The 67,422-nt window shown below is 50.7% G+C and overlaps 6 protein-coding genes across 11 annotated transcripts; 2 read left to right on the forward strand and 4 right to left on the reverse strand.

Annotated features, from left to right (window-relative positions):
* The first annotated feature begins 1,947 nt into the window (after positions 1-1,947).
* LOC127669083 (galactoside alpha-(1,2)-fucosyltransferase 2-like) lies at positions 1,948-18,741 on the forward strand. The gene is given in 5 exon segments (XM_052162921.1): positions 1,948-2,091; positions 8,800-8,914; positions 12,492-12,594; positions 16,003-17,040; positions 17,043-18,741. Coding segments are annotated over 5 exon segments (1,410 nt in total). The 5' UTR covers positions 1,948-2,086; the 3' UTR covers positions 17,192-18,741.
* Positions 18,742-19,995: 1,254 nt separating this feature from the next.
* Positions 19,996-25,732, reverse strand: Mamstr (MEF2 activating motif and SAP domain containing transcriptional regulator). Of its 3 annotated transcripts, XM_052162949.1 has the most exons (10): positions 25,652-25,732; positions 24,882-24,960; positions 23,910-23,948; positions 23,286-23,425; positions 22,821-23,005; positions 22,418-22,505; positions 22,051-22,245; positions 21,309-21,578; positions 21,165-21,219; positions 19,996-21,052 (listed from the first exon to the last, which is right to left on the reverse strand). In XM_052162949.1, the coding sequence occupies exons 2-10, from the start codon at positions 24,937-24,939 to the stop codon at positions 20,769-20,771; spliced, it is 1,314 nt and encodes a 437-aa protein (XP_052018909.1). In that variant the 5' UTR covers positions 24,940-24,960; positions 25,652-25,732; the 3' UTR covers positions 19,996-20,768. The 3 variants fall into 3 exon arrangements, with proteins under 3 accessions (XP_052018909.1, XP_052018899.1, XP_052018891.1); XM_052162939.1 differs by lacking the exon at positions 25,652-25,732 and having other exon boundaries at positions 24,882-25,386; XM_052162931.1 differs by lacking the exons at positions 24,882-24,960; positions 25,652-25,732 and having other exon boundaries at positions 23,910-24,532.
* An 852-nt stretch (positions 25,733-26,584) lies between these two features.
* Positions 26,585-39,070, reverse strand: Rasip1 (Ras interacting protein 1). Of its 2 annotated transcripts, none has more exons than XM_052162962.1 (12): positions 38,962-39,070; positions 38,637-38,777; positions 37,444-38,108; positions 35,981-36,336; positions 33,518-34,171; positions 31,632-31,669; positions 31,314-31,465; positions 31,100-31,215; positions 29,657-29,900; positions 29,351-29,523; positions 27,737-27,884; positions 26,585-26,990 (listed from the first exon to the last, which is right to left on the reverse strand). In XM_052162962.1, the coding sequence occupies exons 2-12, from the start codon at positions 38,771-38,773 to the stop codon at positions 26,791-26,793; spliced, it is 2,883 nt and encodes a 960-aa protein (XP_052018922.1). In that variant the 5' UTR covers positions 38,774-38,777; positions 38,962-39,070; the 3' UTR covers positions 26,585-26,790. The 2 variants fall into 2 exon arrangements, with proteins under 2 accessions (XP_052018922.1, XP_052018928.1); XM_052162968.1 differs by having other exon boundaries at positions 38,637-38,805.
* Positions 39,071-39,343: 273 nt separating this feature from the next.
* Izumo1 (izumo sperm-oocyte fusion 1) lies at positions 39,344-45,410 on the reverse strand. 2 transcript variants are annotated; one of them, XM_052162990.1, is made up of 10 exons: positions 45,184-45,410; positions 44,198-44,338; positions 43,551-43,625; positions 42,359-42,445; positions 41,868-41,888; positions 41,540-41,620; positions 41,312-41,412; positions 40,826-40,979; positions 40,122-40,500; positions 39,344-39,538 (listed from the first exon to the last, which is right to left on the reverse strand). In XM_052162990.1, the coding sequence occupies exons 2-10, from the start codon at positions 44,271-44,273 to the stop codon at positions 39,361-39,363; spliced, it is 1,152 nt and encodes a 383-aa protein (XP_052018950.1). In that variant the 5' UTR covers positions 44,274-44,338; positions 45,184-45,410; the 3' UTR covers positions 39,344-39,360. The 2 variants fall into 2 exon arrangements, with proteins under 2 accessions (XP_052018950.1, XP_052018941.1); XM_052162981.1 differs by lacking the exon at positions 45,184-45,410 and having other exon boundaries at positions 44,198-44,566.
* An 838-nt stretch (positions 45,411-46,248) lies between these two features.
* Fut1 (fucosyltransferase 1 (H blood group)) lies at positions 46,249-49,793 on the reverse strand. Of its 2 annotated transcripts, none has more exons than XM_052163004.1 (2): positions 49,588-49,793; positions 46,249-48,646 (listed from the first exon to the last, which is right to left on the reverse strand). In XM_052163004.1, exon 2 carries the CDS (start codon positions 48,642-48,644, stop codon positions 47,511-47,513), a length of 1,134 nt encoding a protein of 377 aa, XP_052018964.1. In that variant the 5' UTR covers positions 48,645-48,646; positions 49,588-49,793; the 3' UTR covers positions 46,249-47,510. The 2 variants fall into 2 exon arrangements, with proteins under 2 accessions (XP_052018964.1, XP_052018963.1); XM_052163003.1 differs by having other exon boundaries at positions 49,298-49,793.
* Positions 49,794-51,850: 2,057 nt separating this feature from the next.
* Positions 51,851-53,386, forward strand: Fgf21 (fibroblast growth factor 21). The gene is made up of 3 exons (XM_052178730.1): positions 51,851-52,243; positions 52,346-52,449; positions 52,984-53,386. Exons 1-3 carry the CDS (start codon positions 52,006-52,008, stop codon positions 53,284-53,286), a joined length of 645 nt encoding a protein of 214 aa, XP_052034690.1. The 5' UTR covers positions 51,851-52,005; the 3' UTR covers positions 53,287-53,386.
* Positions 53,387-67,422: the final 14,036 nt, after the last annotated feature.

The following is a 67,422-nucleotide window of genomic DNA, read 5'->3' on the forward strand; positions in this document are numbered from 1 at the left end:
CTCCAGTAACAGGCATAGATGAGAGGCAGAATTGGGCTGGATGTAACCAGATTTTCCTGTTCCCATATCCTCGGTTTCCATATCAGCCTTGGGGCCCTCAGAAACCTGCGGCTGCCCCCCACCCTGCCCCGTCATGGGAGGAGGTTTAGATGCCGGCTCCGTCCATCACAGCACCCCGATCCTCTGTTGGAGATTTCAGTGTGGCAGCTACTCTGGTAAACTACCCTGAGACTCCTAATACCAGTGTTCTTTGGCACAGGGACAGGACAGGGTGAAAGCGGTGCCAGTCACAGGAATGGCACCGATGGGGTGGAGCCGTGTGCCTGGCTCCCGTCTCTGAGCTGACATGGCAGGGATGCTGGGGGCAGGGCACTCTCTGGACGGAAAAGGCTAGCTGAGGGTGTGCAGGCTGGAACACGGTGGGCACAGCTGCTTATGCCTGTCACACTAGTAGTCAAGAGGCTGAGGCAGGAGGATTGCTAAGTCAGGTGTCAGCCTGGACTACATGGAGAGAGCTTATCTCTCTGCATCTAGGGAACTGTAGAAGGGTTCCTCCTTCAAAACCAGGACCTCCTTCCGGCATACCGCACCCCTCCAACAGAAGGCACACTGAGGCTGGACACCTGGCGGTTGAGCTTCCTGAGCACAGAGAGCAAAGAGTCTAGGCTCCGCCCCTTGCCACCTCAGCCTCAGGCTGGAGCCCAACTGCTGCCCTCCAGTCTTCCCCTGCTTCAGCTTCCAGTCCTCCCCACAGTCCTCGGTCGTCCCAAGCTCGTCCCTAGCCTTTGGATCTGGAGTGCTGTGACTCCGTGACTCCAGCTCCCTTCCTTAGCTGCAGTCTGCTGTTCCCCTGAGGAGAACACAAGTCAGTGATACCCGAGCAGCTCTGGGTATCAGCACTGGGCTCCTACGGCTCCTACAAACCGAAGCATGGCTCTGGCTGTAAGCGCCACCCCCCTCCCCTTTTTTTGGCTTTTCTAGGTGGAATTTCCCTATGTGGGGCTGACTGTCCTAGAACTCACTCTGTAGACCAGGCTGGCCTTGAACTCAGAAATCCACCTGCCTCCTGAGTGCTGGGATTAAAGGTGTGAGCCACTCCTCTGAGCCCCACAATCCCCATCGGTTCTCCAAAGCTAGATGTGACAAAGCTAGATGTCACAGCAGGCTCCGGGCTTTCTTTGCCTGTTAGTGTCTACGCCATTACTTCCCTTCCTGAGGAATGAGAAGCAGCAGAGAGGCAGCCTGAAGCCATTATTCCAAAACGCCCTACTTTCCTTCTTCTCAGAAGCCAGACAAGCCTTCCTGTGTTCCTGTGTGCAGCAGGAGACTCAGAGCGCTCAGATCAAAAGCCCAGAGATGAACAGCTTTGATTTCAAATTGTGTTTTCCAGTATTTTCCCACCGTAAGGCTGGTGCCAAGATGAGTCTAGTGGAGCGGGCCTGACATCCCAGATACCTCAGAGGCTGAAAAGGAAGGGCAAATGTCCCAGGCCAAGCTAGGTAGCTGGATGAATTCAGCAACTTAGTGAATTAGGGCAATTTAGTGAGACCTCGGCTATAAAGTGAGGGCTTAACAGCTCCAAGATGTGGTTAAGCCGAAGGTTTTTATTGTAGATATGAGAGCGAGAACAGCCAGAGGCATCCGGAGGAGTCCCTAGAGAAAGCAGCAGAATGAAGACGACTGGCGGGCTGGAGAGATGGCTCAGTGGTTAAGAGCGCCGACTGCTCTTCCAGAGCCCCTGAGTTCAATTCTCGGCAAACACGTGGTGGAACACGTGGTGGCACCATCTGTAATGGGGTTTGGTACCCTCTTCTTGTGTGTCTGAAGAGAGCGATGGTGGTGTACTCATATGTATAAAAATAAATAAATCTTAAAAAAAAGATGTCTGGGAGAGAGGACTGGGCGGGGAGAAGAGAGGATGTAGGCGGGCAGAGAGGAAGACAGAGCGAAGATCAAGGAGGCTAAGAGAAAAACGGAAGAAGAAGTGATGACCTTAGTAAAAAACTAGGCATGTAAAAATAGCTCAGCTGGGAACCCCACTACCACAAGGCTGTACCCGGAGACCAGAACCCAGCTGTATTTAAAAATGAGGTATGGTTGAGATGGTTTTAGTATACAAGGGATAAAGATGCAACGGAATCAGGAAGGGTCCGGACTGAACACAGCCACAGGGAGGGGGGCATGGAGAGTAAGACGGGAAGAGAAATGGAGGAAAAAAAATAGCAAAGGGACAAAGGGAGGTCCGGGAGCAGCCAAAATCTAGGAATGGAAGAAGCCAGAGAAGGGAGGGGAGCCCAGGGGCTGGGTAGGTAGGTGGGTAGGTTTAGGGTAGGGTGGGGTATGTCAACCAGGGAGACTCTGTAGAGTCTTGCAATGCTGAGAGCCAGGATCCTCTATGATATGTTAACTAGACACGACAGCCATTTGCCCTGGGTTTCTTTGAGACTTAACCCTCCAGTCTTTTGTTGATGGTATAGGGCTAGTTAATCTCCTCCATAACCACTTCCGGCTGAAACTGGGGTGCTGTTGTTGGGCCCCAGGAAGGCTGGAATGATATTCAAAAGACAGTGCGGGACCACCTGGGGCTATTGTAGTGCAGGCTAGGACACAGGGGCTCAGACTGGTCCGAAATTCCCTCAGAAGCAACTATGGCTAATGTGACTGGAAATCTGCTGGGTCAGATATAGATAAGGGACAGAAAATAAAGTTAAGGAGCTTGTGGGAAAAGTTTTATCCTGAGTGTACACTTGAAATTTCCAGGCCTGTAGTCGGAGGTGGGAGGAGGCCCCATCAGGGGTGGGAGGGTGGGTTCCACACTGAGGACTCCACAGGTGGGGAAACTTAGAAGCACTTATCTGGAGTCCATTTGACCTGTGATGGGTGGATACCAGTTGTACCTTCATAAAGCTTACAAAATTTTATAAGCTTACAGGAAGAGATAAAAGTTTTAGATAAAAGAACATTGCCAATGTTTATAATCTGCACTGAAGTCCACATTGAGTAATAGCAAAAGCTTGGGAACCCAAAATGATTGAATTAAATGCATTAGCACTTGTCCGTCTGTCCAGACGATAGGGTATACAGATTGGACACATATGTTTTTAGCACGTTTGAGACACACTTTTTGTTATGAAATATAATGTGGAATGGGGTGAGGGGAGTATCTTTGAGGGGGCCCATGCCAAGGTATATCCCCTGAGAAATTACACCATGCAACAGATCTGGGGTAAAAGAGGTTTATTGGGGGGAGGGGAGAGGAAAGAGGACCTAGGGAAGGGATAGAGGCAGACAACTGAACACGTAGACAGACAGATGGATGGGGAGTGGGGGGGGAGGGGGGTTAGAGATGGGGGCGCATGTATGGAGAACAGAGAGCTGGGATGGGGGAGGGTGGGATGGCGGGAGTGGGGTGGGATGGGGGTGGGATGGGGGAGGGTGGGATGGCGGGAGTGGGGTGGGATGGGGGTGGGACGGGGGAGGGTGGGATGGCGGGGGTGGGGGTAGTCCTTTAATTGGTTGCACACACCCGGGGCACCTGATGGCTATGAGATTAGTGGATGGTATAATCGTGAGAAAGTTTTATCCTGAGTGTACATTTACCAGAGTTAGACTAATTACTTATCAGAACTCATAGTGATTAACTTTGAATTTTTAAGGTCTTGCTTTTTAAAAGATTTATTTATTTATTGTATGTAAGTACACTGTAGCTGTCTTCAGAACACTCCAGAAGAGGGCGCCAGATCCCATTACAGGTGGTTGTGAGCCACCATGTGGTTGCTGGGAATTGAACTCAGGACCTCTGGGAGAACAGTCAGTGCTCTTAACTGCTGAGCCATCTCTCCAGCCTGAATTTTTAAAGTCTTGATACAACAGCAGCATAATGAAGGGGAAGATATTGGAAGCATTTTTTCACTCCTTTTATATTCCTTAAATCACTTCCTGTTGCCGTTTAAACTCTCCCTCCCTCCAGCATCCATAGCTTGATTCATGTGCCCTAAATACCTTCTTCGACTCTTAGCTTTCTTAGGCCCTCACAGCCCGTGCTCCTCTAATCCTCAAACCTCACATAAACTTTACTTTTTTTTTTCCAATCCAGTTATTCACCCTGAGACACAGGAAGTTGATTACTGGGAGCAGTCACTGTAGAACAAGTTTCTTTAGAAGGAAGAGGAAAAAGTTACTTTGAAACTTGTTTCCTGAGTCTGGTAACAGAGCAGGCTGTGCCAAGACCTAGTAATAGTGGCTCTTTGAGAGTGAGCGTTGCGGCCTGATTTTTACGACTGTCTTAGTCAGGGTTTCTATTCTTGCACAAAGCATCATGACCAAGAAGCAAGTTGGGGAAGAACGGGTTTATTCAGCTCACATTCCCACATTGCTGTTCATCCCCAAAGGAAGTCAGGATTAGAACTCAAGCAGGTCAGGAAGCAGGAGCTGATACAGAGGCCATGGAGGGGCGTTATTTACTGGCTTGCTCAGCTTGCTTGCTTTCTTTTCTTTTTCTTTTTTCTTTTTTGTTTTGTTTTGTTTCGAGACAGGGTTTCTCGGTGTAGCCCTGGCTGTCCTGGAACTCACTCTGTAGACCAGGCTGACCTCGAACTCAGAAATCTGCCTACCTCTGCCTCCTAAGTGCTCAGCTTGCTTTCTTATAGAACCCAAGACTATCGCGCCAGAGATGGCATCACCCACAATGGGCCCTTCCCCCTTGATCCCTAATTGAGAAAATGTCTTACAGCTGGATCTTATAGAGGCATTTCCTCAAGGGAGGCTCCTTTCTCTGTGGTAACTCCAGCCTGTGTCAAGCTGACACAAAACCAGCCAGTACAGCTAAGAAGGCATCTGAAACCGTGGTCTCTGCTGTAAAACTGGTACATCTTTCACTAGTCTTCAAATCCACCAGAGACCTGAGTGGATTTTACCTGAAGAAACAGGCAGTGCAGACTAAGTAGCTTCCAAATCTATGAAATGACAGAGACCACCGGCAGCCTGGAGAGTCACCCCAGGGTCCTCTGTGGTCAGTGGCATCCATCTTCAGCCGCCAGGCCCAGAAGGTTTGACAGACTTTCCTGTGAAGCGGAAATTTTTTGGAGGGTTGTCTTACCTTTGTCCAGGCAAAGTGAGGCGGTCACCTTCCCAGTGTCCTGCCTGCCCACAGTCTGGACAGTGTCAGCAGCCGAGGCAAAGGGCAGTTTATAGCCCAGCGTCTGTCTTTGCCACATTGAAAGCAAGCTCCACATGACTCTTCTGTGTCCATTCGTCGACTTTGGGGGAAGACAAGGGGTGTTCTCAGGAGCTGGCGTGTCTATCGCAAAAAGCTTGGTCTAGTAAACATTTTAAACGCCCTATTCTGAAGATCTCTGAAGAGTTTGAGGGCCTCATGTGTTTTTAAAATATATCTAAATAGATAAACTTGGTTTGTTTCTACTTGCTTTGAAAACGTATACAGGAAGCTTAATAAAGCTTGTTTCTGTAATTAATTGCATCCCTCCTTAGCATGACTACAAATATATTCCTGAACACACTAAAGAATTTGATTATTTATAAGATGACTATCAACTTCTATTTCTTAATTATCCTTTACGGTTTACAATAATTTAGTAGCTTTAATAAGACCAGAGCTCTATGTTCCATCCCTATTAAATTGGTGCCTTAAAAATCACAATTTTGAGCCGGGCGGTGGGGGCACACGCCTTTAGTCCCAGCACTTGGGAAGCAGAGGCAGGTGAATTTCTGAGTTCGAGGCCAGCCTGGTCTACACAGTGAGTTTCAGGACAGCCAGGGCTATATAGAGAAACCCTGTCTTGAAAAAACAAACAAACAAACAAACAAAAAAACAAATCACAATTTTGAACTGATGCTCTTCTAGTATCAAAATAAAAGTTTTAACTCACAGATACAGTCCATAGAGAGACTGGCAAATTTGCTGATTCTACTATATTGCACTATTACAGCATATTTTAGATTTCTTTCTTTTCTTTTCTTTTCTTTTCTTTTCATTTTTTGGTTTTTCTAGACAGGGTTTTTCTGTATAGCCCTGGCTGTCCTGGAACTCACTCTGTAGACCAGGCTGGTGTCAAACTCAGAAATCTGCCTGCCTCTGCCTCCCAAGTGCTGGGATTACAGGCGTGCGTCACCACCGCCCGGCCGAGCAGTCAGTGCTCTTAACCACTGAGCCATCTCTCCAGCCCCAACTGAGAAGTTTTATAATTGTTGCTTTATACCATGTGGTCATCTTCAGATGGTGAAATTACATGGCAGGCTGCAAACCGTGTGGCCATCGTGGTTGTTTTCCCAACACACACACACACACACACACACCATTTGTTTTTCTAATACACACATATATCTATACATTATATATATTGCATCAAAGTTACTTGCATATACCCATATACATGCAGATACCCATGTATAGATTTTTAATTATGAGCCTTTCGTTCTAATTTTAAAGCTGAATATCATTGCAGATTATATGGATTTTAGATCACACCCAATGAGCAACTTACAAATCCTTAGATAAGAGTTTAAAGTCTGATATTATTATTTTTTTTTAGAAATGATTGCAAAGAAAGCAGAGATAAAGATTTTTCCAGAGTGGGGAGGTGGAGCCTTAGGTGTTGAGCAGAGTGAGTTTAGACTTAAGACCCTTGGGAATCATTTGTTCATGGCAGCGGGAAACCAGGTGTGCCATTTTTTGGCCTTTGAATGGGGCCAAGTCGTAATAAAATCTGAGTCAATGAAGGAAGAGAGAGCACGCCTAGCTTAGCACAGGCTGGCCGCAGAAAGCCAGGAGCAGGGAGGGGCCGTGGTCCAGGTGGGCAGGCTCGTCGGAGCCAGAGGCGCGGAGGACACAGGTAGACTCTGCAATTTGGAATCAAATTCCCGGACACGTGATCCATACTTACCTTAGGAGTGGTTCTGAGCAGATGCTGCAGGGGAGGAGGGGAGCGACAGTTTCTGCTCCTGTCCCTCTCCAACTCCCAGATGTTGCAAACGCACAGACAGACAGACATTTACTCAGTGTGGGGAGGGACACCAGACAGGAGCAAGCAGGACGTGGAGCAAGGAAAGGGGACTACAGAAAGGAGAAACTTTTCACGCTCTCCCGCTCGCGGTGAGGTTCATTTAGAGGTGAGGTGAGGCGAGGCGGAAGAGGAAGCAGTGCCCACCAATGAGGAGAGGAGTCCCAGGCCTGGGTCCGAGGGCAGACCAAACTGAGAAGGCAAAAGCTGTCCAGTGAATTGTCATTCAGCGGACAGGGGACAGGGCTAAGCCCGAGCAGACACAACTGTCTGGTACCCAGTACCAGGATTTTTTAAGAGAAGCCAAGAGGGCAAGAGAAACCGTCCTGGAGAAAGGAAGCCTCCTCTGAGGAAATGGCCAGGCTCAGAGAAGCATTTAAGGAGTTAAAGAGAGAACTCACCAACCGTTGGTGTAGATCTATTACAGGTGTAGTGGTCAGGTGGGGTCCCAGTGTGGCCAGACACCAGGAGAGTCTCTCCAAGCTCACAGCACCAATGAGAGAACATATAATATGCCAGGAGGGTCCGGGGGTGGCTGGGGCATTTTTGGTGAGCCCATGCCCAGGCCTGAGAAATTACACCATGCAACAGATCTGGTGTTAAAGACATTTATTGGGGGAAGGGAAAGAGTGAGAACCCGGGACAAAGACAGACAAGCAGACATGTAGACAGGCAGCCATAAGGGCAGAGGGGGTGGGCAGGGAGGGGATGGATGCAGAGACCAGAGAGATAGCTAGGGTGGCAGGAGGGTCCTTTTATCCACCACACCCACATCTGGCACACCTGGCAGCGGCTAGGTCCCTGAGAGCAGGCCAGCGACATTGCCTGTGCACTAAGACTTTTAAGTCTAGCCAGGTGGTGGTGGCACACGCCTATAATCCCAGCACTTGGGAGGCAGAGGCAGGCAGATTTCTGAGTTCGAGGCCAGCCTGGTCTACAGAGTGAGTTCCAGGACAGCCAGGGTTACACAGAGAAACCCTGTCTCGAAAAACCAAAACCAAAAAAACAACAACAACAACAACAAAAAACCCACTTTTAAGTCTATACTTAGAAGACAACCGAAGGAAATCCAAAATTTTGAGCTTATGACTATGATAGTAGCAGCAGTAGATTTATTGCTTTACCGGAATTAGATTAATAGCTTATCAGACCTCCGTTGATTAATGTTAAAACTCTGAACTTTTGAAGTCTCCATATAACAATAAATAGCACAGAGAGGGAAAAAAGTCTGAAACATTCTCATTCTGTTTTTTTACATACCTTGAATCACTTTATGAGTCCTTTAGAACCTGCATTTACACATCCTAGAACTTTCTTAGACACCCACAGCTTGCTTAAGCTTTATATCTTTTTCTTGTATCCAATGATTTTCTGTGATATGCATGCAAGTGGTTGATTACTGAGTCATTGTAAAGCCAAGTTCCTTCAAGATAGATTTATTTATTTATTTATATATTTATGTATTTATTTATGTATTTATTTATTGTTATATGTGAGTACACTGTAGCTGTCTTCAGATGCCCCTGAAGAAGGAGTCAGATCTCACTATGGATGATTGTAAGCCACCATGTGGTTTCTGGGATTTGAACTCAGGACCTTTGGAAGAACAGTCTGTGCTCTTAACTCCTGAGCCATCTCTCCAGCCCAGCCAAGTTCCTTCAAATAAAAGAATAGTTTTAAAAAAATAAAAAAGCTGTATTGAAACCTGTTTTGTGAGTTTATCTTTACCAGTGTGAAGTCTGTCCCCAAGATAAACTGTGCCTGTGCCCGTCTGTCTCAGCAGCAGATCTAGGAGCTCTGGAAAAGTAAGGCCCAACTTTCCATATGGAATGAACACACCAGGCAGCTGCAGCCTTGAGGACGGAGCTGGTTCGCTTGCTGCCATCAGCACAAAGGTACAGTTCTGTCAGTCAATACCTTCAGAGATTTGAGAAGGGTAAATTATAGGGGGAAGAATAATCCAAACTGCCTCTTTATCGATTAAAATGACAGAGACTTACCAGCTACCTAGATAGTTACCCTAGACTCCCAAGGTCTGGATGGCTTTGTTGGGGGTCAGAGATAGTGAGTGTTGGCCTTCACAAGGGCCGGCATTTCATCTTCAGTTGTTATACAGGACAGCACAGGATTTGCTGGCCACACCCGGAAGGTCGGAGAGATTTTTCCGTAGAGAAGGCAGCTGGGAAAACTGACTTTACTTAGCAGAGGCAGAGTCCACCGTCTGGGTAGAGCCCCCACCATGTGGGGGAGGCGTGCGGCAGTTCCTTCCAGGGGTTAGAGTCTCCACGATCCAGGTGGCGTCAGCTTGCCCCTCTCTCTTCTTTGGGGACCTTAGGGTGGTCTCTCGGAGCTGACACCTCTGTCTATCATGGGACGGTATTTTATTTAGCATTTTAAATTTAAATTCAGGAATCTCTGTAGAGTTTGACGACCACCTATTAAGATTAGCTGAATTAAGCAAACGTATTTGTTTTTAGTTACATGCTTTATGCTTAACCTTGAAAAACATAAACAGAAGGCTAAAGTGTGTCCCTTTAAATGAATGACGTCTGTACTTAGCATGACTGCAAGCATAGTTCTGAGGACATTTTTAAAAAGTGTGATCATGTATAAGGTAAATGAGCATTAATTTGCATGTCTTTCTTTCTTTTAAGATTTATTTATTTATTATATGTGAGTACACTGTAGCTGTCCTCAGACACCAGAAGAGGGCATCAGGGATGGTTGGGAGCCACCATGTGGGTTCTGGGATTCGAACTCAGGACCTTCAGAAGAGCAGTTGGTGCTGGTGCTCTTACCCGCTGAGCCATCTCTCCAGCCCAACTTGCGTGTCTTAATTATCTTTAAGAGTTTACAACAAGTAACAAGTTTACCACAAAGATTTAGCAAAACCACATGCTTTTTCCCATCCTGATGAAGTCATTAGCCAAGATGGAGGTTAGCCATGCAACTTAAATAGACCTTACAATATCTATATTGGGTTTTGGTTTTTTGAGACAGGTTTTCTATATGTTGCCCTGGCTGTCCTGGGTTTTTGTTTTATTGTATTTTGTTTTTCAACACAGGTTTCTTTGTATAGTGACCAAGCCTGCTCAGTCAGTCAACAGGTTCTCCAGCGCAGGAGTGAGGATTGAAAAGAAAAAAGACAATTAGACAAAACTGCAGCATGACTCCAGCCAGTTCTGAGGCTGAAGACAGGTTTAAATTTTTTCCAATCTGCTTTTATACCATTTTATTTACATGCAGGTATTAAGGGTGGGTAGTGCAATGAGGAACACGCGAGACAGTAAACACAGAGTGCCACGATCACTCCTCACTCCGGTGAGCTGTTTCTAAGGATGACTAAAATATCTGAGCCTACTTCTTTGTTCTACCCTAAAATCAGTTTCTTCCTTTCTTGTCCTTGACAAGTGTCAGGTCCCTGCCTGGACTTACTTCTTTGTCATGGCCTAATGTCACACTCCTGCCAAGCAGCCCATTTCCTTGTCCTTGGCCAATGTCAAATTCTGCTAAGGGCACCCCATAAAGCTCTCCGTATAGCCCTGGATGTCCTGGAATTCTCTTTGTAGATCAGGCTACCTCCCCCCCCCCCCCCCGAACTCACAGAGATCCATCTGCCTCTGTCTCCCAAGTGGCTGGGATTAAAAGTGTACACTACTACACCAGGCGACGTAGAGTAGTTTAGCTGTCTGAAATGTGTGGCTTGTCTTAGTCAGGGTTTCTACTGCTGCGACAAAACAGCATGACCAAAAGCGACTTGGGGAGGAACTGGTTTATTTAACTGACACTTCTACATCACTGTTCATGATTGAAGGAAGTCAGGACAGGAGCAGGGAAGGGCAGGATCTGCTGATGCAGAGGCCTTCTAGGGTGCAGCTCACTGGCTTGCTTCCCAGAGCTTGAACACTCACTGAGAAAATGCCCTACAACTAGCTCTCATGGAAGTGTTTTCCCCAAGTGAGGCCTCTTCCTGGTGACTCTAGCAACTATCAAGATGACACATATAAACTTATTTACTTATTTATTTTAAATGTAGGAGTGCTCTGTCTGCATATATGCCTGCAGGCCAGAAGAAGGCATCAGAGATGGTTGCGAGCCACCATGTGGTTGCTGGGAATTGAACTCAGGACCTCTGGAAGAGCAGCTAGCCAGCATTCTTAACCACTGAGCCATCTCTCCAGCCCAGGACCATTTGCTTGTGCAGTGGCAGAGGTTGTTAGCATATGAGAGAACTTAGAAATCGAGCGAGCAAGCAAGTCTTTGGCCAAGCAGTTTACAGGAAGACAATGAGGCTCTAATCACAACTCTGAGTCTAGAGAGGAAAGAGAAGAGGTTCTGTGTGACTCGGGAGGAGGTAAGTAAGCTAGAGCACCCCCTCCCCCGGGCGGGGGAGGGTTGAGGAAGAGACAGAGCAGGCAGTTCTAAAGGAGAGGAAAGAAAGCCCCAGGAGGACCTCCAAGCATGTCTGATTGAGAGGCTAGGAAAGGTCCAGGATGGTTTAAAGAAACTGCAGGACCAGTCAGGCAGGCTAGGACGGCAGCTGAAAAGGCGGGCTTGGGGAGGCTTTTGGGAAAAGGAAGTGTTCCGATAGAGGGAGATGGGTGTCTTTAGAAGAGATGCCCGCGTGGATGTAGCAGGTCAGAGAGATGCCCGGGCAGCATCTGGAGGGCAGCGCAGGCTCCAAGCGGCCTTGAGTAGCCAGGAGACATGGCAGGCTGCAGGAGCCAGAGAGACACTCATGAGATAGACAAGGAGAGGCGACAGTCAGAGCAAGCGGACGGAAGAAGCATCTGGAGAATCAGACTCTAGAACTTAGGGTCAAGCATGCCAAGCGGCCATACAAACCTTAGATGGGCAGTGGCTTGGCTTGGACAGCCCGAGTCCTTTGGAAAGGAAGTCACATACACCACTCCCATGGTTTCAGCACCAGATAAATGAAAACCTGAGAACACGACACCTCCCAGGTGTGGCTGGGAAGATTCCTTGTAGGCGGGAGACGGAAAACAGCCAGGGGCATAAAGAAGATGCTGAGGCAGGCCATGAGAGGATGGGTAGGAGAGGGCAAGAGAGGAAGAAAGGAGAGAGGGAAGAGGAGAAAGGACAAATGGAGAGGCCCAGGAGTGGAGCCAAGAGCCAGGAGGACTGGTAGCCAAAATGGCTGCATTATATGATATGGGAATCAGAGCAGCTTGGGGCGGGTCAAGTTAGGGTAGACTGTGCCAGCCAGGATGACTGTAACCAGTACTTGCAATACTGAGAGCCTGCCAGTCCACTTTGATATGTTAAATAGGCACCTCACTTAGCCTTTTGTCCCCAGGTTTTTTCTTTTTTGTTTTTTTGAAACCTAATACCAGTGATAGACTTACTCAAGACAACCAGAGACACAGCTTCTAATAAGAGAAGTCCGCGATGCTTGCTTGATGGTGTATAAATAGAGCCCAAGAGCAATGCATTGCTCGTCCTTATCTGCAGGACTGCTGGAGACCTGAGAGACGCCGCCACCTTGATCTCGCCAGAGACTGGAGGGTCTCCCCCATCCTTATCTGCAAACTTTCAGCTAAGGTATATCCAGCAGGTGAGCAGGCTTAGGCTCTAGTTGGAGTGTGAATCTTGTGTATGTAAGATCCCCAATATAATAAAACATAACTTTGGTTATGCCAACCATGCGCAGCTACCGTCTTGCTCAACAAGGACCAAGGGAGCCGTGGCTGAAATTGCAGGGTTCTTATAGGAATGGGAAGCTGGCAGAAGGAAAACCCATGAACTAGAGACGTTTAGGGTAGGGGCGGGGTGAGAAGAGATGGGAGGAGCCCGGGTACTGAGTGAATCTTAGGGGACTGGAAAGGCTTATCCCAAAGGGAGGAGGGGGCAGGGGGTGTTGATTGGCACCTGGAAATGACCCAGTGAGCCCAGATTCCAGACTCACGCAGTTCACATCCAGGCATTGAGTCAACAGGCCTGAATTTGTTTGTAGTGTGTGTGTGTGTGTGTGCATGTGTGTGCTAATACATACATGCATGCCCCTACATGCACTTGCCTGCGCATGTGGCGGCCAGAGCATCATAGTCTTGGATGCGATGTTAGGCGTCTTCCTGTATCATTTTCTACCTTCGTCTGAGAAAGAGTCTTTCATTGAGCCCAGAGCTCAAAATCAGGTTACATTGGCTGTCAAGCTCTGAGGTGCTCCTGTTCTGACCCAGATACCAGTGCTAGGATGACAGACTCCCTCTGCCAGGCTTCTCCATGGTTCTGGGGTGGGACCGAGGTGCTCATGCATGTGCTGCAGACACGTTACCCACGGAGCCATTTGCTTGGAGCCACCCTATTTTTATTTTTAATCTGTGTGCATGGATCTGTGCCTGCCTACACTTTTATGTGTACCGCATTTGTGCAGGTGCCTGTGGAGGACAGACAGAGGGTGTCAAGGTTTCCCAGAACTGGAGTTACAGGTGTTTGTGAGCCGCCTGATATGGGTGCTGGGAATTGAACCTGGGTCCTCTGCAAGAGCAGCTAGTGCTCTTAACCGCTGAGCCAGCTTGTCAGCTCCTCTCTTATTTGGAGACGAGGTCTCTCGCTGAGCCTACTGCTCGCTGGAGAGAATAGACTGGCTAGCAACCCCCCAATATCTCCCTATCTCTGTGCCAGCCGTTGGGGTTTGAAGACAGGTTACACTGAGGTCACAGACACCTGTACTGCCAAGCTATTGTGTGAATGCTGAAGAATCAAACACAGGTGTTCACGTGTGCTCGGCAAGCACTGGAACTGCTGAGTTATGTCTCCAGTCCCTAATTATTGATTTGGAAGAACCTCGCACAGCTCAGACTAGCTCCAAACTCTCACCAGGTCTAACGGCCTCAGCCTTCTGAGTACTGAGAGGGCAGAAAAGCTTGCCTTGCCGGAGGACCATAATTTCAGCCTGCAGTTCTATGCTAACAGGTCTGAGTTGACTTTGTAACTATATACCTGGACAGCCTGCAGCCTCTAAGCTTTGATCCGCTTACAAGCTACTTGACTTAATGCCAAAATCCTCTTGAGTAGAGGATTTTGATGGAGTCTCTGGATCTAGGCCTGTGGTCAGGATTATAGACCGCATGCCAAGGTAGCCAGAAACTTTTGTCTTTTACCTGGAGGTGGACAAAACCTCCTTTGGAGGTCGATAGCAGAGCATTCTCAGTGTTGCTGACCACATGTCCTCCAGGATGAGGTGGTAAGACTTCTGAAGAACTTGGGGAACCTGAAGACCTCGAGCCCACCCAAATTTTCTTCCCCCTCACTCAGGTCTGGATCTGTAATTACTGCTCGCACCTGGACTTGACTTGACTAATACTTGGCATACAGATTGGCCCCACCCTGGCTGCAGATGACAAACTTCACCTTCCTCTAGAATCTGTGGGTGGCAACCCCTTTGGGGTCTAATGACCTTTTCACAGGGGTCACCCAAGACCATAGAAAACACATATAGTTATTTATATTCATAACAGGAGCAAAATTACAATCATGAAGAAGCAATGAAGATAATTTTATGGAGTGTGTGTGTGGGGGGGGTCCCCACAACACAAGGGAATGTATTAAAGGGTCACAGCATTAAGAAGGTCAAGAAGCAGCTGGGCGGTGGTGGCACACACCTTTAATCCCAGCACTCTGGGAGGCAGAGGCAGGCGGATTTCTGAGTTCGAGGCCAGCCTGGTCTACAGAGTGAGTTCCAGGACAGCCAGGGCTACACAGAGAAACCCTGTCTTGAAAAAACAAAAACAAAAACAAACAAACAAAGAAGGTCAAGACTGAACCTGATGTAGGGGACACGTGACAGCACCAGAGGCCAATCAAATCCCACTTAGTGTTTCTTATTTTGTTTTGTAGTGTTTTGTTTGTTTTTGTTGTTTTATTCTGAGGCATTATACTGGTCTACTATATAGCCCAGGCTGGCCTTGACCTCCTACAGATCTGTCTGCCTCTGGAGTCCTCAGATTGAAGGTGTCCCACTGGACACAGATTGTTTTTTTCTGGTTTTTTTGTTCATTTGTTTGTTTTAAGATTTGTGTGTGTGTATGTGTGTGTGTGTACATGCATGTTTGTACAGAGCCTGCAAAGGCCGGTGGAGAACATCTGCTCTTGAGCTGGCGTTACAGGGTGCTGTGAGTTCCCACATATGGCTGCGGGAAACTAAACTCCAGTCCTCTGAAAAGCAGCAAGTGCTTTTAAGCACTGGGTCATCTCCCCAACCATTCTGTTACTTTTTTGTTTTGTTTGTTTGTTTGTTTGTTTGGGACAGTTTCTCTTTGTAGCATTGGTTGGCCTGGCTTCAGCCTTCCCAGTAGCTGGGGTCAGAGACCTGTACCACTATGCCAAGCTGGAACTAATTTATCTCTGTCAACCACTGGAGAAAGAGGATGTGTGCTGAAGCAGAAGACTGCTCTGGAACATTCGCGGGCAATGTGGAAGGAAGCCTGCCCCGGCCATGTACATTCAGGCCTTAAGCCTGGTGTGCTGCTACTGAGCCTAAAATATGTGTCTGTACAAGGAATATGACTACCTATGGACAACCTCAGCACAGGTTACTAATTGTGCTTCTGAGATTGTGAGAGGCTTTGGACTCTGGAATGCATGGCGGGGCGCCCTTCCTATGCCTCCCATAATGCCCCTGTTGTTTGTTTGTTTGTTTGTTTGTTTGTTTGTTTGTTTGTTTTCATCATTCCTCATTCGAGAACTTAAAGCACACTTTCCCTCGAAAGGGACATTAAGTGGGGCATGTTGGCTCACTCTGGATTCCGAACTCTGAAGCAGAGAGATTGGGCCACACAGTTTCTGGCTAGACTGAGCTGTAGCGTGAAATCATGTATCAAACAAACCCAAAAGAAAACAAAAAAACCTCCGAGAGGCACAATCCAGATAGCCAGTGGGTGTCAGGTATTTATGCATACAGGGCTGCAAGCGTCCACCTAGGGGCTCTCCAGGTAACCTGCCGTGTTTTCTTTCCGGGCAGCCATGGCCAGCGCCCAGGTACCTTTCTCCTTTCCTCTGGCCCACTTCCTCATCTTTGTCTTTGTGACCTCCACCATCATCCACCTCCAGCAACGAATAGTGAGGCTCCAACCCCTGACGGAGAAGGAATTACAGGCGATTCAAATGTCCTCGCCCAACCCGGCAAGCGCTGAGATGCGGCAGAGTGGCGAGCTGCAGGGCATGTTCACCATCAATTCCATTGGCCGCCTGGGGAACCAAATGGGCGAATACGCTACGCTCTTCGCTCTGGCCAGGATGAATGGACGACTTGCCTTCATCCCCGCGTCCATGCACAACGCTCTAGCGCCCATCTTCAGGATCAGCCTCCCAGTGTTGCACAGCGACGCGGACAGAAGGATCCCGTGGCAGAATTACCACCTCAACGACTGGATGGAGGAGCGTTACCGCCACATCCCGGGCAACTTTGTGCGCCTCACGGGGTACCCGTGCTCCTGGACTTTCTACCACCACCTGCGCCCCGAGATCCTGAAGGAGTTCACCCTGCACGACCACGTGCGCGAGGAGGCCCAGGCCTTCCTGCGTGGTCTGCGTGTGAACGGGAGCCAGCCGAGTACCTTTGTGGGTGTCCACGTGCGCCGAGGGGACTATGTGCATGTCATGCCCAAGGTGTGGAAGGGCGTGGTGGCTGACCGCGGTTACCTGGAAAAGGCCCTGGACAGGTTCCGGGCACGTTATTCGTCTCCAGTCTTTGTGGTTACAAGCAACGGTATGGCCTGGTGCCGGGAGAACATCGACGCCTCTCGAGGAGACGTGGTGTTTGCGGGCAACGGTATTGAGGGCTCTCCAGCCAAGGACTTCGCGGTCCTCACGCAGTGCAACCACACCGTCATGACCATTGGAACCTTTGGGATCTGGGCTGCCTACCTGGCAGGTGGGGATACCGTCTACCTAGCCAACTACACCCTTCCGGATTCTCCATTCCTCAAAATCTTTAAGCCAGAGGCAGCCTTCCTACCCGAGTGGGTGGGCATCCCCGCAGATCTGTCCCCACTCCTTAAGCACTGACACCAGCCTGTCCCTGGTCCCACTTCCACCTCAAGGCAGGAGTCCCTTGTTACATCTCAGGACGAGCCTCTACTGGGAAGCGGTGCGCCTCGGGCTGCCAGAGAGAGGCCTCACACGTTCGGAAAACCCAGTTGACATGTTAGACGGACATTAACAGCTCAGGCATCATCAACGGCCTCTGGTCCTGAGAACTCCTAGCAGGCTTTCACCTTTTTTCAGCACAGCTGTCTCATGGTGCCAGACGGGCTGCCACCCACAGACAGCCACTTCCAGAGGCAGCAAGAAAAGGCGCGTTACTGTCTTTTGATTTTAGGTTCCTTTCGAAGAGTGAGACAAACTCACATTTGTCAACTTTTTGTCGTCGGCATTTCCACAGTGGGGCAGCATGTGACAGGCAACGGTCATACGGGAAGCCTGAGGAAGGAGAGGAGGCCGGCTTGCTCTTTTTATAGCAACTGCCGTTCACCAACTGACCGGAGTCTGCTGAGAACTGTCAACCCCTTGGAAGATGGTGCCTTTGGTGGCCTAGGGACTTCTCATTGTCTATTAAGATTCTATTTTTTTAATTATGGATATCTGTGTGGGTGTGTGCAGTACCTTCAGAGGCCAGACCTGGGTGTTGGGTCCCTGGCTCTGCCTCTCAAAGGTCTCACCATCTGCACACAGAGGACCAAAGGCCAATCCAGTGAAAGCCACACCTCTCCAAGCATCCAGGTGACTCCTCTGTCCCCTTGACAAGAGTTGTGTCACTATGCACTCACACGGCTTACGGTAAATCACGGGGAAGGGGAATGCTGGGAGTGGTTTAGTCCGGGATCCAAAGTAGGAGTTATTCACTGCACAATCACTTGATCAAAGGGGATGTGGGAGCTACCGTGAACCCACAGTCTCTTCTCCAAGTTGCTTGTCCTTGGGACTCGTCCACCAAGGGCCCCTTCTTTGCCTACTCTGTCCATCTGAGAAGAACTGCGTGAGTGGAATCCCGATGCATGTCCACCTCTGCCACCCTGGCAGGACACCCCAGGCCTAGGGAATTCCTCCAGATGTTTCAGAGTGTCTTACCATCCTGTTACACTTCACGTGAGAGCACACACCATGCTATCCCTCTCACAGTTAAAGAATCAAGCTATGTAGCCACCATTATGAAAACATCCAGGGTGATCTGGGGGTTGGGGGGTGGGGAGAGGCCTCACAAAGGTCTTATCTCTGCACATCAGAATCCCACGGCATCTCTCCAGACCCCCTGCTAAATTGGAAGTGCTCATCCTGTGCATGGGAAGTAGCCTGAGATGGCCCTGATGGTGCCGCCTCTCATCCTTGCACTGTGAAGGCTAAGGCAAAAAACTAAGGCCAGCCTGCCTGGTCTACATCCTGAGAACCTGTCTCAAAAAAGAAAACTCTCAAACTGGGTGTAGTGGTGCACACCCGTGGTCCCAGCATTAGGTAAAGATCAGGAGGTAGAAGTCAACCACAGCTACATAGGGAACGCAGACCAGTTTGAGCTGCATGAGAACCCCCCCCCCCATCTCAGAAACAGAAAATTACAAAATCTAAGTTTGGCAGTGGTGGCATATACTCAGGAGGCAGAGGCCGGTAGATCTCTGAGTTTGAGGCTAGCCTGGGCTACACAGAAATCCTGTCATAAAAAAAATTTTAAATCCAAAACAAATAAAAATGTGTCTCTCCATCACAATTTCATGGTTTTTGTTTGTTTGGTTTTTTGAGACAGTATCTCTACATAGCCCTAGCTGTCCTGAAACCTACAATGTAGACCAGGCTGGCCTTGAGAGTGGTAAGATCAAAGGTGTGTGCCAATCATGCCCAGCCTAATTTTACAGTCTTGAAAGTGATAGAGTGGGTTTGAGCAGAGATCTCTGTGAATTCCAGGCTAGCCTGGTATACATAGTAAGTTTCAGGACAGCCAGGGTTATGAAGAGACCCTGTCTCACAAAAAAAAAAAAAATAAATAAATAAAATAAAAAAGAAAAAAAAGAAAAAAAGAAAGAAAAGAAAGAAGAAAAAAGAAAAAACAACAGGAAAAATCAGAAAATAAATTAAAATTTAAAAATTGACCATGTGGTAGATGAACTGAGTTTATGGAAAGCAATGGGCTCTACCTATCAATGGGTGGGTCCTTTGGAATGTGAATCCTATCCTCCAAATGACGTCAACATAGACCATCCCTACATCCACTGATTTGCGACAGTCGTCTTCATTTAAGATAAATGAACACACATCCAATTTGAGCTAGAAACTGAAGCCTGACCATGCCCAGTTTGAGGACAGCCTGGGCTACATAGGGAGATTTTAGTCTTGTAGGAGCGGAGGCAAGAGGAGGAGGAGGAAGGAAATGGAAGGAAACAAGATACCTCGCCCTCTACGAAGATCAAGGGTGGTCTTTGGATGATCGCCTGAGGCCCCGAGGGACACTGAGCCTCTGGAGGGACTGCACATGTGAAGTTGGGGTCACAGCGGTGAGGAGTACGCTTAGGGATGAGGACATCCCCACCCCCAACATCCTGCGGGCCTGAGTAACTGCCCTGTAGAGTCCAGGAAGCCAGAGCCACGCAGAGTTCTGCTTTGAATAGTCGTTGTCCCACAGTGGCTCCTGTGCAGCTGCTGGTGCTATCGGGAAGGTCTGGAAACTTCAGGACTAGCAGGCTGTTGGTGGAGAGGTCTGCGGGGTACCTCATCCCAGCTGCCTTCCCTCTTCCTCTCCTCTCCCTTTACTTCCTGTCCACCATGAGGTGAAGAATCTGCTCCATGTATTTGGCCACCGTGGTGTCCCCTCGAGGCATACGGGGCCAACAGTTTCTGAAAACCCGGGCAAATTAAGTCCGTCTCCCTACCCACTCTCTCTAGAGTGTGTGGGTCACAGCTGTGTGACAGTGACGGATGCATCTCTGCCCTGTGGGTTTGTTAATAAGCGCAAACATGGACACAGCTATCCAGTCTCACGAGCCTCCGGCCACAGGAGAGCCACAGTTTAATTCACCAGGCAGACGTCGCCCCCACCAGCGCCCCCACCAGCATGAGGTGGAGGTGGAGGCTCACCTGAGAAGCCTTCTACCTCCTCTCCCCTTTTATCTATCTTCCCACACCTCATGGCTCCTGGAAACTCTTCAATAAACCATGAGGGCTGTGGGTATAATGGCTCATGCCTGTAATCTCAGCACCCAGGAGGATGAAGCAGGAGGATTGTCACAAGTCTGAGGCCAACTTGGCACTACATAGCAACACTTGCTCTCAAAAGCAAAAGAAAACAAAACAAAACCCAAGAAAGTACTGGGGTGGGGGCGGGGTCATAAGTTCAAGGTCACAGGGAGTTTGTGGTCACCTCCCACTAGCAGCTTCTGGTCCTCTCACCTCTAACTAGAACTTGGGGTGCGGTCCTTCTTCTACACTCACATGGTCCTTTCCTGAACTCAAACAGCACGAAGATCCAGGATGCCCAGATGCCAGGCCCAGCGTCTGGAGGAAAGAGCGCACACAACCTGCAGGTCTCTCAAGGAGGCAGCAAGCTTGTTTGCACTGCAAATGAACCCCCCCAGCCCCAACAATAGAGCCTGGGAGGGGGTCATACAGAGGCCCGGTACGCAGGTCCAGACACCTAACACATCAGCAGCAGTGAGTCAGGGGGGATGGGGGCATCTTGAGTTCTCTGTAGTTGGAGGGTCTTTGTGGGTGCAGACGACCTCTCCTTAGAAACCCAAGAGTCTGTCACCATGGATCTGGTAGCAGTTCCCAGAGCCGACTGCCACTGGGGTCAGACAGGTCCGCAGAGAAGATGCTGGGTCCTGGAGGCCCAGAGCCCAGTGGCGGACCCCCACTCAAGGCCTCCAGCCAGTCCAAGGAATCGGTGAGGGCCCTTGGAGACGGGGGCAGGGAGCTTGTGGGGGACGGTAGTGAAGAGGAGAAGACGGAAGAGAAGCCTTCCGAGTCGGGGGAGGGAGACAGCAGGTCAAATGAGCCAGGGAAGTCCAAAGGGATGGGAGGCAGCAGGTCTGCAGGAGGAGTGTGAGCTTCAGGGGGATGGGTTCCCAACCCACTTCTCCCTCGAACCCAGGAGTTGCCAAGTTCAGTTCCTCCCCCTAAATGAGGGAGCTAATCTCCTACCATCTGGCTCCACTTGGTCTTCCAGGATGTCATCGATGTCGCGGTTTGGAAGCAGCTGTGGATGAGCACATGGCAAGTGACCCTAGGTCCTGCGGAGGTCTACCACCCAGTACCCGAGCTCCCCAGCCCCGCAGCCCTTTCCACCTGCGCCCTACGGATCGCTTCCTGCAGCTCCTCCTCCAGAGTCAGGCTAGCTGGAGAAGGTGTTGGGAAGGGAGCGGGAGCAGGAGCTGGAGCAGGAGCTGGAGTCGGAGCTGGAGCAGGAGCTGGAGTTGGAGTTGGAGCGGGAGCGGGAGCGGGAGCGGGAGCAGGAGCAGGAGCAGGAGCAGTAGCAGGAGCGGGAGCGGGAGCTGTCCCCAGGGAATCCGTAGCTCCAGAAAACTTCAGCCTATGATTTGTTGCACTTCCCTTCACCTAGAACCAGGAAAGATGGGAGTTCAATAAGCCCGGCACACCAAGCAAGGTTCTGCTCCCAGGCCCTGAGGCCCCGGCCCTTCCTTGGCTTTATCCAATCCTTTCAAAACAAAACAAAACACTGTATTTACTCTGTGTGTGTGTGTGTTTGTGTGTGTACATCAGAGGATAACTTTCAGAGTCTCTCAAGTCAACTTGTGATGTACCTCAAGTAGGCTTGGCAGCAAGCGCTCTTACTACCTAAATATGATTACAGGCCCCGCCCCTATTCTTTCATTGGTTTTTCTCCCTTAAACCACGCCCTCCTGGTATTCTCAACTACAACCTCAGAGGGGGGGCCTCTCTTGTTGAGACCCGCCCCTTCAATGCAAATCAGGCCTCCTTTCCAGCATTTCATTGGCTAATCTTCCAAGGTCTCGCCTAGTTCTTCTCTTCTCTTTATTGGTCCATGTGTATGCAGCCCCGCCCTCACCGTGCCCGGCGGCCGGGGAGTTCCCGCAGCCTTGGGCTTGAGGCGCGGCCAGGGAGCAGCGGTCTCTTTGTCCTCGCGCCGGGGTTTCAGCCGGTCTCTGGGCGGGGTGCCACCACGCATGCGCTCTAGGAGCATCGCTTTGGTCCCAGACACCGGGAGTCCCCGCAGGCGCAGCTGCTGCCTAAGCTCCGAGACCTGAGTAGGGGGTAGAGAGAGGAGGTGCTGAGCGAGCTCTGGGGAGGGGTGACTAGGAAATCAAGAGGAGGAACCGCAATCCAGACCGACTTTCCTAGGGCTTGAGTTTACGAGGTCTGGTGCCAGCCCTGAGCAAGAGGGCCAGCTCTGGGACACTGCACACTAAACTCACCGTCAGCTCTTCCAGTTTAAGGGTCTGAAGCTCCAGCTTGTGTGAAGGGGGCGAGGGACTGGAGACTCTTGGTGAGGAAGGCTTCATCCTAGCGACAGGCATGAGGGGGGCGGGGACAGATAGGACGGAGAGAGAAAGGCATTTAGGGACTTTAAAACGGGCTTCGGAGAAGGCAGGAAAATGAGGAATTCTGGACCTCCGCTGGAGCAAACACGGGGGTGATTTTGTGGGTGTGGAAGATAGGAAACTGGGGTGTCTCCACAGACGACTGGGAGCATGCACAGCCGAGGTTCTCGGGGAGAAGGCCCCAAGGCAAGCTCCTCTCCTTTGCACTTTTGGGTTTGAGGGAGGAGGACTAGGTCTAAGTTTCTGGTCCCCTGGAGAACAGAAATGAGAGTCCTACCGAGAGAGCGGTCTCTGTGAGTTTTTCTTTTCCCACAGAGGTGGTTCCGGGGGACCCAGGGTTGACCTCTCCACTTGGAGATCTGCCCTGGCCCCTTGTCTCTGTTCTGGAGGCATGTACAGATGATATGTCAAGTTCCCCCTGACCTTAGGCTCCTTCCAATGTTGGGAGTTCTTGGGGGATTCCTGAAAGAGCAAGTAAGGCCAGGTTTGCTGATTCGGTGGTGGCTCCCACACCTGTCATCCTGGCTCCAGGGAGCCTGGGGCAGGATGGGGAGTTCAAAGACAGCCTTGGCATGTATAGTGAGTTCGTCTCAACAGAGAGAGAGAGGGGGGGGATGTTGCGGCATGGTTACCACCTTCCTAGCCTACAGAAAATGTAATGTTAGCTTCGAGACACCAGAAAAGCAAGGCATTCCCTAGGAGAACTACTGTCTCGGGCACTTGCCCTCCTGTCTAAACTTACCTTCTTTGGAGACCTCCAAGGACTATATGCTGGCTCAGGGGACAAGATGCCAGGGCTGACAAGGAAAGAGGCAGGAACAGGGGGCAAAGCTGGAGCCAGAGCTGGGCCTGAGGCTGAGATCCACGGGTCTGAACCAGAGGCTGAAGAGATAGAGGAGGACCCTGAATAGGCCAACAGACAGCTGGCTGGCTAGGGTTGCCAGGGACAAAGGAGGGCTGGCCTGGAGCAAGAGGCAAAACCCAAGCTGTCCTGCTGGCCTCCTGGGTACCCAGATTTTCACATTTTCGAGAGAGGAAGAGCGTTTTGTACTTAGCAAAGGGACTGTTTAGGATCACAGATATGTAGCATATTCCTGGGACAGGACCAGGTGATGTCTGTATCCCCTGACTCTAGGGAAATGGACAAGTCAAAAAGCTATATTAAGACATTGAGCATGGAAGAGGCTGGGACACCTGACTCCGCCCAGGAAATATTAGGGTATCTGGGGTGGGATAGCTGGGCGGTAGGAAACAGCTCATTGGGCGGAGAACATGACAGGCTGGGGTTTCACTCTTGTGGGACCCAGCATGCATGCTCTTTGGAGACTGAGGCCTCGTTCCCTTCCCTTTGGGGGCCCACACTTACTGCAGTCTTGATTCCGTCTGTGGATCCGGAGCTGTAGGACTAAGGAAGGAAAAGGGAGGTGGGACAGGGAAGGCGGGAAGGGAGTGTCCGAAGCCTGACTTGGCTGGTGGGTGGGAGCTGCAGTTGTTGGCGGGACACACGTGCCCAACCCCCTTACACTCCCCGGGCGGGTGGGCAGGCAGCCTGCTCCCTCTCCCTTCCCGGGGCCTCCTGCCTGCTCCTGCCAGCTAAGCATTTTGGGCCAGAGCCACTCCTGAGACTGCAAGCTAGCCAGCCTGCAGCCGAGAGGCCGCCATGTTCCTGGCTCCACCTGCCACTTCAGGAGTCTGTGACCACCCTGGTACCGACGCCATCTTGCCAACCTGACTCATCGACCCCTCGCTTCCTTTTCTCCATGCACCCCATTCCATGTTGTCCCTGGCAATCCCCACAGCCAGCATCCTGCAGACCAAACCCTGAAGCTCAAATCTCTCTGGACTCTAGTTTGCACACATTACATGATTTCCCACCCCAACTTACTCTTCCTGGCGTACACCATCATGAATGCCAATCACATGTTCAAGACTTGACCCTCAGTTTGGGGGCAAAGATTTTCCAGTGCACATTTCTGCTCTTCTCTGAGTGTTCAGAACTCTTTGCATTGGCAACAAATCATGGCTAATGACACTTTCAAGGCCCGATAGCTCTTGGTCCCCCTGCCACCCGCACATGCAACCCAGGTCCCATTTTGATCTTCTGCTTTGCCTACGGGTCAGTTTTAAGTCCTTTGCAACATATGCACCCTTGGGTGTCCCCACCTATGGCTTAGCAAGCTGTGTGTACATTCATCTACTACTTCACATCAGAGCTCAAATGCCATTGTGTGTGAACATCACCGGTGGATTCACACAAGCCAGAGAAGAGTGTTCCTGGGACCCTGGACCCTGGCTCCAGGACCCCTCCCCGCATGCATAGAGACAAGCAACCTCTCACCAGAGCGGAACTTGGAACGGATGATTTGGGAGCGCTGGGAGGAGGCTGCCAGGGTCATTGCCAAGGCTGGGGTGGAAACCTGGACAGAAGAAGCCAGAGCCCCCAAAGCACGGGGGTCAGAGTGGATGACGAGAGGCTGCCACTGGGGGAAATTCAGGGACAGCATGGAAGATTAGAGACAAAAATACTGGGCCAGGTCAACTCTTTTGGGGAACGACTGGTCTCTGGGCCCTGGGTCTGAGTCAGGAGGGCTGGTCCTGAACCCCAGGGTGTGAGAGACACGAGCCTGGAGCCCTAGGACTGAAGAAAGGCTGGGGCCTGGAGTTCTGGCGTCAGGGAGAAGTACTTGAGCATGGACTACTGTGTCTGAAGGAGGCTTTGGGCCTGGAGTTCTGGGTCTCAATCCCTGGACTGTGGTAGTGCGGGAAGGACCTGAGTCATGGGCTCCTGCATCCTAACAGGGAGAGCATTGGAATCCGGAGCTCTGGGTCTTGGAAAGCGCAGGAAACAGTCATCTGGAGTCTGAACACCGGAGAAGGAGATTAAGGACTAGAACTGCATGCTGTTAGGGACTAGAATCCAAGATTTGAGACAGACAGAATCAAGGAATATGACAGGTGTCTGGGAAACACAGGGGTCCCTGAAACAGATTGAGTTGAGTGTCATGCACCGGGCTCTGTGGGAAAGATATTGGGACCAGAAGGGGCAACCAGAACGAAGAATGAAGGGTAAAAAAGAGGATCCCCGAATCTACCCAAGGGGCTTCTCACCAGGTAGGCTCCGCTCAGCTGTGCCTTGAAGCGGGTGGAGTCTCGCGGACTAGACTGGAGACCTTAGGCTCCACCCCACAAGTTTAGGGCCGCCCTCGACTCCCCTTTCCAGGGCGAGTGGGAGCCAAGAGAGCGAGCCTTGGATCAGAAACCGTGCTAGGACCCAGAAAAGGGGCGGGGCACACACGCTGCGAGGACCGGCCAGGCTCACTTCGAGGGTTCCCTTACTATCTCCTCCCCCGAGTCCTGAGCTGTGGGTTGGGTAAGCGGTCCCTGGCGACAGACAGGAGCAGGTGCCGAGAGGGGGACCCGGGTGAGCAACAGCGGCAGGTGGTCGTGTTCAGACCCTGCGGGCAGGTGCCACCTGTTGGTTCTTTTTCTCCTGACACAGCAGTAGGAGTCAAGTTCAGAGGAGGGGAAAGTTCAGACATGAGGCCCAGACCCCTAGTTCTAAGAAAGGAAGGAGGCAGAAATCAGGACTCTAGGTCTGAGGGTGGAGCATTGAGTCTCAGGCCTCTGGTGGGGGCGGGGGGGGGAAGCTGCGGTTTGCATTCTTGGATCTGAAGGAATAGGGCTAGTTCCCGAGAGGTGCTGCGTGTTGGAATTCAGCGGTGTGCACAGTAGGCAGACAGCATCGGAAGGAATGGAGAAGAAGCTCGTGTTTGGATTTTGTGAGTAGAAGGGACATGGTGGTGACCTGTTCTCACTGGTAGTACACGGGGTCTGATATGCAGAAGAACACGGTCCGGGCTGTGTTCCGAGTTGTGTGGCAGTGCTCAGTACTCCAGGGTCACATTTCGTGCTAGAGGGCAAGCTGAGGCCATGGCTAGAAATATCTCCCCAAACTCGGCAGACGCCCAATGTTCCAAGCACAGTCCCTGGCACCTTAAAAAACAATCTTTGCTAAGCCCCCCCAAGTCTTGACAAGTGAGGTCAATCCCACAGATAACTTTTATTACTTCTTGGTATTCACATCCCAAGCCCATCTTCTCATTGTCCCATCATCTACCAACCCAACAACTCAAACTCTCAGCGGTCTACTCGGGGAAACTACAACTCCCAAAATGCTCTTCGCCCAGGCGGGCTCCCTTAAGAACCTATGCAGTTTCGAGCTGCGCGCGTTCCTTTGTCATTGGTTTTCAAGGTGTCGCAGCCACCGGGGGTCCATGGCGATGATTGGCTGGCAGCTCCTGCTGCTCAAGATCCCAGAGGAGGCGACGGAGCCTGCGCAGTTCTCGGTGCAATGCGTCATCTGTCACAGGGCCCGAGAGGCGCAGGCGTGAGCTGCCCAGGGGCAGGATGAGAGGAGGGTGCGAGGAAAAACTTTCAAAGATATCCCCTGTGAGTACGAGGAAAACCGAATTAAAGACTCAGCATGAGTGTGAGGTTGCCTATCGCCTTATGTAAGAGAAAACTACAAATCCCAGCATGAAACGTGGTTCTCTGCCAAAGAATGATGGGAATTTTAGCTCAAACTGGGGCTCAAACTGAGTGGGGGTGGGGGAAAGGCCAAGGTGACACACAATCCCGGCACTCTGGAGGGAGAGGCAGGTGGATCTCTTTGAGTTCGAGGCCAGCCTGATCTACAGAGTGAGTTACAAGACAGTCAGGGCTACAGAGAGAAATCCTGTCTCGAAAAACCAAGAAGGCTAGAGAAAATAGGTCCATTACTGGGCAAATAGGGTCCCAGGTCGCCTGGAACCTTGAGGATGGGGTGGGAAATCTTGGGAGATTTCTGAGGACGGAAAAATCTATTCCATTGTTAATTGGGTTAGGGTTAGAGATGTGGAGAGAAGAGGCTAGGGGATGAAGTTTAAGTAGAAAAAAAAACAAAACAAAAAACAATTACATGTTTGAATTCTTCGTAACTTACTGAAGGGGCCCCAAAGTAAGTAAGCCCTACTACTGTTACAATGACAGCCAGTCTTTAAACCCTTCGGAGAGGGCATCTGGATCCTGGGAAATAAAGGGGTCCAAACCCTCATCGAGAATCCTGGGTGTGAAAGTGGGAAGGGCTGGGAACAGGGACTCTTAGGTCTCAGGTAAAGAAGACATCTCAGTGTTTGTTCACCCATTTTTGCACACCTGTGTCCACAGCGTCTCGCTCTGCAGGTGGTGGGTCCCAGGCTGGCGGTGGTCCACGGCCGGGACCCAACTGGTAGTGGCTGAGGAGATGGTGGAGCTGAGCTGGAGTCAGGGTGGGGTAGTCGGTCCGTAAGCTGCTCCATGAAGCCTAGCGGAAGTCCCCAAGTTAGACAGCTATGGTCACAGCTGGGCCCCTTAGGCTGGCCAGCCCGCCCACCTGCCAGCCAGCGAGCCAGCCAGCCCAGTTTCTTAGGAGGTTGAGGCAAGAGGATTCAAAGTGCAAGGCCTGGTTGGGAAACATGGTGAAACTCTATTTCAAGATTTAAAAAGTAGGGCTGGAGAGATGGCTCAGCAGTTAAGAGCACTGTTTGCTCTTCTGAAGGTCCTGAGTTCAAATCCCAGCAACCACTCAGTGGCTCACAACCATCCGTAATGAATCTGATGCCCACTTCTGGTGTGTCTGAAGAGAGTGACAGTGTCACTTAAATTAAATAAATAAATAAATAAATAAATAAATAAATAAATAAATAAATAAATCTTTAAAAAAATTTTAAAAAGTAAAAAGGAGTCTGGAGTTACAGTCGGCGGCAGCGTTTGCCTGACATGTGCAGCTCCCTGGGTTCAATCCCCAGTGCTGTAAGAAGATAGAAATCAGTGAAGTTAAGGGTCTGGAGTAAAGGCTCAGCAGTTAAGAACAATTGCTGCTCTTGCAGAGGACCCAGTTGAGAACTGCGTCATATCCCAGCACCTACATGGTCTAGTTTCAGAAGATCTGCCTTCCACTTCTGGCGTGTCATGGACATGGCGCACATATATACGTGCAGGCAAACACTCACACATATAAAAATTAATCTTAAAGAAAAATGTAGAGGCCTAGTGTGGTTGTGACCACCTTTAATCCCAGCAACTCAGAAGACAGGGGTAGGTGAATCATTAGCTCAAAGCCAGACTGGTGAATTCCAGGTCAACCAGAGCTTCATAGCAAGATCTCTAAATAAATAAATAAATAAATAAATAAATAAATAAATAAATAAATAATAATAAAAAGTAAGATTATAGCCGGGCATAGTGGCGCATGCCTGTAATCCCAGCACTTGGGAGGCAGAGGCAAGTGGATTTCTGAGTTCAAGGTCAGCTTCGTCTACAGAGTGAGTTCCAGGACAGCCAGGGTACACAGAGAAACCCTATCTCGAAAAACCAAAAAAAAAAAAAAAAAAAAAAGATTATGTGATCTACCTGATTCAGTTTTCTCATCTGAAGAAAACTGTTGATAATCTACTTTAAATGAGGTGTTCAATGATATTATCATCACAGTTCCCAGCATGCAACGAATGCTCTTAACCATCATTTTCCTCCATCTCAAACCACAATTCTGACACAACGTATCTAAGAAATGGAGCATAGAAAACTATTTCTAGCAAGTTCCAAGTCAGAAGTATTCAGACATCCATGTTCAATAATTCTTGACACTGACTTGGGTAGCTGCCAGTGGTCCAGCATGGTGTCTTAAGTCATCTCACAGGCTGGAGATGACTCGGGGTCACAGAGAGGCTGAATACAGAGGCTAACTGAGCTGGGTTAGAGATTCAACCGCCAAAGTCATATAAAGCTGACCTTGAGCAGGGAGGTGCGGGGCACACATAGCAGGTTCACAGCAATGGAGAGTTTCCGGAAGAACTCTGTGGCAATGTCACCCAGCCCGGCCCCCTGCAGCCAATCCAAAACGAGATCCAAGTTGGTCCTGATTTGGACGGCTCGAGACCATTGATAGAAAGGCCGTCCTTGACCTGTGTGGGAAGAAATGAGAGACAATGAATGAACCTACTTCCCGGGCAAAGCTACCCAAAGCCTGAGCCTGGGTTGTCTGCCTGCCTGGATTAGGGCTGGATAGCTCCTGGCGGGTCCCAGCACAACCCTTACCTCTTTCCATCAGTGAGTTGAGAAGGGATGCATTGGAGAAGAAGAACAAATAGCCGAAAGTCTGGGACACGAGGTCGGGATGCAGCTCACACTGACTGGTCAGTTCTAGAGCTGCTTGGAACACACCCAGGGTAGGCCTGAGCCCAGGTGGCATGGCCTCCAGCTCCGCGCCAGGTCCTGGCAGCTCTGCCCCAGCGGTGAAAGGGTTACTGTCCAGGAGAGCTGGCAGGGTTGAATAAAGAGTCTGGGGAGGAAACAGAGGCAACAACCTGAGAGTGAGGTCAGTGGAGACAATGGGGAATTCCAAGAAGGGCTTCTGGGAATTGTAGTCCATTCTATTGTCACCACTCCCAGGGGTCTCTGTGATCAAATCCCTATTTCATAGATGGGTTTCTAGCCGGTATTAGGCTCTTTGGAAGAATCTGTCCTGAGAGATGTTTTCGGGAAGTATCTTGGGTATTTTAAGAGCATCTCTCATGCATTATGTCATCTGTAGTTCTCACAGAGAGAGAGCTCACGTAGGACAGGACCCTGGACAAAAAAAGAGACGTCAAGGAAACGTCTGAGTAGAATTTCCAAAGGAAATTAAAAGAATGGAGAGTCCAGAAGTAGGAGCTGGGTGGCAGCCAGCCAAGGGAAGTGAGAGCAAGCCAAGGACAGGAAATGACAGAGAAAACATAAGCGCGTGCTTGTCAAGAACACGCAAGAAGTAAACCCTCAGAGGAAAGGGCTTCCCAGTCAAGGCCACTCCCAGAACATACAGACTGTATATTTTGGGAGATTCCCTCTTATTTTACAGATAAGAGAATCCAGTATACCAGAACCAAAACCCAGTCACCAACAGTAACGTCAAAGGTGGTGGTGGTGGTGAACCAAGCCCCACAAGATTACTTCAGTGACGAAAGAAAGAACTGAGGCTCAGAAAAGGGAAGTGAAGTCAGATGCAGGAAGTGATGTCAGCAAACACACACAAAACTCAACAGTAAACTTCACAAGTGTAAGCTTTTTTTTAAAAAAGGTATCTGGGCGGTGGTGGCGCATGCCTGTAATCCCAGCACTTGGGAGGCAGAGGCAGGTGGATTTCTGAGTTCGAGGTCAGCCTGGTCTACAGAGTGAGCTCCAGGACAGCCAGGACCACACGGAGAAATGCTGTCTCGAAAAAACCAAAACCAAAAAACCAAAAAACCAAAAAAAAAGGAGACCAACTCAGTTGGACAAGGCATAAGGAGAGCAAAGACAGGAAATGAACCAGAAAGGAAGTGATGCCAGCCCACACAGGAAGTGATGCCAGCCCACACAGGAAGTGGTGTGACAAGAGCAAGGTGCTAGGGTGAAATGGGAAGTGACTCTAAGGAGAACTCTTAAGTCGAGAAGGAAGTGACGTCAGAGCAACACGACGCCAGTCACATGGAGAGCGAGAGTGTTTCAGAAGGGAAGCAGCACCTTGGTGAGGTAGTACACAGACTGCTGGAAAGTACACATGATGACCTCATCCAGGAGGGCCAAGGCCTCATCGCACAATTCCAAGTCATTGCAGAGCTGTGGGTCCGAGGACAGGCCTGGGGGTGAGAGGGGAACATGCTGGCTGCTAGGGCCTAGGCCTCTAGGCTCAGGGTGTGACAGCAGGCTAGAGTGGGCCCAGTAGTCCCCAGCTCACCCTCCTGGTCAGCCTCTTTCTCCATCTCTAGCACTTTCTCCTGAACAAAGCTCAACAGCTCTGTGGTGTTGGCCATCCACAGTATGAGTGGTCGCAGCTCCACAGACACAGCCTCCGGTGTCAGAGGCACCTCAGGAACTCCCTCTGGGTGGCTAAGGGAAGAAGAGAAGGGACCCTCAACACAAAGACCAAACGTCAGGGTCTGAGTTTTCCCCCACCCAAGGAGTCACAGAACTCGCACTAAAGCACCATGGGAGAGCTGAGCTCTCACCCCAACCCTGTGACCCTCCAGACCTGCACACCCCAGCTTTCTCTTACTTCTCTGGTTGGCGGTCTCCAATTTCTTTAATTTTTTCCTGTAGAACAGTAAGATAAAAATCGGTGTAAGGGGCTGGATTGAGGGGATCGAGACTATGCAAATTAGTTTGCCTAGATGGACCTTTCTTGAGCACAAACGTGTGAGCTCATACATGTGTCTCTCTGAGTATGTCGCAGAGCTGGCTCCGTGTTTGCGTATGTGTGGGTGCACATGTATGCGGAGGCCTGGAGTTGATGTTGGTGTCTTCTTCAGTGATTCCGCTTTATTGAGGTAGGGGCTGTCCCTGAACTTGGAACCAGTTAAGTCCAGCTACCTAGCTAGCCAGTTGACTCCAGGGAAGGCTACTGAGGTTCCCTGGGTGCTGGGATGACGGGTATCACTATGTCTTCCCAGCTTTTACATGGGTTCTGGGGACCTCAAGCTTACAAGACAAGCACTTTTTCCCCCAAGTTACACACACAGACACACACACACATACACACATGCACACACACAGACACAGATACACACACACACATGCACACAGACACAGGTACACGCACACACACATGCACACAGATACAGATACACACACAGAGAGACACAGGTACACACACAGGCACACACACAGACACAGATACACACACAGACACACACACACAGAGACACAGATACACGCACACAGACACACACACACACTCGCACACACACAGACACAGACACACCTTTTTGTTGCTAAGATTTCCATTAGCATGGGCAGGCTTCTAATTTAGTACACTCATAGTTTTGCCTCCTCCAAGTGCTGGAATCACAAAACTATGCCACACGCATCGGGATTCTAGCCCTTTAACTTTGTGTTTTTAAGTTTTTTGTTTGGTTGATTTTTGTTGTTTGTTTGTTTGTTTTGAAACACAGCCCTGGAATTCACTCTGTAGACCAGGCTGGTCTTGAACTTCCAGAGATCCACCTGCCTCTGCTTCCTGAGTGCTGGGATTAAAGGCCACCACTGCTGGGTGCCTTTTAATTTCTTCTTTTGAGACAGTGTCTAACTAAGGTGCCCAGGCACAGGTAAGCCTCGTTTGTAGGTGGGAAGACACGGCTGCACCACCATTCAGTTTGTGTGTGTGTGGTGTGTGTGTGTGTGTGTGTGTGTGTACTCCCATTCTAATTCTCCAGTGATGGATCCTCTCGTGTTTTTTGGTTGATTTTACTGTTCCAAGTCCCATGCCCCACGGGCTGGCCAACTCAGTCCCCTCTATGACCTCTGGTAGGCTTCTCTTGCTTCTGGCCGGTGGCCCCTCCTCCCACATCCCAAAGTGCCTTTCTTCCATGATTCCACAGCTCCAGAGGCAGAGGCAGGAAGATCTCAAGCCCAAGGTCAGCCTAGGCAACTTAGTGAAACCTTTCTACAAACAATTGAGGGCTGGGATGTGGCTGAGCAATGTGGCCAGGGCCTTCTTGGAGTCCCTGAGTGACAGGTCAGGGACAAGGCTCGGCGGGCACGAGAGCACCTGCCCAGAATCCATCAGTGAGGGACTGCGGAGGTGTCTGTAGGAGAGCACCTGCCCGGCATACTGAAAGATCTGGGGTCCAACGCAAGGACTGCTAAACAAATCTAAGAATCTAAAAGTAGTTACTTCTTGAAGCACAGTGGATGGATCCACCGGGCCAGGACCCTATGTGTGTATCAGCTCAGCCCATCTCAAAGCATTATGGGAAAAACAGTTTCTTCTTGCCCGAGGCTTGAACAGGGAGCTAGCTGGTTGAGCTAGAGGAGATACTGTGGAAAACATACAGGAGAGGGTAGGAATATAGCAGAAATGACCTGTGACGCGCAGGTGGGTGGCTGATGATGGAAAAGGGGGAAGGGTTAACCGGAAGACTTGTAGGACAAGGGGGTGCTCACCCAAACGGCCTCTTTGATGAGCCGGGCCAGGCGGCCCAGCAAGCGAGGCAGGTGGCCCAGCTCCAGCTCCCTCGCCGAATGCTGCACACACAGCGCCAACAGAGTGGCGGGCCCTAGCGGGGGCAGGTCCCCTGCACCCGAGGCTGCAGCGCGCACAATCTCGCCCAGCAGCGCCTCTTCCTCTCGTGGTCTGAACCGCAGCACCGGCTCGCGGCCGTCCAGGTAGGCGGCCAGCGCCTCACCACGCTCCTGAAGGCCACGGCCACACAGACGACAAGAAAAGGCCCAGCCCGGTCCGGGTGGTGTGGCCCCGGGGCGTGCAGGCAGCCAGGATGGCCGAGCGGGCCCAGAGCCCCCGGTGCGGGGGTCCTTGTACATGAACAGGAAATGCTCTCCTAGGCCTAGCAGGTCTCCGGGGTGCAGCTCTGCCTCTCGCAGCAAAAGACAGCCATTGTGTGTGACCGGAGCGCCCCGGGATGGGCGCACCATGGCCGGGGGCTCAGGGCCCGCTCGCACCGTGCAGTGTCGAGGCAGGATGTCTGGGGCGTTGAGGAAGGTGTCCACATATGGGGCTGGGGATCCGCCGCGGGACGACGAGGGCCCGCCCCGGCCGAACACGTGCTGCTCTCGTGTCATCACATACACCACGAAGTCCTAGAGCAAAGCAAAAGTTGCTGTTGTGGGGATGGGTGTGTCCACGGAGTATCCTTCGCCCACACTAGTCTCATTTCACTCCACTTCGCCTCTAAATGATGAGAACCTTTGCCCGTGAATACCCTATCCCAACACTTTGTGGTGGCCTCCTTTTTGGGAGGAAAAAAAGGTTTATGGGGAAGGGGGTAGCAGCATGGTGGCATTCTCAGAGATCAATGACAACGTGTGAATCCGTTCTCTCCTTCCACCATGTGGGATCTGGGGATAACTTAGATCTTTAGTCTTGGCAGTGGGTGCTTTTGCCTGTAGAGGCATCTCTTAGTCCTAGCTCCACCCTTTAAAAAAGGTCATTTGCATGGCCTCTACTGGCTCAGAGAGAGAGAGAGAGAGAGAGAGAGAGAGAGAGAGAGAGAGAGAGAGAGATTGATTTCCAAACAATGTTCTCCTGTAAATCACCTCCTCAGTCTTCTGAGTGGACTGTGCTGGTCCTTCAGTGGACTTTCTGACCCATCCAGCCCTGTGGACAGGGGCTTCACAGACACCTTACCGCCTTCCTAAAGTGGCCCTGTACAATCACCCTGGAGCCCCACTTGTTAATTCTCCAGTGTATTTTCCTGTCCGGTAAGTTTGTCTTGGAATCATCCCAAAGCAAGTAAGGAATGGATGTCTTTATGGAGAAAGCCCATGAACCGAGGGGATCCCATTATCTCCACCCAGTGAAGGTGCACTTACAAGAAGACACACACACACACCAGACTTTCATATCTTTCCACCCAGTGATGGATTCGCTCCCGATGAAACATGTCTACAATGGACTCGCTCATGACCCAGGATGGAGTTAAAAGTTTCTCCCTGTTAATTAATAGAGGCTCTCAATCTCCCCATCCTAAAGTAGATATCCGGAGACCTCCACAGAGACAGCGGCTCTCTTAGAAATGTTTATAGATGCTTCAAAGAGGGCCCCTTCTTACACACCCTATTTGATCCACTGATTGGAAAGATAAATTGCAGAAAACCCTGGCCTAAAAGTGGGCTCACCTCCATCTTTAAAAATGGATGCGCCATCTGACCCCCTTTCTAACATAAACCTACCGCTTGTGGTCTCGTGACACCCGAATAGGTAACATATAGAAACATGGTCGATGGTGCAGGTGTGTGGCGCCAGCTACTCAGGAGGCCGATGGAGGAGGGTCCGCCTGGAGCTCCTGGCTCTACTTAAAAGGTCTGCAAGAGTGGTTTAGACGTCCCATGCTTGTCTGGAACCCACAGTGAGGGTTAGGAGCTTTGCTTGGGGACAGAGCACCTGCTTAGCTGGTGGGAGGACCTGGGCTCAATCCTCAAAACTACAAACATAAAAATGCATACAGGATTCAGTGCCTCCCTGCCAACACAAACAAGAGGTCAGGTGGTTTCCATGGGAACCTTTATAAATGGATTAGTCTATTTCTCCCATCAAGAAAGGAGCCATTTCCAGAACAAAGATCTAGGTACCAAACAAAGATTTCAATGACCTAGGACACAGACTTTCCTTCAAGAAACGGATGTTTGCTAGGGATGTCCTTTTGACAATGGACTGGCCTTTGACCAAGACCATGTTTTCTTCCAACTCTGAATGGAAGGAAATATTCACTATACCCCCTCAAATAGGATCCTTGCATCTGCCCTCCACCTCAGCTCCCACCATGCTGCTTCCTATTTGGGAACCCTGTGGGAACCGCCATTATACTGAAGAGGGCCTCAGCCCAAGGCATTCTGGGTGTTGTAGTTTCTTCTGATGTGGCTCTGTGAGTAGGGGGAGATAGTGCTAACCTGAGCATCCTGGTAGCCCTGGAGCAGAAGGAAGTAGGGACGGTTGCTGGGTGCCTGAATGAGGCACTGAGTCAACTGATCGAAGTCTCCAGGGTCCGTTGGTACCATCTGAGCATCAGCTGCCCCTGGGGCCATGCTAAGTGCCTGCTGCCTGCGTTCCTGCTGCCTTCGCCTCCGCCCCTGGAGACTCAGCTCAGATACGCTTCGACGCAGGGACAAATTTTCAGATCGCTCCTTGCCCCCGGACCCAGTGGGGGTCCCCGATCCTGATCCTGGACCAGGACTGGCCAGAGCTGCCCCGCCAGATGCTGCCCGAGACCTATTCTTCTGGGTCCGCCAAGATGGGGCATTCGTGCCTGTGAGAGATGAGGACCACAGACTATTAGCTCTGGACATTGGTTTTGCCTGACTCCAACTTGGAGTTGTCAGCTTAGAAATTCATTCTTCTAACATGCATTAAGGGAGTGGTCTGGGCATTAACAGTGAGAACTGTCAATGGGGAGATGGAAACAATTATTTCTTCCTAACAAAGTTTCCTAGCAGGTCATAGACACACAGAAGGCTCCCTGTTGAAAGCAGCTTAATGAATAAACGTGTTTTTCCACTAATCGGGGCAACTTCACGTGTCCATGGACACCAGAGACCAAAAACATGTGTGGCTCGAAATGTGTGCTCAGAAAAAGCCTTTTTTTTCCCCTTGAGGAAGAAGGCGACAATAATTGTCATTCTTTTGAGTGGTTATTGGTGTTTAGCCTGCATGTATGTCTGTGGGAAGGTGTCAGATCCCCTAAAAGTGTTGTTACCGACAGTTGTATGCTGCCATGCGGGTGCTGGAAGGGTCCTCTCTGAAAGAGCAAGCCAGTGCTCTTAACCAATGAAGCAACTCTCTGCCACCCTATCCTTTATTAAGCATGTGCTATGCCATGTATATATGTTATTCCGTTGAACCTTCACCTAGAACTTCATCGAGATTCAAACTGAAAGAATGGTCTAGGCACGGTGGTGCACCTATAATTACAGCACTCGGGAGGTTTGGGCTCCTCCAGCGTTCAAGGGCATCCTGGGCTACAGGACCCTGTCTTGGTTAAAATGAAATATATATAGCTATACCCCAAAGGTAAAGTAATAAAAGATATATCATGTAGGTTACACCCCTTTACCATACATGCTACAGCCCTTATCAGACCCGGGCCTGTAAGTCCCGCCCTAGAGTGGCACTACCAGTTTTGTCCTGCTGGCTCCGCCTCCCCTCCGATTACACCGCACTCCAGCACATCCAGTCCAGAGTCCTCCCACTCTGCGTGTCCCGCCACCAGCACAACCCCGGAGCCTCCCCCTGCACCTTTACCCAGGTCCCTGCTTTTTTATCATGCAGGCCCCGCCTCCTCTCCCTGTAAGCCCTGTCCCCATCACCTCCCGCCCCCTAAGTCCCGCCCACGTCTCTGTGCCCATTCCTGGCTGACCGTCTGCATCCGCAGCACCGAAGGCCTCCTGCTCCAGCCGTCGGGCCTCCTCGCGACCGCGCAGCTCAAAGCGCCGCGCCCAGCCCGGCCGCGCGCGCCACAGGTCCTGCACCAGCAGGGGGCGCTCCGCGTCGGCCAACACCCGCAGGTGCTCCGCGCGCCACTCGCCGCCGCCCACGCCGGCCGCGGACCGGCCCAGAGCGTCGCAAAGCGCGTAGGCGTCCACGCAGCCGCTGTCGCCCGCTCCGCGGCCGCCCGTCAGCCCGTAGCGCTCCAGCGCCTCGGCCACCAGCTCGCGCGCGGTGGATCGCTCCGTAGCCAGCACGCTCTTGTAGTTGGCGCCCGACGCCAGCCCGGCAGCGAAGATCTTGAGCACGCCCGGGGGCACCGCGGCGCGCGTGGGCAACGGGAGCTCCGGAGCGACACCCGCCGCCAGTTCAGGCAGCTTCTTCTCGCTGGCCCAGCGCTGCGCTCCCCCGGGCGTGCCAGGACCCCCGGCGCCGCCGGCCCCGGAGCCCCGAAACAGCTGCGAGATGCGCTTGGCTCGGCTGCCCGACGCGCCCCCCGCCGCCTTCACCGCACCTACGCGCCGCAGCTCCACGTGCGGCGGCGGAGGCGGCGGCAGGGGCTCGCTGCTGCGGCTCCCCGTGTCGGAGGACGAGGACCTGAGGAGAGGAACAAGTGGGCAGGGAGGACACAGAAGAGAGAATCAGAGATCGACAGAGATACGCAGAGACAGAGACACAGAGAGACACCCAGAGATAAAGTGACCCCGAGAGAGGGGCCGAAGACACAGAGAAACAGAGATAGGGGGAGGGACAGAAACTCAAAAGGGTCAGAGACAAAGAACCAAAGAAAGGGACACAGGCAGGGTTGGGGACAGAAAACCAAGATGGTGGTGTGAGGTGGGAAGAATGGAGATGAGAGATAAGTAATATAATTAATAAAGATATGACCTTTGGTAAGAAATAGGCGAACAGAGAGGGGATGTCTGCTGTGCTCCATGCCAGTGCCCATCCAGCCGGCCCACGTCTCTCCCTGTGCCTCGATGTCACCGTGTTCCACCCCACCTCACCCCCAGCTCGCTTGTCTATTTAGGACAAGAACCACTGCCCACTTTTGTAAGGACCCTGGCATGGCTCAGTGATAAACAGGGACAGATGGCAGGCATATCATAGAGGTTGGCCACTTACTTGACAGAGGCAGCGCTGGGCCAGCGCCGCCCCAGTTTGGCCAGCTGTTTCCTCGGGGAATTGATCCACAGGCCCACTGGGAGATGAAGCTTCCCAAAGCGGGGGCTTCCGCCCTCCTTTCGTTCACCAGATAGCATGGCCCTAAGGGAAGAGGGTAGAGCCCCAAGTCCTAAGGCCACAGTGGGGTGGGGTGAGGTGGGGTGGGGTGGGGTGAAGAGTTACGGAAGATAGAATCAGTTCTGGTTCCTGAATCCCAGGGAGTCAGAGATGCAAAGCAATGAACTCCTAGGTCCCAGGATGGGTGGCTCACTGCCGCGGCTCTTACCCTGCTTCGGGTCCCGTAGCACCCGGAGGCCCTGGTGCCGTTGGCCTCCGTTAAGTCCCAATCCCTCTGTAAAGTGTTTTCCTCTGCCCAAGCTCCCAGCACTGGGTGGGGGACAGGAAAAGGCCAGAGGAAACCCGGCAGGAAGAGCGGGGAGGGGGCGTCCTGTGAGGAGACCAGGCCTGGGGGAGGAGAGGAGGCAGCACTGGCCCTGGCCTGTGCCTTGATTCTGGGCCCACTACTCATGGGCCACATGCAAAGGGAGGTCCCACGTTCCAGCTACAGCCCCCTCCGGTGGGGGAGGGGAAGGGAGGCGCATCCAGACCTCCTCTCTTGGAGCCAGAAGTCAGGACCAGTCCCCAGGAGTAAGTCAAATACTGCGACAACAAGTCAAATCTTTTATTAGTTTTGAGCGTCCTCGACCCTATCCCCAGAGTCAGTGTTAAACTCTGTCTGAGAGACCTTCCTGGATCCCAACTGTGGGGTCGAATCGTGCTCTGACTTGAAATCCGTCGAGGAGGGTTTGGGGGCCGCACTTGAGCTCTTCGCTTTAGCTCTGTATTTTCTAAAGTGGAGCACCCTGGGGCGGGACACAGGTGCACAGAGCCACATTAGGTCACGGGGTGAGTGACGTGCAAACTTCCCTAACCCCCCACAAGCCTAACTTAGCAATTTATATAAGCCTTGTCCTCCTAAGTGAGTCCCACAGGAAGGTGCCCAGTAGCTTCCTGTCCTGAGCCGGAACTGGATTGTAGGAAGTCCCTCCCTCCACCCAAGCCCGACCCACTCCAAAGCACTTCCCTCCACAAGGCCCTACCCTTCCATTGAAGCCCTATCCTTCCATCCATCCATCCATCCATCCATCCATCCAAGCCATTGTCTGCACCCTTCTTTTAAATCTCTCCCTAGCCAAGACTACATACACTCCCTCATCAGGCCCCTCTCTTCCACCTAGCCCCTCCCCCTCCCCAAGCCTGCCTGTCTTCAAACCCAACCCCCCACTCCCCACCACCACCCTGCTTACCCAGGCCCCCAACTTCTCTATCAACAGATGCTCGTTGTGCATATCTTTCCCCCACTGCACCCACGCCTCTTCCCTCCACCCACGTCCACTTTCCTAAGGCCCACCCTCCCTTCATGTTTCCCAGTGATCAACAGCTTACGAGACAATGATGCTGGTCACAAGAAACACGAAGCCAAGGATCAACAGAATTAAGAGGCGGTTTTTCAGTTTTTTCTCTGGATGAGGAGAGACTGTAGGTGTGAGTTCCGGCTCTGGCTGCGGCTGTGGCTCCGGCTCCAGATCCGGCTCCGGCTGTGACTCGGGCTGTGGCTCCGGCTCCGGCTGCTGCTCCTGCTCCGGCTGATGCTCTGGCTCCGGCTCCGGCTCCGGCTCGGGCTCCGCCGACTCGGGCTCCGGCTCGGGCTCTGGCTCTGGCTCTGACTCCGGTGGCTGTGTAGTCACCTGGACAGGAGTCTCTGGCTCCTCCTGGGTTACGATGTTCGGTGGTGGTTTTTCCTCTTCAGCCCTTGGGGGCAATACTGACAGAGGAGAGCCAAAGGGCAGTCCTGGCAGCAGCCAGTAATAGCAAGCCTACCCCAAAACCCTAGCCCTCTGTACAGGGTGGGTGCACCCCAATAGGTGCAACTGAGGCCTAAGGCAACCCAGTTAGGCAGGAAGCCATACCTCCAAGACCGGAAAACACACCAAGGGAAGCTACACCCTTCAGCACAGACCCTGGTTATAGTCAAGGCCACAAACCCAATAACAAAGTCATGCCCAAAGTAAATCAGGTCCCGTGGATGAGGCCACGCCTCCAAAGCATCTCCCATCCCGAATGCCACTTTGCCAGCACCCCAGACTGACCTGTGACATGATAGTAGATGATGGTGGCGGGACCGGCGTTGACGGTGCCTAGCACACAGCGGTAGTTGCCAGCATCCTCTGGACCCACCATCGTCTTGGTCAGATAAGGTTCTTTCCCCTTGGACATCAAGGTCTCAGAACTGTTCCCCCAAACCTAGACCCAAGCTCAAGGGGTCACAGAGGCCTGGGGAATTTGGGAACTCGGGGCGGGGGGGTGGAATACAGGGTGAGAAGGTCGTGGGGCCTGGGGTACAGGGGAAGAAGGAATCAGGACTGCTGATTTCCCTAACCCTCATGGGAGACCAGCTACCGTGCATGGCATCGTGGCTAGGAGTGGCGAGTCCCTGGTCAGGGCATGGGCTCTCACTGGGGATCAGAGGACACCCCTAACAGGCCATGAGGGACTAGTTCAGGGCAGGGGACCCACGGGCTCATACAGGTCTAACAGACTTAGGGTCAAGGGTCACAGGAGTTGGATGTCCCCACCCTGTAAAAACTGTAATCCGTAAGTCCCTCAGAAGCGTGATGCCAACTGAGTTGACAGTTCAGCACCATGTCTTCAAAGCGATGCACCTCGATCTGGCGCTCTGTGCAAAAGGAGGAGGGGCGGCCGCAGCTACTTCTGGGGGAGCCTTGCTGCAGCTGCCTCTGCTCTAGGCCCCGCCCCTTCTTGAACTGGGCAAACTGGGCGCTAATGCTGGGTGGCATCCTCACCTCCACAATCGATGGATTTCCGACAAAAGTACATATGCTTCTCGCATATGTTACACCAGATCAGAGTCTGTGACATCGTGCCTGAAGGGCGAAGGTTAAAGTTGTACTCTTCCACTAAGAGGTGGGGCTAAATGGAGAATTTGGCAAGGTCAAGGGCTGGGCAGCTGGCTGCAGTATCTAGATTGTTAGTGCCCCACCGGAAGGGGTGCAACTACAACACTGCTCACTACCTAAGAAACCCAAGTTGGAGTGCGTGCCGGAGGGCCAGGGACTGGTCAGAGGGGAGGCTCACGGGGCAACAGGGACAGGTCATGCATGATGGACTCACCGCATTGGTTGGGACAAAATACTGCCTCCGAAGGAAGAAAAGATGGAGGGAAAGAGAAAGAAAATCAGATTTATTTTTGTTTTTAGAAAGGAGTCTCATGTAGCCCAGGCTATCTCAAACTTGCTATGTCGATGAGGGTGACCTGGAGCATTTTCCTTTCCGCTTCTGCCCATTGAGTCCTATACTTACTTACAGGAGTAAGTCTCAGAAAGCCTGTCTATCTATCTCAACATCTCAGCGCTAAGCCCAAGGTGGCCTCAAACTTGCAATCCTCCTGCCTCAGCCTTACAAGTGCTGGAAGGACAAGCTTTGCTACCAAGCCCCAAAGGGAGGAGTGGATGCTGAACAGAGAGCTCTGAGATGTAGGAGCTTTGGGGACAGGTCGGGAAGGCCCCGGGAGAGGTCTTCTTGGAGGGCGTGAGTGGAAGCAGAGCTAAGGGAGCCCCTGGTTTCCCACAGTGGGTGTGTCCTGCTCCTCCAGCTTCCCTCACCTTCCTTTTGGAAACGTGCAGCAAGGGTGGCAAAGATGTCCTTCTGCAGATGAATCATCCAAAGTAGTTCCTTTGAAAAGAGCTCTCCTAGAAGGAAACAGAACCAGAAAAGATGTCCCCAAACTCATGTGTGAGGTGCAGTTGAGCATTCCATCTACCACAGGTGCTAATGCAAGTGGTCTCAGACACACTGGGGGTGACCAATCCTTCTGCCTCCATCTTCAAGCATGCACCCCCATACCCAACATCCCAACCCCTGATTTTTTTTCCTCTCTCCTCTCCGAGTCTCACCATGTAGCCCTGGCTGGCCTAGAACTTTGTGTAGCCCAGGCTGGCATCAGCTCAGAGATCTGGCAGCCTCTGCCTCCCTGGTGCTGGGATTAAAGGCCTGCACCACCGCAACTGGTTCAACCTTTCTTTCTCGCTTTCTTTTTTAATTTTTTTTATTATTTTCTATATTCTTTGTTTACATTCCAAATGATCTTCCCCTTCTTGGTTCCCCCCTCCCCGTAAGTCCCATAAGCCGTCTTCCTTCCACCCATTCCCCAATCACCCCACCCCCATTTCTCTATCCTGGTACTCCCCTACAATGCTGGATCAAGCCTTTCCAGGACCAGGGCCCTCTCCGTTCTTCTTCTTTGGAATGATTTGATATGTGAGTTGTGTCTTGGGTATTCAGAGCTTCTGGGCTGATATCCACTTATCAGTGACTGCATTCCATGTGTGTTCTTTTGTGAATGAGCTACCTCACTCAGGATGACACCTTTCTTCCTTATTTGCTTGGAAAGGTTGTCATTATGTTGCCCGAGCCGTTCTGGAACTCTAGGCTTAAGCAATTCTTGCGCTCCAGCCTTCTAAGTAGCTGGAAGCGCAGGCTGCCCCTGCTGTCTGGGCTGGCGTTTCCTACTGAAGCCTTCGGGAGAGAGCAATGAGCCCAGGCACTGAACTTACCGTTGGGCTGCACAACGCACACATGTTCCTTTACTCAATCCTCACAGCCAGTGAGAAGGAAGATGGCCATGACTCCCACATTGGGGCTGAGGAAGTTGCCACACCAGGCTCAAGGTCACCTGGCTAAGAAGTGGCAGGGCCAGACTGGCACTCAAGCAGAGACACGAATCTTAACATCTGCTTGAAGTAGCAGCAGCCGTGATTTCTCTGAGGATCTGCCCACATCCCTGGGTATATTTACCTTTCACATCACTGTCTGTGATACGTTTCAGATCCTTCAGAAAACTCCAAGATGCTTGTTCCAGTGTGTCCTCATCTGTGTGCGGAGGGCAGATATAGAACTCTAGACTCCAGACCCCGGCTTGCTACCTCATAGAAACTACAATGCCAATGAAGCCATCAGGCAAAGAGAGACCTGGTTAAAAGGTGTACCAATTCTTTGCCTTCTGGGAGTTGTAGTTTTAACACACAAATTTGCTAGACCCTGTACTTTGTGAGCTATGGAGAAAGACTTCTTGATTGTGTATCCCAAGACTTTTCTAAGATAGATAGATAGATAGATAGATAGATAGATAGATAGATAGATAGATGGGTGGATGGATAGATAGATAGATAGATAGATAGATAGATAGATAGATAGATAGATAGACTATGTATCCCTACCTGTCCTGGAACTCACTCTGTAGATCAGGCTGACCTGGAACTCAGAGATCCACCTGCCTCTACCTCCCAAGTACTGGGAATAAAGGGAATAAAGGTGTGGACCACTAACACCCAGCCACGTTTTCATTCTACCTTCAGTCCCTGTCACCCCTAGACTAGGACTTCTGGCCCCAGCCCTTCCTCTCCCAGGCTCTCAAGGTCTGCATCCTGGCCTGCTCTCCTTACCCACGACTCCCAAAAAGGTATCCTTATTTATAGGCAGATCTTTGAAGCTCCTCACATCTTCTTCCACCTTCTTCATGAACGCTTTGTGGTACTCGGGCTCCAGGTGGCCGGGCAGGTACGTCTCCTCCAAAGTCTTCAGCGCTGCCACCACAAATGGATCACATATGATGCAGGGCCTCGCTGGACACACACAGTGGGCAAGAGCTGCCAGCAAGAGTGTAGAATGCGGCCCCATAAAGGCCAGAATGCACCGCTTGCCAGCGCCACCAGAGGAGCCTCTCACCCCAAACCGAGGGCAGGGGGGAGGGCGCTAAACAGAAGCCAAAATCAGTCTTAGAGGATTCCAGAGCTCAATATGAGGGTCTTTGGGATATTCCCAAGTAAAAGGAGATATCATTAATCAAAGACCCAAAGTTATGAACTCGAACTCCGGAACCTCAAATTTTAGGGTCCTCATTGCATCTCTGAAAACTATTAAGCCAGATCTCCTAAATTCAGGACCTAGCTCCAGCCTCACCCCATTCAAACTTCCAACACATGGACTCACTTCCCAGATACCCCAAACTCATATGTTTTCTTAACTCTGAACCTAAGAATAGATCAACATTTAGACTTTCTAGCCCGGAAAACTTGTGACACCGCAAACTAGAAATTCAGTACTCAAACCAGAGACACCATCCAAAAAAGCCAGGTAGCAGCACTTAAGTCAAGACCACCATGGCCTACTTGAGACTGTTCCCAAATTAGTTAATTAAATATATGAGTAAATAATTTATCTAATACGTAACCAACTTGGATATTACCAAACTAAAAAAGTCTTTGGAATAAGAAAATTTAAACCCCAAATCCTAAAGCTGATATTTAAACCTACAAAAACTTCAGCATGTTTCCAAAGGCATCCTTCAGTCTCTGGGGTACCTGTCCACCCTTCCTCAAGGCTGAGACTCCTAACTTTCAGAACAGACTCTTCTCAGGCACCCCAGTACCTTAAACAACACCCTTTAAAAGCCGCTCTCCAACTCCGCTCTTAAGCGCTAATGCTCCGCCCAGCTCAGTCCAGGGTCTGAAAACTTTTAAAACACTTTCTCACGACTAAGAGTAAGGTTTTTCTTGGAAGACTTGGGAGAGGAATTTAGGGTTTTTCTACTGACTCCAAGAGTCACTACTCGCTCCCTCTTCACCAAACACTCCGGCCACATCCCACGTGTGGGACCCCAATTCCCTTAGAAAATAGTTCCGACTCTTAGGCCCCGCCCAGAAATTCAACTCTTAAGTTTAATTGGACTGCAACAAAGCAGGCCCCGCCTATCCTACCATGACGTCACAGGGCGGCAGTCCTTCGTAGAACTTTCCCAGCACCTACGGACCTGAATAGAAGCCTGTAACCAGCTCTAGCCTCCTTTCAGGTCTAAGTATACCCCAGGTTTCCCGCAGGATGCCCTCTGGCTGACTGGAAACCTTGGTGTCCAGATAAGGAGATGCGGGAAGTGGCTAGTCTTCTAAACTGGGACTACAACTCCCAGAAAGCCCTGGAGTGTCTCTCTTTAAGATCTGTCCCACAGCACGGAAAACATAGTTGATAATGATATTCTTTTTTTTGTTTGTTTGTTTGTTTGTTTGTTTTTGTTTTTTGTTTTTTCGAGACAGGGTTTCTCTGTATAGCCCTGGCTGTCCTGGAACTCACTCTGTAGACCAGGCTGGCCTCGAACTCAGAAATCTCTGCCTCCCAAGTGCTGAATAGTGATATTCTTCCATTCTTGCCTCAAACCCAGATAAGGAGGGGGCTGGATCCAAGCGTGGTGACCCACACATGTAGTCCTAACACTTGGGAGACTGAAACAGGAAGTCTGCCACGAATTCCAGGCCAGCTTGGTCTACAGAGTGAGTTCTAGGCCAGCCTGGATTACAGAGACCATCTCAAGACAAAACATAGGACAGGTCTAGTGGCCAATACCGAAATTTTCAGAGAAAGGAAATTGGATCACAAGTCCTGCAGCAAGGGTTACCAGATCTGAGTAGGTGCTATATCCATGAGTCATGAATGTCCCTGGTTTGCGCGTGTACGCGCGCGTGCATACACACGCACACACACACACACACCTTTATTGTGTTGCGCACTCACACATGCAGTACACAGTTTCAAAAACATCAGATACATGTGTTGGTGATGTGGCCCTTTAATTCACAGCTCCCTCTCTCCAGCCTGTACAGGCCAAGTTGGGAAAAAGTGCCCGGAAACTCCCTGAGAAGAATAGAAGTTGGTCTTGGGAGGGAATACAATTAGATTAAATGCTATTTGAGGAAACTTCCTCCATTCTTAAAAAAGCCTCAAGTATACCTGAACTCAAACAAATGTCCTATGCTTGCTTCAAACCTGTGCTTCTGTAGGGGCTTAGGCCGGGTTCAGGGTTCTGAAACACCTTCACACCTGTCACCCTGGATCTTATCAGAGCTGGATTTAGGGGCTTTGTGAGCCCAGGGGTATACCCTTCTTTTCTATAGGCCTGGTTACCCCTAGAAAACAGATCCCAGATACCCTATAGCATCTTCAGAAGAAGAAACCTCTTTGATCCTAAATGCAGGACTAATCTGTGCAGTTCTTTAACTTTTGATCTCTCTCTCTCTCTCTCTCTCTCTCTCTCTCTCTCTCTCTCTCTTTAAGTTCCTAGACCTTTTAGGAGACCCTGCTCCTACAAATGGATGCATCTCAATAGAGGCTCTCTCTAGCACACTTTTAACTCATTTGCTATTCCCACCCTAAATAAAAGTCTTTGAGGTTTCTCTGGGACCAAGGAGTTGGACAGAATTCATATGTACTCAGATTGTTCCCATCTCTCTAATGAGAGTCTGGCCGCTGAAAGGTTCGCATGACTCCATGTTTCCAGCAGTGGGGAAGTACTGAGCTTTTGCATCCATCTTCAGTAAATTCTTCACTGTCTGGAGTGTTGGGAGGGCCCTGCAGGGTGCTGCACAGGGACTGAACCAGGCTCTCAGAAACAGCCCAGAATGACCCCAGAAATCCAGAAGGCCAGCAGGTAAGTCTGGATTTCCTTCCCTAATCCAGAAGCAGCTGCCCAGAAGTTCTAAGAAGGTGAGTCAGGAGAGTCAGAAGAGACTGTGGCTTACAGTGCCGACTTGGGCTTCCCCTGCCATCAGAAAATGATATCCTATTGAAATGTCTGCAAAGCATTCTAGCATTTCCAAAAAGCTCATCTGCAAGTCTGGAAATGACCCCCCCCCCTCCTCCCCAGCTCCAGAACTATCACAGACAGACTCCAAAGCAAAGAGATATGGATGGCTGACTCTTGGTGAGTCAGACCAATCTAAAAAGGCTGTCTGGGTCCCAGGGGTCAAACTGAGCCTGCAGCGGGGACAAGTCTGCGCTAATGCCCACCCACTCGGGCAGGAAGGCAGCCTTAGGCCTGAAGATCTTCAGAAACTCTGAATCTGGCAGGGTGAAGTTAGCAAGGTAGACAGTGTCTCCACCAGCTAAGTAGGCAGCCCAGAAGCCAAAGGTGCCAATAGTCATGATGGTGTGATTACACTGAGTGAGGAGCGCGAAGTCCTTCCCCGGGGTACCCTCCTGTCCGTCACCAGCGAAGACCACATCACCATGGGATGTGTCAATGTTCTCCAAACACCATTTCATGCCATTGCTGGTGACCACAAAGATGGGGTCTTTGTGCCGGGCTCGGAACCAGTCCATGGCTTGCTGAAGGTAAGCTCGGTCACCCACCACACCCTTCCAGCGATTGGGCATCACCTCCAGATAGTCTCCACGACGAACATGGACACCCACAAAGGTGTGAGGGCGGAGGCCTGCTGGGCCTATACGTAGCCTGCTCAACAGGTGCTGGGCTCCTTCCCGTAGGTGGTCGTGCAGGGTGAACTCCCTACGAATCTGTTCCCGGAGATGGTGGAAAAAGGTCCAAGAGCACGGGAAACCAGACAGCTTGAGAAACGGGTCCTCCAGGTGGGAGTACTCCTCTGACATCCAGTCATGTAGGACTAAGTGCTGCCAAGGCGTGAGGCTGTCCACCTCAGGGTCCAGCACTGGCAGGGAGATTCGGAACACAGGGGCCAGGGCAGCATGCATCTCAGGCTGGATGAAGGCTTGGCGGCCGTTGAGCTGGGCTAGGGCGAGCAATGTGGCATACTGCCCCATCTGGTTCCCAAACCTGCCGCCCGGGGTGATTGTCCAAGTCCCAGAGAGCGGGGAGGACTGCTCAGGGCAGGAAGGAGAGCCATTGGATGTCTGCAGCGGATACGGCAGGCATACCATGGCCACTGGGGACTTCAGCAGGTGATAGTCTGAACACAGGACAGAGAGAGTTAGACCATTTCGAAAGAAGTTTCTTCCATTCAGGTGGAAGAAGAAGGAACCGGCAGAGAGCACACAGACCAACAGGAATGCCAGGCAGAGCTGCCTCCGGCTGGGAGTCCACATAGCTGAGGGGAGAAAAGGGGAGTTAGGCACACAGGACGAACCAGCAGCCACCGTCTGGGACTCCTCAGGCTCTGGCAAATACAGTGAGGTCAGGAGTTATGCAAATGAGTGGCTGCAAGACAGGAATATTTGGGGGCTTCCTTCTGAGGTGCACCTCTATGTTACTGGCACATTCTGCCTCCCAGGCAATAGTTGGAAACTAGGAGAGGCCCAGATAAAGAGGAAGTATTTTTAGAACTGTAAAAGCATGCCCCTGGATGCTGTATGACTTGTCCTGTGAGACAGGAACAAATACCTATTTATCCCACCTAAGGACCAGTCACATACTCATGTCTGACTCGGTGAACTTATTGAGGGGGTCACTTACAAAAGCCTGGGTGACTCTACAGCCGCTACCTAGTTACAAAGCCTACAGCAAGTACAGAGGAGCACATACAACAGCTGCATTCGGAAGGAGGCCTGTGGATCTTACAACTTTTGATGAATTGGTTTAGTTTCCTGAGTCCTTAAGATCCTTGCTCTGACAGGAGGGAAGGGATTTTTAAGGGGGAGAGGTTTGGGATAGCTTCCATGTTTTGAGGAAGACGGAGTTAATGTTAGAGGGGGTCATCCCTGTCATCCCTGGGGGTCTAGCATCATCGGTGCCAACTAACCTGAGCTCCTTGCTGGTGGTGCAAACGAATTCTTTATGCCTGAGCTTCCAGTTCCAAAATGTAGCCTTCATCGGCCGCGCTTGAAGGTCAGGAGCCCCGGCTCCCTAGCCCTCCGCCCTCTGCTTCAAACTTCCTTCTTGAAACCGATTGAAGGCTGGGGCTCAGAGACCCGTAGGGAGAGAGAGAGAGAGAGAGAGAGGGAGGGAGAGAAAAAGAGAGGCAGAGTTCCAAGGTCTACAGCCTCCGCCCTCCGAGCTGGGCAGGTAGCGGGAGGCGGAGCCACATCCTACCTGGCGCTGCGCCCTCTCCTCCGCCCAGGTGGATGGGGCGCTGCGCCCCTGTCTCTTCTGGATACTCTGACTCCGCGATGGGCAGCCCAGTTGGTACCCAAAGCTGCCGTATCCTCTGTATGGACCCGGGAACTAGCACCCGGGCTGCAAGGCTGGAGCCTGGAGCTCAGGTCCCAGGAGCACTGCCTTCTCCGGTGCCGGGTCTTGCGCGCTTCCCCTAGCTGGATGCTCTGGGAGTAGCCACGCCCCAACAGAGCGAAGTCTGGCCACCTGCTCCTTCTTCCTACCCCGCCCGCCACATTTTCCCAGGAGGATGGAGAACCAGTTTGCCAGCTGCCTCGGCCCAAGTCTGAGCCTCTACTTGTAGCCGCCTACACATCACACTCCACACATTGTCTGCGCCCCAAGTCCTTCCTCTGTGGTGATCCATGCTGTTACTTTCTAGACTGGTAAATACTGCAGATAACTTTTTTCTGGTCAGAAGGAGAGACAGCGTTTTCAACAGGCCTCTAGTGAGGCTGGAGACAAAGGCTCCCATGGTTCTGAGCCTTTTAATTAATTGCAGAGTCAGGCCTGCAGCCTCACCTTGACACCTTACAAAGACTCAGAAATTCCACTTAGTTGGCCCAAGATTAGATCATTTCTTCATGCTGTGGAGTCCCAGGGCCACCTCAGACCCAAAGTCCCCGTTCTCCAGCCTCCTCCCAGAGATGCTCCCTGGGGCTTAGGCGTCAGTACTCAGATTCCTGTCTCACTCCCAAGAGCCCTTGCTCAGGGTTTAGCCTATAGACCCAGAAATCTGCCCCAGCATGCCTTGGACTGCAAGAAACCATCCGGCTCTTCCCCCTCAGAGAGCCTGATCCTACCCATCCCCCGAGGCATCTGGGGAGCACCTGTGCAGGACAGTGTCTGGTGAAAGAAGCACTAGGATTGCATCAGGGAGGACAGCAGCTGAGCACCGGACCTGAATGCTAAGCAGGGGTTGGTGAAGGAGATGGGCCTGTGGCCAGCTGGGAGACTTCCACCTGCTGGGCTGAGGACTCCTCTTACACATGGCCGACGCAGCTCTTCTGATGATTAAAGAAAGCCTCAGACCCCCCCCCCCAAAGCACTTTGAACCTTGAAATTCAAAAAGGATGAACTACATCAGCTCAGTTTGTTTACACAGAAAGTCTGAGGCCCCGTGTTCCTTCTTAGTACCCAAGAGCCAGACCCCAGCCTCCTCCCTCAGACCCAAGAGCCAGACCCCAGCCTCCTCCCTCAGACCCAAGAGCCAGATCCCAGCCTCCTCCCTCAGACCCAGGAATACAGACCCCAGCCACCTCCCTCAGACCCTAGCCTCTTCCCTCAGACCCAAGAGCCAGACCCCAGCATCCTCCCTCAGACCCAGGAGTACAGACCCCAACCACCTCCCTCAGACCCAGGAGTGTAGACTTCAGCCTCCTCCCTCAGACCCAGGAATACAGACCCCAGCCACCTCCCTCAGACCCTAGCCTCTTCCCTCAGACCCAAGAGCCAGACCCCAGCATCCTCCCTCAGACCCAGGAGTACAGACCCCAACCACCTCCCTCAGACCCAGGAGTGTAGACTTCAGCCTCCTCCCTCAGACCCAGGAGTGCAGACCCCAGCCACCTTCAGACCCAGAAGTGTAGACTTCAGTCTCCTTCCTCAGACCCAGGAGTGCAGACCCCAGCCACCTTCAGACCCAGAAGTGTAGACTTCAGTCTCCTCCCTCAGACCCAGGAGTGCAGACCCTAGCCACTTCCCTCAGTCCCAGGAGTATAGACTTCAACCTACTCCCTCAGACCCAGGAGTGCAGACCCCAGCCACCTTCAGACCCAGAAGTGTAGACTTCAGTCTCCTCCCTCAGACCCAGGAGTGCAGACCCCCACCTCTTCCCTTAGACTAAGGAGTATAGACAAGTCCCCTTCCTTAGACCCAAAGCCCCAAATCCCATCTTTCTTCTCCTCAGATGCTAAGGTGAAGACCCCAGCCTCCTCCCTCAGATTTAGGAGTACAGACCCCCCCCATCACTCTTCCCCCAAACCCAGGGGTCCACGCCTAGTCCTTTTCATTCAGACCCCTGTTGGAAAGACCCCCCCATTGCATCATCCGTCCAGGCCGCCCTGGCCACGGTGGAATTCAGGTTCCTGCCAAGTGTGTCAAATATCACGCGTCAGGAGTGGGGAGGGCACGTGGGCGGGCCTGTCTGGGTATAAATTCTGGCATTTCTGTGTTCACCAGACAGCCTTAGTGTCTTCTCAGCTGGGGATTCAACACAGGAGAAACAGGCAATCACTTTGTCTGAGCCCCGGTCTGAATCTGAACCTTCCCTGCTGGGGCACCGGAGTCAGAAGCCGATTCCAGCTGCCTCCTCGGACACCTGCCAGGGGCTTTCCCTAACGGAGCGCGCCATTGATGGACTGGATGAAATCTAGAGTTGGGGTCCTGGGACTGTGGGTCCGTCTGCTGCTGGCTGTCTTCCTGCTGGGGGTCTACCGGGCATACCCCATCCCTGATTCCAGCCCCCTCCTCCAGTTTGGGGGTCAAGTCCGGCAGAGGTACCTCTACACGGATGATGACCAGGACACTGAAGCCCACCTGGAGATCAGGGAGGATGGAACAGTGGTAGGCGTAGCACACCGCAGCCCAGAAAGTGAGTGTGGGGACGGGGCCTCGCGGAGGTGAGGGGACGGGGCCCCTGGGTTCTCGCGGCCGCAGTGGACAAGACCCTGAGTGTCTTTGCTTTGCCTCGCAGGTCTCCTGGAGCTCAAAGCCTTGAAGCCAGGGGTCATTCAAATCCTGGGTGTCAAAGCATCTAGGTTTCTTTGCCAACAGCCAGACGGAACTCTATACGGATCGGTGAGTCTCTTTCTGTGGTCCTCTCAGCAGCCTCCCCCTTTCCCCGTTTACAGAGTGTACATTTACTGCATTCTGCTTGGCTGTGGCCCCACTGTTTGCAAGAGAACACTGGCTTCGAGTCTTGACATATGTGAAGGGCAGCCTGGCCCTCAAAGAGGCCAAGTGTCAGGACTGTAACCCTGTACCTGACCTACCCTCTCACAGGGGGCCACTCTGGTACCCAGGACCAGTAAATGACATGACTGGAGGTGGTGGGCAGAATGCCAACCTAGGCAGAGAATAAGGGAAGAGGCTGGGCCTGAACCTGCTGGTCTGCAGATGGAGATGGCTGGGGCCGGAACTTCTGATGTGAATGGACTTGGCCCATGTCTGGACTCCGGGTCTGAGGGAGGAGGCTGAGACTTGACTCTGAGTCTGAGAGAGGAAGCTGAGGCTGGACCTGAATCTGAAGGAGGAGTTTGGGGCTGGACCTTTCAGTCAGGGGTTGGCAAATAGAAAGGTACTGTGTGTCTGACTGTTTTCTCTGTCCCCCAGCCTCACTTTGATCCTGAGGCCTGCAGCTTCAGGGAGCTGCTGCTTGCGGACGGATACAACGTGTACCAGTCTGAAGCCCACGGCCTGCCCCTGCGCCTGCCCCTGCGCCTGCCCCAGAAGGACTCCCCAAACCAGGATCCCACATCCTGGGGACCTGTGCGCTTTCTGCCCATGCCAGGCCTGCTCCACGAGCCCCAGGACCAACCAGGATTCCTGCCGCCAGAGCCCCCGGATGTGGGCTCCTCCGACCCCCTGAGCATGGTAGAGCCTTTGCAGGGCCGAAGCCCCAGCTATGCATCCTGAGTCCTCCCGGTTCTAGCGATGTTTCTTCTTGGGTTTCCTCTTATTTATTATGGGTATTTATCTTATTTATTTATTTTAAATTTTTTTCTTACTTGGAATAATAAAGCATCTGAAAGAAAAGATGTGTGTTTGTTAAGAACTGAACTGTGTTTCCTGTGTCTCTTTGAACCTCAGCCCCCTCCTTTAACCTGCCATTCCTCACTGGGCACCATTTCCGGCTCTGATAAAGCATTCCTGGCATCCCAGGCTGGGTTAGTGTTTTGGAACTGTTCTTTTTCTCTTTTCTTTTTTCTTTTGGGGGTGGGGTTGAAATGAAGCTTCAGAACAGGGCCTGTTATGACTCTTTTTGTTTTTCTTTGAGACAGGGTCTCACTATGTAGCCCCGCTTGTAACTTTGTAGACCAGGCTGGCTTTGTAGACCAGGCTGGCTTGGAAAGCACACTGATCCGCCGGCCTCTGCCTCCCTCCGTAGTGCTGGGATTAATGGTGTGCACCACCGCATCTGACTCCTATTTCTAAATAAAGTCACATCTATAGTAGCTGGGATCTCAAATCTGGGAGGAGCAGCTGGGCAGCCTATCTAACGCATCAAAGAGGACCTGGACACCAGGTTTCTCCCAGCATCCCTCAGTCCCTGACTGTTACCGGGCCCTCCTGGCTGGCGCACCCCAGAGCCTACCTTGACTCTCAAGACCAGGGGCTGGGCTGCTCTTCCCTATATAATCCAGCAATTGTGGTTCCCCGCTCTCTGTACCTTTGGCCTCCTGACGGCTGCACCTGGTACCCCTCTCTCTCCCTTCCCTTCCCTTCCCTTCCCTTCCCTTCCCTTCCCTTCCCTTCCCTTCTCCTCACATGACTCAGCTCACTCTGCCCTAGTCATGTCCACCCTGGACTCTCCCAAACACCCTGCCTCTGGCTATGCATATATCTGTGGTGTGTGTGTGTGTGTGTGTGCTTATATCCTTCTCCTCCACCACACCCAGGACTAGTCATGTACACTCTGCCTCATTTTACACATATGTGTGTGTATGTGTGTGTGTGTGTATGTGTGTATATATATGTGTGTATATGTGTGTGTATGTGTGTATATGTGTGTATATGTGTATGTGTGTATGTGTGTGTATATGTGTGTATGTGTGTGTATGTGTGTATGTGTATGTGTGTATATGTGTGTATGTGCGTATGTGTGTATGTGTGTATGTGTGTATATATATGTGTGTATATGTGTGTATATGTGTATGTGTGTATATGTGTAGGTGTATATGTGTGTATGTGTATGTGTGTGTATGTGTATGTATATGTGTGTATATGTGTGTATATGTGTATGTGTGTGTGTGTATATGTGTGTGTATGTGTGTATATGTGTGTGTATGTGTGTATATGTGTGTGTATGTGTGTATATGTGTGTATGTATGTGTATATGTGTGTATGTATGTGTATGTGTATATATGTGTGTATGTGTGTATGTGTGTGTGTTGTGTGCATGTGTGTGGTGTGTGTGTGTGTGTGTATGGGTGTGTGTATATGGGGGGTGTGCGTGTGTGTATATGTGTGTGTGTATATGTGTGTGTGGTGTGTGTGTGTGTGTATGGGTGTGTGTATATGGGTGTGTGTGTGTGTGTGTGTGTGTGTGTATGTGTGTATGTGTGTATATATGTATGTGTATGTGTGTGTGTGTGTGTGTGTGTGTGTGTGTGTGTATGGGTGTGTATCCTCCACCATACCCAGGACCAGTCATGTTTCTTTCCTTTTTTTTTTTTCATTCAATTAGGAAAGTAATATATCTTGTTGAAGTGACACATTCCTTTTTGTTTCCAGTACTGAGAAGGGAACCATGGGCCCTGTTTCTGTGAGGGCTCGATTGCTGCGCTGCACTGCATTCCCAGCCCCTCACAGGGGGATTCTGAGCAGGGACTCTACCACTGAGCCATGCCCCAGCCTCTCACTGGGGCTCTACCATTCCGTCACACCTCAGCGTCCCATTTTGCTTTTTATTTTGAGCCACGATCTCACCATGCTGGCCTTGAGCTTGTGACCATCCTGCCTCAGCCTCCTCAGTCAGTGAAGTAGCAGACGTGGGCCGTGAAGCTTTTTGCTCCACAGCGGACCTGACTGAGCTCCATGTGACGTCATAAAACAACATAAATAAGTTCCCAAATACACAAACAAAACAACAATGTCGCAAAACACAGTGGCGAACAGGCAGCCGTGTGTCACATGACGATTGGTGCACGGATAAGCGAGAGTATAATCCTCACCCCATGGTGAGGCTGTGGACCCAATACAACCCGATAGTTGCATGAAAAGAACTATTAAACTCTATCCTGGCAGATTTTCTTAAGGTTGTGATTAAATCCACTCCGCATGCCTGGGCATGGTGGGGCCTGATTTTAATCTCTCACTCAGGAGGTAGACAGTTGAATCTCTGTGAACTTGAGTCCAGCCTGGTCTACATACTGAATTTTAGGCTGCACAGTACTACAGTGCTACATAGGAAGACCTATATCCAACCCCCACCAAAAAAAACCAAAAACAAAAACCCAACACTTTATATTGAATTTGCCATGTTAACCGTAAGTGTACTCACTTAGAAACAGTGTGTAAGTACATTCATATTGTTGTGTAATCTAAGTCTTTATTTGGTTGTGAGAAAGGTTCTCAGTGTGTGGATCAGGCTGTCTGGAACCCCCAATCCTCCTGCCTCAGCCTCCTGAGTGCTGGGATTACAGGTGGACGGATGTACAGCCCATCTTCAGAACTTTCAAATAGCCCAAGCTGGTCTTGAACTCACAGAAATCCTCCTGCCTCGGTGCTTTAAAGTGCTAAGATTACAAATAATTCGTGCTACCACGGAAAGCAAGAAATTGGCCCTTTTGAAAAATGGAAACTCAGTCCATAGGGTTCTGCCCTGTAGCTTCTGGGCCAGTTTCCCCAACACCATTTGTTGGAAGGATTGTGGTGAAACTTTTTCACGTTGGACTAATTTTTTTTGTGTAGACAAGAAAAAGACATGACTATTTGGGTTTTTGTTAATGATCAATTAATTTTTAAAGTCTGCTTTCACAGTCCACTGCCAAACTAGCACATCCAAAAATAGCAAGGCAAGAATTTCACAATTTTTATTTTCTTCAAATATTTGAACACTGTGAGTATAATCAAGAGACTCCTGGGCAGAGACGCGGCTAACACGCAGAGTGCCCTGAGAGTCACTTAAGCTGGGAGTGGTGGCTTCCGACAGGCAAAGGCAAGGTCCAGGAGTTCACGGCCATCCTCCACTGTGTAAATTCAGGGCCAGCCTTGGGAAGAGAGTGGCCTGTTGTTTCACAGTGTACACTTAAAGGTCAGAGGACAACTTGTAGAAGTCAGCTCTCTCCTTCTCTGAGTCCCGAGGGTCAAAGTCAGGTTGTCGGGCGTGGAGGCAAGCGAGCGCCTTTTCCCACTGAGCGATAACACCAGCCCTGAGGTGTCTTTTAACATTTTCTAAAAGGTTTGTTTTATTTTTATTTATGTAATGTGTGTATCTGGCTGTGTACACATTTGTACAGGTGCCTCTGAGGACAGAAAAGGGTGTCAGACCTCCTAAAGACAGAGTTTCAGGGAATCGGGAGCTCCTCGACATTGGGGCTGGGAACTGGACTGGCATGGAATTTTCTGGTTGTGTCATGTGATGCAGACTCGTGGACTCCTAGTCCCTGGCAAGCGTGGCAAGTGCTGTGCACCACTTAGCCCTGCCCTTTTTATTTTTAATTTAATATTTATTTATTTATTTATTTATTTATTTATTTAGGTTTTTCAAGACAGAGTTTCTCTGGGTAGCCCTGGCTGTCCTGGAACTCACTCTGTAGACCAGGCTGGCCTGGAACTCAGAAATCTGCCTGCCTCTGCCTCCCAAGTGCTGGGATTAAAGGCGTGCGCCTCCACTGCCCGGCTTATTTTATTTTTTGAGGCAGGGACTTATGGAGCCCAGGCTAGCCTTGAACTTGCTATATAGCTGAGGATGGCCTTAAATTCCAGAGCCTCCTGTGCCCAACATGCAAATGCTGAGACCAATTACAGGTGTGCATCACACTTACAGGGTTTCTGGGTTCCTACAGTGTTGGAGAAGTAACTAAGGACTTCACTCGTGACAGAAGAACACTCTACCAATTAAACTACATCTACAGGACCTCAGAGACTGTGGCAAGCTCCATGACCCTCGAACCACATGATAAGGATAAGGTAGCGCCCTGAACTAAGAAGCCCTCTCAGCAGACTCAGAGTCTACTACACTTTGGGTCCTTGAAACAGAGGTCTGCAGGGTTTGGTGACAGGGGCCTCTGGGTTCCCGAGGCACTGAGCAATTAGGAGGTCCACACAGATTTACCTTGTGAATATGCTCAATTTATTCAATCATTTCTTAGAATACAATTCCTTGTGTTACATTGTATCGTATCAGAGCTCAGCCCAGTATCAGATCAGGGCTAGTTTGTTACAGATCCGGGTTAGCTGCTTTATGGCTGCCTCCTATAGGGCCAGCCTGGAGGCTGATGCAAAAGCATTAGGTTGGAGGTTAGCCTGGGCAACTTAACAAGACCGAGCAAGGAAGGAAGAAAAAAACCAGCCAGCGAGCACAAGCCACGAAGCCACGTGTTTATTACCGCTTACCGCTCGGCCTGAAACTGACCTCAATATTGATTTTGTTAGTTACACAAATCATAATTGGACGCACCCGGACTTCTACCTGCTCTATTTCCATCTATTGTTCTACCAAAAAATACTATAATGAATAAAAATAAAATATTTACTGTGTGTGAGAGTGGTACATGTCTTTAATCCCAGCACTAGGAAGACAGAGGCAAATGGATCGCTGTGAGTTCGAGGCCACACTGGTCTACAGAGTGAGTTCCAGAACAGTCAGCAGGGCTACACAGAAAAACCTTGTATTGAAGAAAAAAAACAAACAAACAAACAAACAAAAAAACAAGAGAGACAGAGAGACAGGGAGAGACAGAGAGAGACAGAGAGACAGAGAGAGAGACAGAGACAGAGAGAGAGACAGAAAGAGAGAGACAGAGACAGAGAAGAGAAGGGGTGGGGATACTATGCATGGGGTAGCTGGGACAAAGGCTAAACTAATTTTCAGCGTGATGTCAAACTGACCTCTATAAAATCTTGTCAGTTTGAACTCTTACTGGCAATCTAAGCACTCATTTCCAAACAAAGCAGGCCCTCAGACTTCCGGATCTTTGCCTGTCTAATAAGCTGACAGCGGCAAGGCGTGTAGTCTTGGTATGCATTTCTGTCTATAATGAATTAGGCAGCAGATATATTCACAGATTTATAAGACATATATATGAATCTCAAAAATGTGTACATTCTGTTCCCTGGTGCCTCACCATATTCATATGATGTCCAGACACCCAGCACTCGCAGCCTCACTCTGGTGTGAGGTGACAAAGGAGGAGCGTGTACACACACACACACACACACACACACACACACATACACACACACACACACACACGCTAACCCACTTTCCACATGCTGTGACACATACAGTCTCGGGGTGCCCAGTCTTCACACCTACATTATTTTGAGATGGGGGAAAGAGTGACTCGGCAGAGGAGGACATGGGAAACTGTTACCAAATCTTGTGGTAAAATCCAATTTGACTGAGAGGACTGGACACTGAGGTTTGCTGAGTCCCAAGATAAGGAAAGTGTCGCGCTGCTGATGTTGTTGCTGTGAAGGAAGTCTCTGGCTATGCAGGAGCATCAAGCCCACACGTACCTGAAGGTCCGATAACAGGCCTTCGAGGTTAAGGCTCATGTGTTAAAGTTCAGAGAGAAAAGACAGGGCTTGGCGCAGAAGGATAAAATGTCTTCCTCTGACCGCTGTGTACTGACTTCACTACGCAGATATTGCTGATTTTTATTATTTTATGTTTTATATTATGCTTTAATGTCTTCACAGATATACAGCTGATGGGCTGGGAGCAGTGAGAGGCTCAGTGACAGTAAGGTGCTCACTGGGCAAACCGCACAGTGGGAGTCCGGTTCCTGGGGCCACGCCATGTTGGAAAGAACAACCGCCTACAAGCTGTCCTCTGACATCCGTACGTGTGCAGTGCTGTACTGTGGTCAAAGTGCACATACATGCACACTCACACATATGCACACATGGCACACGCAAAACACACACACGTAAATTTTTAAAAGACAGAGAGATGACTCAATATTTAAGAATTTCATCTACAGGGCATCTGACCCCTTCTTCTGGCTTCTATAGACACTACACCCACTTGCAGGCCTATCACAGACACACACACACACACACAAAAGATAAAATAGTATAGCAAGACACAGGGGCATAGTACACTTCTAATCCTAGCACTCAGACCACTGAGATAGAAGGATAGCTAATTTCAGGCCAACATTCATGGCAAAGGCCCAGTGAAACGTCATAGTGAGTGCCGCGCTTGTGAAAGTGTGCTCGCCCGAGCTCGTCCCTGGAATGACGTGACGCTGAGATAAAGACATAAAGATGTCTTCCGGCCTCCACACTTGTGCCATGGTGTACACACATCCATGCACACAAATAGAGTCTCAGTTTGTTGTAGCCCTGGCTGGTCTGGAACTTACTATGTAGACCAGGCTGGCCCAAACCATGCAGAGATCTCCTTGCCTCTCCTTCCAGCGGGAACTGACAGTTCACACCCCATGCCCAGCCCTTGCCTCAGATTTTCTTTATTCCAGTCTCTGAAGGGCTGGTCGCAGTGCCTCAATGTACACGCTGTATAAATAGTTCTTGAACTTGCTTAGGTGAAAGGTTTATATGTGTTGAATGCACATAAAATTTTATTCCAACTTGTTTTGGAGTCCAAACTGGTCCATAACCAGTGACCAGGGCAGCAACAGATCCAAATATCTACTAAAGAGAACTGGGGGGATGGGAATCTCCTTCTTAGACAGCCACCATTACTGCTTATATAAGTCTGGGGAAAAAGCAGGTAGTGAATTTGGTCAGCTACAAGTACTTCCTGAACCTTTTGAGTTGGTTTTTTTTTTACCTAAATCTTAAGAAGCCTCCCTTTGAAGTTTATAGGTCTCACTGTTTTCCTTTCTTTTCTTTTCTTTTGTTTTTTTTGTTTGTTTGTTTCTTTTTGTTGTTGTTGTTGTTGTTGTTGTTTGGATTTGGTTTTTTTCGAGACAGGGTTTTTCTGTGTAGCCGTGGCTGTCCTGGAACTCACTCTGTAGACCAGGCTGGCCTCGAACTCAGAAATCCTCCTGCCTCTGCCTCCCAAGTGTTGGGATTACAGGTGTGCGCCACTACCGCCCGACTGTTTTCCTTTCAAGATAAAAATTTTTGTTGTGCTTTCTTTGTTAGTGATTTTATTTAATTTTATTATTTTTATTTTATTTTATATGCATTGGTGTTTTACTTGCATGATGTCTGTGTGAGGGAGCCAGATTCCCTGGTACTGGAGTTACTGACAGTTGTGAAATACCATGTGGGTGTAGCCCTGGTTGTCCTGGAACTCACTCTGTAGACCAGGCTGGCCTCAAACTCAGAGATCCACCTGCCTGTGCCTCTCAAGTGCTGGGATTAACTCTGTGGCAGCAGCCCTGGCTTCAATATAGAATGGTTTTCTTTTGTTGTTGTTGTTCTTTTGAGACATGGTTTCTCTGTGTAGCCCTGGCTGTCCTGGAACTCACTCTGTAGACCAGACTGGCCTTGAACTCAAATGCACCTGCCTCTGCCTCTGCCTCCCAAGTGCTGGGATTAAAGGCATGCAACACCACTGTCCATCAATATAGAATGTTTTAACTGTGAGAAATTTGCTAAATAACATGTTTGAGGATTATATGCTGACTAGGTTAACTGAAGTGGAAAGACTCACGCTAAAATAAGCAGCACTAATCCCTGTTCCCAGGTCCTGAACACAAGACTGTCTGAGCAGAAGCATTCACTGCCCCTGCCTCCTGACTGCATGTGGTGACCGGCCGCTTCAGCCTCCTTCTCTGTGACCTGTCTGTAACAATGGACTGGACCCTTGAACTGTCAGCTAAAGTAAATCCATTTCCCCTTGTGGTGTTTTTGCCTCAGCAATAGAAAAAATAACTGATCCTCGCAGGTTGGCCCGGGACTCTCTGTAGAGCTGAGAATGCCCTTTGAACCCTTTCCCCCACCCCAGCACTGGGATTACAGGCATAAGTCACCATATCAGGTTTTTGTGGTGATGGAGATGGACTCAGGACTCCATGCATGCTTGACAAACACTGCCCCAAGCTGAGCCAATATTTCCAGACTGGAAATATTGCTTGTAGTACAACACCAACACCAGCTAGGCAGAGAAGGCTCTGGAACGGCAGGCCTAGCAACTGTGAGACACACCCTTGAGGAACTTTTGGATAAAGCACTTCAGAACACTTCCCAGCCTCTACATGCCCACACAGTGCCTGCACAGCTGCTGGAGTGACAGGCTGCTGCCTGTCCCCTGGACTATGTGTAGACGCTGCCTTTGACGTCAGGGAAGTGTGGAAAGAATCATCAGAGCATGGCGAGGTGTCTGTGGGGTTTTTATTCACATGTTTTAAAAAGATTTATTTATTATGTATACAGCATTCTGCCTGCATATATAACTGCAGGCTAGAAGAGGGCGTCAGATCTCGTTATAGGTGGTTGTGAGCCACCATGTGGTTGCTGGGAATTGAACTCAGAAGCTCTGGAAGAGCAGCTGGTGCTCTTAACCACAGAGCCATCTCTCCAGCCCTTTTTTTCACATTTCAAGAAAAAAAAAATGTTGAGGGGACGGAGTGGGCTAGAGAGATGGCTCAGCAATTAAAAGCCCTGGCTGTTCTTCCAAAGGACCCAAGTTCAATTCCAGCCTGGTTTACATAATAAGTTCCAGGACAGCCAGGGATAAGACCTTGTCTTGAAAACAACATTGAGGTTGTTCCTCCAAGTGACACTGAACCACATCCCCAGCTACATTTTACTTCTGTTTTAAAACCAAGTTTCACTAAGGTGCCCAGGCTGACCTTGACTCTGGAGCCCAGGCCTGGCTTGAACTTGGAGTCTTCTCAGCCCAGCCTCCCAAGAAGAAGAGAGAAGATACCCTGATAAAAAACAAACATTTGATTCCTATTTGGAAATCAGGAGACTAGTCAACCCCAGGGAATGTCCTCTGCTGCACACACTTCCTTCTCTGCTTTGGAAATGCTTTTGTGTCTATTGTAAACACTTCACGGTCTAGGTTGACCTCCAACTCTCAAGACTCTCCACTGAGAGTCTGTGGTTAACAACATGGTGGGGTTGGGGTTGGGGTTGGGGGACACCATTAGCGGGACAGAGGCCAGTGAGGGGCTGGAGAGCTAAGAGCACGTGCTGCTCTTGCAGAGGACCTGAGTTCAGGTCCCAGGACCCCGGCCTGGCTGCTCATGACTGCCTGGAACCCCAGGTCCTCGGGGTTCTGCCGCCTTCCCAAGGCTTCAGAATGTACCTGTATTCAGGTGCACACTCCCACATAGACACACACAATTTTTTTTAAAAAAATCATTTTAATAAAGATAAATCAATAAACATGTTGTTAGGTCTCAGAAACCCAGGACAAATGGCTGACTGGGATGCCTATTAACATATTAAAGTGGATTATGGCCGGTTCTCCCAGCATCCCCCAGCACCTGTGGCTCTTCCTGTCTCTTCTCTCCTACATACTGTAAACTTCTCCATCCCAGGGCCTTCCACTTCCTTTGCCCGGCCTGATGACTATATAACTCAGCCATTTTGGCTAAGCTGCTCTCTTGGCCTCTTGGTGCAGACCATTGGCCTTTTGGTTGAAGGCTGCTCTCTTGCCCGCCCTCCCTGTCTCCGTTCTCACGGTCTAGTTTAGTTTGCAGGTCAGTGTGAGACTAAACAGGAATAATATACCTTGTAAGTTAATGGGAGACTAGAATAGGAAAAATATGCCTTGCAGGTTAGGGCTCTGTTTGCAGTTAAGACACTTGCAAAGTTTGCAATCCCACCAGCAGAGGTGGAGGGTTCCTCTTTCTCCGCATCCTCGCCTGCATCTTCTGCACCTGAGTTTTTTATCTCAGCCATTCTGACTGGTATGAGGTGGAATCTCAGGGTGGTTTTAATGTGCATTTCCCGGATCACTAAGGACTTTGAACATTTCTTTAAGTGCTTCTCAGCCCTTCGAGTTTCCTTTGTTGTGAATTCTTTTGTTTAGTTCTGTACCCCAAGTGGAGGGAGGGAGGGGTTGCCATCCCACAGTCAAAAGCTCTGACCCAGAATTGTTCTTGTCTGAAGGCATTGCAGGGACAAAAATGGAGAAGAGCCTGAGGGAAAGGAGGTCCAGGGACAGGTCCAAACTGGGATCCAGCTCAAGGGGAGGCTTTGGGACCTGACACTGTTATGGATGCTGTGGTGTGCTCACAGACAGGAGGCAGCATGGCTGCCCTCTGAGAGGCCCAACGAGCAGCTGAAAGAATCAGATGCAGATACCAGCAGCCAGCAAACAGACAGAAGCTGGGGAGGCATGTGGCTGGAGTGGGGAAAAGCTGGAAGAAGCTGAGGAGGAGGGCGACCCCATAGGAAGACAAGCAGTCTCAACTGACCTGGACCCCCAAGACCTCCCAGACACTGAGCCACCAACCAGGCAGCATACACCAGCTGATAGGAGACTCCTGACACATATGCAGCAGAGGACTGCCTTTGCTGGCCTCAGTGAGAGAAGACACACCTAACCCTCAAGAGGCCTGAGGCCCCAGGGAGTAGGGAGGCCTGATAGGGTGCGGGTGGGGGTGAGGACCTTTGGAGAGGGAGAGGCTGGGGAGGAGGAATGGGATAGGGAACTGGGGAGGAGGGGCAGACATAGAGGGGGATGAAGTCTGGACTGTAAAAAGGACTAAAGAATTAAAAAAAAAAAAAAAAAGCCGGCAATGGTAGCGCACACCTTTAATCCCAGCACTTGGGAGGCAGAGGCAAATGGATCTCTGAGTACAAGGCCAGCCTGGTCTACAGAGTGGGTTCCAGGACAGCCAGGGCTACACAGAGAAACCCTGTCTGGAAAAACAAACTGCAATTAAGAAGCTCCGTCTCTTAGATCTGATGTAAACTGCTTGCAACCCTGTTCCCATGATATACACCCTTACCCTGGCTCCTTCCTTTCCAATTGCGTCTCGGTAACAATGTATATCGGCCAAGTCCTCACCCATGGGACACCTTATCCCCACTAGAAGGCGTAGGGTGTGGTGGCCAGCTGGCCAGTCCGGGTGCACCCCCAAACACAGCTTGCTTTAATTAAGCAATCGAGGACTGTCTTCTCGCAGTTCTCTGGTTCAGCCTGGACGCTGGCCTCTGCCTGGCCCCTCCCTTACATCTACAATAAAAATCCTCTCCATACCAGAGGAGTAGGACAGATCCTGCACCTCTCATTTTTATCTCATTCACAAATCAATGTTTTGGGGGTTTGCTGTTTGATACACACCTCACTCTCTAGCCTAGCCTGGCCTTGAGCTCCCCACACTCCCAGTGCACTTCTCACCTCAGCGGCAAACCACGCCCTGCCCAGAAGCAGGCAGATTTCCAGGGCCTCCGTTTCTAATCCTCAGGGGCCTTTCCTCCCATCTCTGCTTTCCGGATGCCCGTGCTAACCCCGGCAGTGGGCACTGCGGCATGCAAGGTGAACCTTGTAAGCAGAGAACCTCGTACTCTGTCGGTGCGGTAGCCATGGCTGTGGCTAGTCAGAAGACCTGCACGGACTACCCCGGAGGTCAGTGTTGCCTGAGGGGTTGGGGGGAGGGGTGTCAGGGCCAGCCTGGTTCTATTTGTCATACATAGTTCTGCTATTAAAGTTTCTTTTTGTTATGACCATAAAGAATTTGAGGAACTCTCATAGACATGGCTAAGAACTGCCTGTATGCAGCCACAAATAACTAGAAGGCTTATTTCTTTATGTATTTCTGTATGTATGTATTTGTGTGTGTGTGTGTGTGTGTTTGTTTGTTTGTTTGTTTGTTTGTTTTTGAGTGACCCACTCTGTAACCCAGGCTGGCCTCAAATTTATGATCCGGGCTGGATCAGTGGTTAAGAGCACTGACTGCTCTTCCAGAAGTCCTGAGTTCAATTCCCAGCAACCACAGGGTGGCTCACAACCATCTGTAATGGGATCTGATGTCCTCTTCTGGTGTGTCTAAAGACAGCTACAGTGTACTTATATAAATGAAATAAATAAATAATTCTTCAAAAAGAGACAAAAACAAACTTACAATCCTCCTGCCTCAGCCTCCTCCTAAATACCGAGAGGATGGGTATGTTATGGAACATAATGCAATGGCAGGGGTAGCTGGCAGGTCCGTGCCACGGTGTCCCCCTGCGACATCACACCATGCAACAGACCTGGTATACGGGAGGTTTATTTGGAAAGGAGGGGGTGAGGACCTGGAAAAGGAGCAGAGGGAGACAGAGCCACGAGAGCAGAGAAAGGGGGGACAGAGGAGAGAAAGAAAGAAAAAGAGGAGGGGCAGGAACACGTGTGAAGGGGGAAGGAGGAGGAGGGGCGGGAAGGGTTGGGGAGGGGAGGGAAGGGGAGAGAGGGCTGGGGCACGGAGCAGGGAGCAGTCCTCTCATCGGGCAGCAGCGCGGGTGACGATGCCCATTGCTAGGTCCCTGTGAAGAGCCTAGCTGAACTGTCTGCACCCCGACACTGGGCCCCGATCACAGTTTATTACAGTTTAATACACTACCAAGGTCAGGCTACCGGGCAGAGTCAGGAAAGACAAGGCCCTCACTGCCTCTCTGCCTCCTCAAAAGCTCAGTTCAGCAGTATCTGCCATCCTTAGACTCTGCCGGGAGCTTTCTGCGCTGCTTTCCCCGGATCCTTCCTGTAGGCGGCCGACCGGGCGACCCTAGAAGAGGTGTCAGAGGTCAAGTGACAGTATGATACTGTCGGACAGAGGCTCTGAGAAATGCACTTGCTTCCATTTAATTTCTCAATTACTGCCCTAGCACTCTTCCAGCAAACCACGCCCCAGCCCCTCCCTGGGGCCCTCCCACTGATCCGCCCCACCCACTCACCAAAGTAGCTGAAGTTGCTACAAAGTTGTGTTTGGATCAAGAGGGCTAAATGGACCTCGAAAAGGTGCTGCTAGGAGGCGGGGCCTCAAAGGACGTGCTCTGGCGGGGCGTGTTCTTTTGTGTCTCCTCCTTTCCTCCCTTCTATCACAGAGGCCGGCTCTGCTGAGGAGGTTCTGTTTATCCCAGGTCCAGAAAACATCCCTGGAGGCAGCCATGGCCAGAGACTTCTGAAGTCATGTACCCACTTAAGCCTTCTTCCCTAATCCCCTCAGGAATCCCCTCACTGTGGGAAGCGGTGCACACAGGCGGGCTTGGGATTCCAGGCTGTGAACTCCATCTTCTCTAACTCTGTATTCTATTTACTTTTTTAGTGGTTAAAGGCAATGTTTATACCAACAATTGAAAACAAAATTCTCTAGTTTCATTTCTCTTGCTGTTAGAAAATACCCTCTCTGGGAGGCAGAAACAGGCGGATTTCTGAGTTCGAGGCCAGCCTGGTCTACAGAGTGAGTTCCAGGCCAGCCAGGGTTACACAGAGAAACCCTGTCTCGAAAAAAACAAATCCAGAAAGAAAAAAAAAGAAAGAAAGAAAAGAAAAAGAAAATACCTTGACCAAAGTAATTCAGAGAAGAAAGAGGGTGGTTCAGGTAACAGCAGCAGGTCACAGTCCTTCTTCATGGGGAAGTCAAGACAGGAACTTGGACAGCTGGGCACTTGGCATCCAGTCAAGAGCAGAGAGAAGTTAGTGCATGCCTGCTCCCTCCGATGTTTGCTTGACCTCACTGTGACAGACACAGTTCAGGACCCTGTGCCTAGAGACTGGTGCCCCCCATAGTGGGCTGGTTCTTTTCAAGTCAATTAATTGAGACAGTACCCTCACAGACCAACCTAATGTACAACGCTGGTCCTTGACTCTACTCGGGTGATTCTAGGTTTTATCGGGCTGTTAAAGTTATTCATCAAGGGATCCATGTTTGCTTTTTGTAGTTGAGATGCTGGGGTTCAAACCTCAGAATGTCTAGCATGCTACCTGCGTGCTCCTCCACCAGTCCATGCCCTAGCCCCTCAACATAGGGC

This window comes from Apodemus sylvaticus, chromosome 1 (assembly GCF_947179515.1).
Source record: "Apodemus sylvaticus chromosome 1, mApoSyl1.1, whole genome shotgun sequence".
NCBI classification, from domain to species: Eukaryota; Metazoa; Chordata; class Mammalia; order Rodentia; family Muridae; genus Apodemus; species Apodemus sylvaticus.

Excerpts from the sequence above, each read along its gene's own strand:
- Fgf21 (XM_052178730.1), top strand. The coding sequence starts at position 52,006 with ATGGACTGGATGAAATCTAGAGTTGGGGTCCTGGGACTGTGGGTCCGT. Across the intron at positions 52,244-52,345 it reads AGCACACCGCAGCCCAGAAA|GTCTCCTGGAGCTCAAAGCC; the intron begins GTGAGTGTGGGG and ends TTTGCCTCGCAG. Across the intron at positions 52,450-52,983 it reads ACGGAACTCTATACGGATCG|CCTCACTTTGATCCTGAGGC; the intron begins GTGAGTCTCTTT and ends TCTGTCCCCCAG.
- Izumo1 (XM_052162981.1), bottom strand. The coding sequence starts at position 44,432 with ATGGGGCCGCATTCTACACTCTTGCTGGCAGCTCTTGCCCACTGTGTG. Across the intron at positions 41,889-42,358 it reads TGCACGTTTCCAAAAGGAAG|TATTTTGTCCCAACCAATGC; the intron begins GTGAGGGAAGCT and ends CTTCGGAGGCAG. Across the intron at positions 40,501-40,825 it reads CATCTACTATCATGTCACAG|TATTGCCCCCAAGGGCTGAA; the intron begins GTCAGTCTGGGG and ends CTCCTCTGTCAG.
- Rasip1 (XM_052162962.1), bottom strand. The coding sequence starts at position 38,773 with ATGCTATCTGGTGAACGAAAGGAGGGCGGAAGCCCCCGCTTTGGGAAG. Across the intron at positions 36,337-37,443 it reads CGGTGCTGCGGATGCAGACG|GCACGAATGCCCCATCTTGG; the intron begins GTCAGCCAGGAA and ends CATCTCTCACAG. Across the intron at positions 31,670-33,517 it reads TCATCAAAGAGGCCGTTTGG|GAAAAAATTAAAGAAATTGG; the intron begins GTGAGCACCCCC and ends ACTGTTCTACAG.
- Mamstr (XM_052162931.1), bottom strand. The coding sequence starts at position 24,144 with ATGCTTAGCTGGCAGGAGCAGGCAGGAGGCCCCGGGAAGGGAGAGGGA. Across the intron at positions 23,426-23,909 it reads CAGACGGAATCAAGACTGCA|CCTCTGGTTCAGACCCGTGG; the intron begins GTAAGTGTGGGC and ends CTATCTCTTCAG. Across the intron at positions 22,246-22,417 it reads TTAAACTGGAAGAGCTGACG|GTCTCGGAGCTTAGGCAGCA; the intron begins GTGAGTTTAGTG and ends CCCCCTACTCAG.
- Fut1 (XM_052163004.1), bottom strand. The coding sequence starts at position 48,644 with ATGTGGACTCCCAGCCGGAGGCAGCTCTGCCTGGCATTCCTGTTGGTC.